This window comes from Malania oleifera, chromosome 10, assembly GCF_029873635.1.
Source record: "Malania oleifera isolate guangnan ecotype guangnan chromosome 10, ASM2987363v1, whole genome shotgun sequence".
NCBI classification, from domain to species: domain Eukaryota; kingdom Viridiplantae; phylum Streptophyta; class Magnoliopsida; order Santalales; family Ximeniaceae; genus Malania; species Malania oleifera.
This window is the reverse complement of record NC_080426.1, coordinates 13276100-13348188: the sequence shown is the minus strand read 5'-3', so window position 1 is coordinate 13348188 and position 72089 is coordinate 13276100. Positions and strand designations below refer to the sequence as shown.

At 34.9% G+C, this 72089-nt stretch overlaps 1 protein-coding gene, 2 long non-coding RNA genes and 1 pseudogene across 3 annotated transcripts; all 4 read left to right on the top strand.

Moving 5' to 3' along the window:
• Positions 1–12692: 12692 nt before the first annotated feature.
• Positions 12693–20543, top strand: LOC131166798 (elongation factor 1-alpha-like; annotated as a pseudogene).
• A 6565-nt stretch (positions 20544–27108) lies between these two features.
• Positions 27109–32405, top strand: LOC131165891 (protein IQ-DOMAIN 3). The gene is made up of 6 exons (XM_058124043.1): positions 27109–27585; positions 28305–28393; positions 28490–28804; positions 29523–29750; positions 30407–30526; positions 31298–32405. Exons 2-6 carry the CDS (start codon positions 28319–28321, stop codon positions 32030–32032), a joined length of 1473 nt encoding a protein of 490 aa, XP_057980026.1. The 5' UTR covers positions 27109–27585; positions 28305–28318; the 3' UTR covers positions 32033–32405.
• Positions 32406–36124: 3719 nt separating this feature from the next.
• LOC131166922 (uncharacterized) lies at positions 36125–37620 on the top strand. The gene is made up of 2 exons (XR_009139903.1): positions 36125–36294; positions 36480–37620. It is a non-coding gene; the product is annotated as an uncharacterized LOC131166922 (long non-coding RNA).
• A 1377-nt stretch (positions 37621–38997) lies between these two features.
• Positions 38998–63513, top strand: LOC131166921 (uncharacterized). Its single transcript, XR_009139902.1, has 3 exons — positions 38998–43243; positions 43355–43410; positions 63369–63513. It is a non-coding gene; the product is annotated as an uncharacterized LOC131166921 (long non-coding RNA).
• The last annotated feature ends 8576 nt before the right edge of the window (positions 63514–72089 follow it).

Here is a 72089-nt window from a genome sequence, read left to right as displayed (position 1 = left end):
TTTCCCCTTACCTGATTTCTTGAACTACGCCAACAGGAAACTTGAAAAATACATGCGTCGCTCACCCGGACCCTGAATCAAAAATCATAGTTCTATGTAATTAATTCAGAATAAAATATTATTTTAATATTTCTTAAACCCATAAATTTTAAATAAATAAATATACCTTTAAATATAGCCAAATTATTAAATTTTACAAATCCCACTCTAATTTTGAAGTGAGGCCTAAAAAACCCCAATTGAAAATTTATTTATGCCAAAATGACGACGATCGCGACTAGGACCCCATGGTGGTGTCTGATCGTCGATTCAATAGCAAATTTAACGAGAAATTGAAAAATTAGGGAAAAATTGCTTTATTCTAGGAATGGTACCTACACCGCTCCAGTAGAAATGTTGGTGGCGGAACTAAGAATTCAACGACAGCTCCCGTTTCTTGATCGGCGCTCGTTAGGCCGACGAAATTGAGGAGAGAGAGAGAGAGACGGAGGCGGAGACGACGGAGAAGGAGAATCCATGAGAATTCAGAAGGCTTATGTGTTTCAAATTGAAAGTGGATTTCAATTTGAAATCCGCCCAGTTGTTTTTTTATTCTTTCCTTTCTTCTTTTTTTTTTCTTTACTTACTTATCATATAATATAATAATATTATATTGTGTATATATATATATATCACATTATTTATTTAATACATCAGATTTAATAATATTTAATTAATTCATTCATTCATAATAATTTTTTAAAAATTATTTATTTATTTATTTATTAAATTTAATAATGTTTAATTAATTAATAATTACTCTTAACTTTTTTTCATATTAATTTTTTATTTTTTTATTTAACACATTAATTTAATAGTGTTTAACCAATTAATTGGTTAATAATTTTAATTAATCATTTTTTTAAGTTTTTTTTTCGAGTTATTACAGAATTCAAGACACCTCCTTCAACCTGCGCAGAGAAGGCTCCCCCCCCACCAAACAGTTTTCTCTGAATTCTCTCTCTCCTCACATTCTCTTTCCCTCTCTTCTCGATTTTGTAGCAAATTTTCGCCCAATAAAAAATCGGAAGATACCGCTGAACTCCATTCTCCGCTGCCATCATTTCTACCGGAGCGGATCAGTGGTAGGAGTGGCATAGATGTATCTCCTGGGGTAAGCCAATTTCTTCTTTTTCTTTAATTTCTTGCAAATTATAAGTCTAATCGATAAACGGACACCACCACAAAAATTTAGAGATAATTTTCTACAAGTCTAGCAGGATGGAATTCACGTGGGGTCGTCATGGGCAAAACCCCAAATTTGGGATACAAGAGTTATTAAGGGGCTTATTTTTAATTAATTAGTATTAATTTTGAAATGTTAAAATATTGAGCATCTGAGGTTGAAGTATAATTTCTGAAATTTAGGACCCGGGTGAGCACCGCGGGTGTAATTTTGGGACTCGCATGCAAAATTCAAAAAATTAAGTGGACTGTTAAATGTTAGTTTAAATATTAATTTGAGGTATATGGAGTCTAAGGAAGGTTAAATGAGTATTATTTTGAAAAAATATGTTAATTAATCTGGGAAAAATGTAAATTACAGGAGTTGAATTTCGGACGCGAAGGACGTAGAATTTGGGTGTTAACGAGTTTCTCAGTAAGCAAGGTAAGAGGAATAAATTATAGTAGTATTTTTAGAATTACTGTTTAAATTAATATATGAAAATGTGCTTATGGTATTACTGTTTAAATTAATATATGAAAATGTGCTTATGGTATTTTGTTTGGAAATTATTACGATATAAATATCTGATAAATTGTGTGGCATTTGAGTGATTTTAAATTGTGATATTTTGGAGTGTGAAAATAATATGTTATAAATATTATATGAAAATTGCGTGACACATGAAATGTGTTGAAAAATGTGAAATAAAATGATGGGAATTTTCTAAGAAAGTATTGAAATGAGAATGATTGATATAATTAGTGGAAAATAATGAAATGTAGCATTTATTTGTGAGTGAAAATTATTTGCATGAGAAATTTAGTTTGTACAAATTATGGATACGAGTAAAATGTGAAGAAATACGTGAGATATGATATAAGTTATTACGGGATGATGAAATGTGCATAGAAAATGATGAGAATATTTATATTGAACTGAATTGTGATATACTGAAATATGATTGATGAAATGTCAATACTGCATAATGATTGTGGGTATGTGGTAGTGAACCCTGATTGATGGTTATGATATTGAGTATGGTATCGTTGCTAGTAGTGTTAGTGCAACCACACAGACTCTTGGAGCTTGTGGCATGACAGTCGACTGTGCCATTTTGTAGGGTTGTTAGGCCCCTTGAGTTCGGATCAAGGTTATAAGCCGGTCAGTCGTACTACAGACACGATATGTGATATGATACTTTGATCTAACTGGGTCGGCTAACCGCAGTTAAATCCAGCCTTTAGGCCACACAACCTTGACCATGGGGGGAAGCATGACATGAATAGAAAGATCCTCAGGGTGGCCGTGAGTTACAGACGCGATGTTGGTATTTGATACCAAGGATACTCATGAGCCGAAAAGTAAAACGGAAACGAAAAGTGAAAGAATGATAAAATTAGCTAAAATGAGAAATAAAATAAAGAATGAAAATCGAGAAATAAATAATAATATAAATAATTGAGGCGAAGTGAAACTCTCCGCCCGAGGGCTTACTAAGTAAGGTGAGTGCCCTGATAGGTATCAGATGTGGCTATATCTGACTGCACAACGTGTTAGGACAGAGGGAAACTACTTGTATGGGCGGGTAACCTTTCCTATTCTCACGAATTTCGCGGTAAATATGTGTTGGAAATTATTGAATTTAAGAAATGGTTTTAAAGCTTATAAAAGTTTGCGTTGTATATCTATATGATTATGAGAATGTGTATATCAGTGTATTTTTTCAGATGAAACGATGGTTTGAAAAGTAAAGTGTATTATAACTAAACTCATATGGCCACACACTGTAAATAATTTATTCCTTCTTACTGAGATGTGTCTCACCCAAATTATCTAAAATTTTCAAGGAATAGGGATAGACCAGGTGATAGAACTTCGTGATCATAGGGAGCTGGAACCTTGACACACAGGGTGAGTTTTTGGATTAGGTGGTGTGTAATTTCCCCTAAAGTTGAGTAGTTTTTGAGTTTGTGATAATGATGTATATGTGCGTATGTAAATACTCATATTCTGAATGATATAAATACACTGTCTTCCGCTGTTATATTTTATAAATAAAATGACTTTTTACCCGGTACCCAATGCGGGTTGGGTCGTATGAATGATAGTAAGATTGTTGACGTGGCCAATTTGTGAATGTTGTGGATGACGTGTGATTATTTATTTATTATTAAGAAAAAAAATTGTATGAAAATCGGGGCGTCACGCGGTGAATAGGAGATAAGCATGAATAAGAAAGGTAATTAGTAAGAGGATAAGGACTACCTAAAGAATGGACCAACACAGAGTTAGATGATTGAGTGGGCGGTCGAGATGGTAGAACTTGTTCCATAAGAAAATCCTTCGAGTATGTCGGTGGCTTAGTGGGACAACTAGATCGTCGGGGCACTGGAGAAGGAGATGTTGATGGTGATGGAGATGGTGACGGAACAGGAGATGTTGATGGTGATAGTGACGGAATAAGAGACGGGTCATCTAGAATATGATCAAGGGAAATATAAGACAAGATAGGACAGATTCTGTAGGTTTAGGTTTAGAAAAGGCAAAAGGAAAAATATCTTCATGAAAAATGACATCTTGGGAAACAAAGACTTTGAGTGTGCTAAGATTATAGAGCCAGTACCCCTTTTGACTATATGGGTAACCAAGGAAGACACATTGGATGGCTCATGGGTCGAATTTGGCTGGGTTTTCATAGTGAGTAGAAGCAAAACACAAGCATCCAAATACTTTTAGGTGAGTATATGTGGGTTTGACACCATGCAATTTTTCATAAGGAGATAAACCGCCCAAAACAAGAGAAGGTGTGCGGTTATTGAGATAGGTAGCAGTAAGAATAGCATCCCCCCATAAGTGTGTAGGCATATGTGCTTGAAAGAGTAAGGAGCGGGCAACATTGAAGAGATGTCAATGTTTGCGTTCAACCACTCCATTTTGTTGAGAAGTGGAGGCACAACTGGATTGGTGGACAATACCCTTGGGTGCATAAAATGTGGGCATGTGAAACTCTAGCCCATTATCACTTCGTATGATTTTGATGGTGGTAGAAAATTGGTTTTCAGCGAGATGAATGAAAGATTGCAAAAGAGAACTGGTGTCAGATTTGTGGTGCATTAAATAAACCCAAGTACTACAGTTAAAATCGTCGACAATAGTGAGAAAATAATGTGCACCAATAATAGAAAAAGTGCGATAAGCCCCCCAAAATTCAACACATAGTAATTCAAAAGGTTTATGGGAAGAAATAGAACTAGTTGGAAATGGAGCATGAGTCTATTTAGCCAATGGGCAAATTAAACACGATTCAAAATCAGAATTACAATTTTCTGGTTCATTATTGGAAAGAAAGGACAAATTTTTATTGGACAAATGTCCTAAACGTTGATGCCAAATATGAGAAGTCGAAGTGGAGGTGGCCGCCTGACAACAAGCTTTTCTAGTGTTTGCAAAGTGGTAGAGGTCGTCTCGCTCAGTTCCCATCCCAATCATCTTCATTGAGCGCAAGTCCTGAATAAAACCGAAATCAGAAGAAAAGATAATGAGACAATGGTGTATTTTTCATAAGTTACGAATGAAAATTAGGTTGAAATGTTGAAATGAAAGGTCAGGATACAAAGAACATTATTTAAAATGAAAGTAGGATAGAATCAAATTGATCCAATATGAGTAATGGTGGCATGGGAGCCATCCGGTAATTAAAATATCCGACCATGGACTAGAAAAGATTAGGTCAGAATAGTGGGTGTGTAAACCATATGGTCCGTTGCCCCACTGCCAAAAATCCATAGATGATCACTATTGGGTGTACCTGCCAATGAAGAGTTGACACTACCTACTTGGTGTGCCATAGATTGCGGAGGGGTGGAATTGTTGAGAATAGCCAAGAGTTTTTTTTTGAAATAATTTATTCTCCACTCAATTGAATATTTAAAATATTGATTTGTCTTGGTCCTTTGGAAGAATTAATTCTCCACTCAGTTGAATATTTAAAATATTGATTTGCCTTGATCCATAAAGTTGTCAGTGGGTCACTTTGGAATTACTCTTCAAAATTTAGTGGAAGTAATGGTGGGATTGAGAGCCCACTTCTGACGTGGGTTTGCTAGGCGCAAATCTGTAGCTGTGAAAAGGAGGTCATCTTCAACCTCTAATTAAGACGAACCAACGTGTTCTCTGCTTTGTTGAAGACAACGACTAGACGATGAGAAGATGACGTCAAATTGGTCGACATATCTACGAAGGCGCAAATCTGAAAGAGTAATAAGCTGATTGAGGAATACAACGTCATAAAGTTGACGGAGACACCGATGACAATGTCGAAGACTTTAGCGAAGAACAACAATAAAGATAACGACATCAGAGGTCGTTGATGGCAGGGACGAAGATTATATAGGCAGTGAAGGAGTGACGGTTCCTTCGTTGTCGTAAAAGGCAGAGCTAGTGGTAAGCTCACCGGACAATCGGAGCAAAGGTTCGACGAACCAACTCTAATACCATGTGAAAAATTAAAGGAAGAATAATATATAAAAAAAAAAACTCTGTTCAAAATTATATTTTTTTACAACAATTTACAACCCCTATTTATACTTGTAATTGGGAAACAATTGAATAAATACAAAATTAATCCTAAATTAATTTCCACGCTCCTGGAATAAATACAAAAGTAATCCTAAATTAGTTTTCTCACTTCTTTCTACACTAAGGAGATCTAGTGACTTTTCTCAAATAAAAATAACACGTAATTGGGGCCTCATGTTTGCTCCTTAATTTGTCGTATTCCTTATCAAGTGAGAAAGAAAGAGATAAAAAATGAAGAGATAGCTATAAGAGATTGAAAAGGCAAGAGAGAGAAGGCGAGAGTTAAAAAAAAGAGTTGCGTGGGAGAGTGAGGCGAGGGAGAGAGAGAGAGAGAGAGAGAGAGAGAGAGAGAGAGAGAGAGGTGTGAGAGAAGGTAATGAGAGAGAGGGGGAGAAAAAAAGAGAGGTACGAGAGATGGTGTGGGAAAAATAGAAAGAAAATAAAATAAAAGAAGAAGGGAAGAAACATGTATATATATAAGTTAAAAAAATCTAATGGAACACTTTGTCATCATATGACACATGATGCAACTAGGATTGCGCCTTTTGGGGGCGAAGTGGTACAATCCTGGTTGTCCAACTTGTGTTTTTTTGGATGGCTGGATCACTGTCATGTTAGCAATTCGTTCCTAGTTCCCAACTCACATCATTCTCTGCCATGCGACGATGATGTAACGTTGACATCACTGTATCATAACAAATTTTCAAAAAATAAAATAAAATAAGAATCCTTTTGTCTCCATGTGCCACTAATGGTGGCTAACACGTGGCAACCCTTCCCTGAATTTGGTCAAACTGGTTTGACTTGAGTGAACATAGGCTGACTGTAACAACCCCGACCCGCCATGTGGGCCCGGAGTGCTACTTTAGTGACGTCAGTGTACTTGATACCCTATTCATCAAATATAAAACACACATACGCAGCGGAAATAAAATATAAAATCCTCAAATTACATTACTAGAGTTTTAATTATCTTTATACACAAAAGTATCCATTTCACATAACTACATCCTATAAAACTAAACAAAAATAAAATCTCTATCTACGCACTACCTATATAAATTTACACCACTAGGCCGACTCCTCTAACCCGCTAGACCCGATCTCTAGTATTTCCTCAAAATACAGTTTATAAAGTAGGGGTGAGGCACAACTTAGTAAGGGAAAGACTAAGTTAATGTCAGTATGTGACCAGTATGTATTTAGTGTACAGAAAATAACCAGTTCACCGAACAGTTAAACACATTTATGAAAACATTCTTATTTCACACTCACACACACAATTAGCCGAGGATAGGGAAGATTACCCGCCCATACAAATAACTTCCCTCTGCTCTAGTACCATTACTGCTACCAGGGCACTCACCTTTCTCAGTAAGCCCTCGAAGTTATTTTATTAATTAACCATATTCACATAAATTAACAGATATGTATATAAGACACTCCTTATGACAAACACGCCATTTACATTCCCATGGCACGGGTTGTGCGGCCCGAAGGCTGGACTAATATCCTGGGGGATCCACCCAGACTGTAACACCACGACCCCGAGGGGCCTGGGATATTAACTTTTTACTACTAATTTACAGCGGAAGCAAATAAACTCAATTTTATTCAAACCAGAGCGCTAATTATTCATGTTACAATCACTTATTTCAAAAGAAGAAAATCACACAAACGTAAATATCTGAAATCATACTATATTTCTAATTAATCTTTATTTTTCTAATTCCCACCCGCATGCTTGCTAAGCCTGATTTCCGACATGTCCTTCAGAGTTATCTGAAATAAAATATGATTGGGGTGAGACGACGCTCAGTAAGTAAATAAGATTATTATTAGTGTGTGGCCAAAATGAGCTTTTAAAGAATTTCGTAAAATAATATGTAATACTATAACTTCAAGACTGCTTTTAGAATAAACATAAATTTAAAAATTTCTGCATAAAACTTTTGTCATCAATTTCAACAGTAAATTTTTACAATCATATACTATAACTGCTAAATTAAACTTTTAACTTTAAAATTGTAAAAATATTTAATGATAAACATACATATACTTTTCCTTATACGTTTTCCTTAGATCGTCATTTAAGTACCAAAATGATCCTTTTCACGTAAACTTACACTTTTCCTTCAAATCATCAGTAACTTTGTACACGTAATTAAATATGTATAAATATATATTATAAAAACCCACCCTTTGGCCTGTTTGCCGTAAGTCATGTTTACCCCCATGACTGGGTTGTGCGGTCCGAAGACTGGACTTAGCTGGCTGGCCGACCAAACTAAATCAACGTACGTAAACTTTAAGTGAGATTTTCCTTATTAAGTCCTGGTCCGGAACCAGGCGTGCACTCAGGAGAAATCCACTAACATAAATAACCACTCTGTAAACAGTGTGGGTGCACTCTGATCCGTATAAACTTTAAGCTGCGGTACCGAACATCTGTAACTTTGAACTTTCGTTGCCATAAGGGGTTTGAAAATCATCTTATTATAATTTATGCAATTTAAAATAATATCATGAAAATCTCATCTTTACTCATATTTACATAAAAAAATGTAACGTAGAAATAAACTCATGCCACACAATTTTTGTGTTAAAAATATATATAATTTTATTTTTGAATAGAAATAAATGCTGAAAATTTACCCGAAGGGATTGGAACATTTCTTAACCCAAAAATAGATGCAAGTATATTAAAGATAGAACTGGTATAATTAAATATGCGTAAAAATAAACTCATAGAAATTTTGTGGAACTAAGTAACATAATTAAAATTTACGTACAAAATAAGCTCAGGTATGAATTTAAAATAAAAAGAAACTAACATAATCAAAATTTACTTACCTTCTTCTTTTACCGTGTACTACGAACACAATAACTATCTTTAAGATATGAGATCGGAAATAGTGGGTGAGTGAGAACTTACTCAAAATTCTCACTCCACCACAAATTCTTTCACTCACTAATCCTTCTCTTCCTTAGAAAATTGTTGTGAAAAATGAAGGTTGAGAGCTCCCTATTTATAGGAAAATTTTGGGGAAGAAATAGAATTTATAAAAGTGTGGGGAGACGGGTGAAATTATAATTTTTAAAAATTAAAGAATGGGCAAGGGATGGGCAAGGTATGGGTTGAGTATGGGATAGGGATGGAAGCCATGTGGGAGTGCTTGCCACCATTCCCACTAAATAATTTTTTTTTTAATTAATTACTTACCTAATTAATTAATCAATAACTTAATTAATTATTCTATTATTTTATTATTATTTTTTTCTAATCATTATTATCATTATTATTATCATTGTTATTAATTTTAAACTACTTTTAGTATTTATTTATTTTATTATTTATTTTTGAATAAGAATTAAATTTAAATTTTAAAAACTCATGTGGGCCCCACATGGTCTTGTGGGCCCCACACAACTTCGAGACTCGAATGGATCCTACGTAACTCGAATAACTCTTATACGATTTTATGCATCCTACATAGCTTTGAGACTTGTGAAAACCTCCATATGGCTTCGGGACTCATGTGGACCCCACATAGTCTTGTGGGCCCCACATATGATACCTATATTATTATTATCTTATTATGTATTTCGACAAATTATGTCTGTCAAAACACTATTTTATGTATATATACTTATTTACGTGTACAAATAGTGTCTATCCTGTTTATCCTATTAAATTCCATTTTGACCAGGCCGACCTCCAGGGAGCGACTGAGAAGCAATGGTCTCTGAGCACTCGCTAAGACAAGGTCTTTCTTAGGCATCAAACATGGAATCAAGGATCCTACAGAAAAACACTTCTGTATTGATATTAACTTAATGACTATTTTTATTATTTTATTATTATTGTACTTTAATCATATATATATATTTTTGGGTCATCACACAGACAGTAGTCATCCATACTCTCTGCTAACATATTCCGCGGGTACACATAGCTCTAACTGTTAGTCCGATTGCCCTCACCCAAGGGCGCATTCTCCCCACGTAGGCAAATCGAACAAGGCCACTTTACACCTCTCAGCACAGGTGTGGGCGCACACGGCCACATAACAAATCTCTAGCAACGGTACCGTGTTTACATTACACTGGTTCCCAAGGTTGTTAAAGCATATCATGCAATTTAAATAATAGAAAATATCATTTAAAACATCATTTCACATATATTTCTTGTTATTCCAAAAACCCGCCCCCAGCTAAAAATACAATTCAGAATATAGCCAACAAATAAAACTCGCCCTTGGTCGTCAAATAATAATCCTGGCCCTTGGCCAATCAAAAAATACCCAGCCACTGGCCGTTAGTTCAAACCCCTGCATTTCATAAACAGTTCCAGTATTTTCACAAGCATTTTTAGTATTTTTCACAACAATTCTAGTATTTCAAAATCTCAAATTGAGATATATAATAATCCATATAAATTAAATCATCTGCCACACAATTTTTCACATTCTAACATATCCATTTAAATAAACAAACTTTCCACCATTCATTTTATTTAAAAATATCATATCGTATATCCTACGTTTGTAAAACCCATTTCGAACGGTTGGTTCCAAAATAGCATTTAAATTCCCAAATGAATATATAAATATATATATATATGTATATATATATATATATATATATATATTAATGTAATCAGTTCAAATTAAATAAAATTTTTGACTTAACTTAATCCCTTTACCTGATTCCTAAAAAAACCCGCTAACACCCTGGCCTACGCTCCAAGTATTCAAAAACTCCTAATCCAATTTCACCATATTATTCGTCATAATTCTTAGAGTAACTTTCCCTAAAATTTATCTAAGTTTTAAATACCTTAAATAGCCTAATAAAAGCTTAAATTATCAAACTTATCCCCGATTTAAGATTGATACTTTGGAACTTCAATTCGAAAACTTGCTGCGGTTAGATTGTAGAGGATCTTCCCACGAGTCTCCTGGTAATCTCTGTTCATTAATGAGACTTATAGTTTAAGAGAAATTGAGATAAGTTTGAAATTTGACCTTACCTCGGGAGCTATGCTTACGCCGCTCCCACGACAGATCCGCTCCAGTAGAAATGTCGTTGGTAACGAACAGAGTCCAACGATATTTTTCAAATTTTTGATTGGCTGAATAATAGAAACGAGATGGAGGAGAGTGGAAGAGAGGAGCAGAGGAGATGAAGAAGAAGGGAGGGCCTTGCTTCCGCTGAAGGATTCTAAAATCCTTCAGGATATATATATGTATCATTATAATATCATATTATTATTATATTATATTATTTAATTGATAATTAATTAAATTTTTTTTAAAATTTTAATTTTAATTTAATTTATTTTTAATTTTTAGGATTACTACACTGACTCATTAACCGGTTAAAATTGGTTGAATTGACTTTGAGTGCTCATCATATTTTGAATTTAAAGACTAATTTTTAAAATTTGATAAAATACTAAAAAAAATTGGAAAATTATAAAATCACAAAAAATATTAAAAACGAATAAAAATTATTTGAGTCGCTTTTAACATGGATAAAAACTTTTTAAAAAGTAACAACAATAAATAAAATGGATAAATTTTCTTTAAAAATCTTAGAGAACTGTAGAAAAATACCAAAAAATTATAGAATTTTCTGAAAATTTGGGAATGCTTAAAGATCTTTCTTGCTTTAATTTGATAAATTTGCTTAATCATTTCATATATTTAGTAATCTATACATATTTTACTCTATGTGTATGCGTGTTCCAATGATAAAATAATGGGTAAAGAAGTGTTTCATTCAAAATCTATATTTGTTTTCAAGGCTTTATCTAATAGGAATCCCCATTTAGAGATTTTATTAAATATTCTTAAATTACATTTGATTTTATATGATTTTAAAATTTAAAATATTTATTTATTTATTAAGAAGTTAATTAAGAAATTGCTTCAACATTTGCAAATTTTAGCAAATGTTAAAGAGTTGCAATATAAAAAACATGCAAGCCCACTGCATAGTCACTATATTAATTGTTTTTTGATATAAATTTGGGGTTGAGCCCTTCGTCTCAACACTCTCCCAAAGTCAAAAGGTACCCCTGCCAAGCTTAATATTTTATAATATATATATATATATATATATATATATATATATTTGCAATTAGCTTAATATTTTAGAGGAGGCAATGACTTAGATGCTTATAAAATGTTGACCGCACAACGGAGAGTTGTTAATTAGGATATCAACAAAACATTCTATATATTTGTCTTAACTTTTATTAGTTTTCAGATGACATTAAATCAAATTCTCTCAAAATTATAGGAATTAAAGTGTAGGGATTCAAACATTCTATATATTTGTCTTAACTTTTATTAGTTTTCAGATGACATTAAATCAAATTCTCTCAAAATTATAGGAATTAAAGTGTAGGGATTCAATTGAATTTAAGTGACAAGTTTAATGAACATGTTGTCTTTAATATTATATTTTTTTTATTTTTTTTATTTGTTTTCACATGTGATATAATATAAATAAAATAATAACAAAAATGATGTGTAGACATATTTTTTGGGTCTAAAGGTTCAAATAAAGACTATAATTGAATTGAGTTACTAAAAAAGTTAATTAATTGGAACATTTAGTAGAGTTTTTTTAATATTCATAAAGTTGACATGACAAAATCAAATATACACCCATGTAGATTTAAGATTTTATAAAGAAAAAATTCATATGCTATTTATAAGAATTTTTATCTTTTCTGAAAAATAAATGTGATAAAAAAACAAAACAAAACATAATTAGAGGATTAAATTAGTCCTTCACTCGTACGATTTAAGAATTAGTGCAATAATTTATACCAAGCTACAAATTATAATCAGAGAAAGGATTCTAATTTTTTGAAAACATCCTCCTTGCGCCGTATTTGAGAACTAGGGTTTCCAAAGTCATCAGGAGTTGATTGCGCAAAACCAGAGCGGGGAAGGCGGCAAAGCCGCCGAATGAACGTCGTCAGGACACGTGGCAACATCGTGACAACCCATTCCTAACTCATAGCGAGAGCCGTAAGATTCTGGACATGCTTCAATCCGACGGCAAGTAAATTAGCCCTAATGCCAGATATCAGCGTAGTGCTATATCTATAGAGTTCCCCAGTATTCCCGGCGATTCCTCGCCTTTTGCATTCATCTCAGCGGCTCAGTAAGGCGATCGCATTCCTCCTCAGCCGAAGCCTGAAGGTACTCTCTCTCTCTCTCTCTCTCTCTCTCTCTCCGTATTTGTGATTGGCAAGGTTGTGAAATTGTTCTCAGGGTATTTTGTTCAGATTTGTGTTTGGTTATAAGTAAATTTTAGTTGTTTTTCTTGTTCCTTTGGTAGAATTGTGTGTTCTTTCATCACTCTCCTCGTGGGTTAGGGATATATATATATTTTTGGGTTTCAGGTCGAGTTTTTATTTTGTATATTCTGAATTAAAATAGCAAGGTCCAAAACCCAGTGCTGATTAGATCCTTGGGGCTACATTTACGGTGTTCAGTTTCTTCGTAAGTGTGTACTAGGTTCTTCTCATATGAAAACTTCTTCACACATGGAAACGTTTTGTTCAGTGTATTTTGCTTAAAATCCGTAGCAATTATCAAGGATTCAGATATGTCGCATTTTTGAGCCACTAGTTTTGAATATATTTTTGTGTTATCCGCTTGCCGAAGTCACCGATTGTATTGCTATGAAATTTTTGGTCTCAAATTTATCATGCTAGCCTTGCTTGGTACCTGTCATAATTGCTTGAGCTTGACCTCCCTGGATCAAAATTTTAAATGTTCCGTTCTTGTTGAATTGAGAACCCACTGTTCAGTCTGTTTTTGAGTCTTAGATTTCTAGTATGCTTGGTTGGGCTTGATTTGAAATTCAAAAACTGTGAAGAAACAGTGGGCACCAAAATGGATTGTGATCAGTTTGTTTTGTGAAGTGACTAATACTGGTTGAGCCTGTTTTCATGTTTATCTCGGAGTTTTTTTTTGTTTTTAATTTTATTATATAAAAACATTTAAGAAAAGTTTGGGGAACTTTATTTCCCTGATGATGGTCTAACATTTTTAAAACAAAAGACCTTGGAGGTCCCACGTTGCTAGACCATCCAGCATTTTTTGCATGCCCCATGCAACGTTCACTAATTCAATTTTTTTTTTTTTTAATAGGAATTATTTGGAGATTTAAACGATTTTCATCGTTTTCTTTTAAGACATAAAAATATTGGGAGTATTTAAACAACTTTAATTTTTACTTTGTAAATTTTTTTATCACTTTCAAACACAATGAGTGTTATAAAACTTGAAAAAGGATTAATTTCATTATATTTTTACGTGCCGAAGGTGCAATTTTAGTTTATAGTGGATAACGTTCAATAAATATTGTCATGAACTAATGTAGGATATAATCTAGTGAACAAAATTTGCCTAAATTAATTTTGCCATTTCAAACAATCAAAATATGGAAGAAAATAATAATAGAAAAAAGTCCACCAACATTTATTTAAAAGTGAAATCATGAAATTACACGTCTTAATTCAAAGTGTTCTATTAGCTATGATAGGAAGTGTTCATTTGAAAGATTGAAGGCAAGCATATTCTATTTGGTTTGTTGAGTTCATCGAAGAAGTATGAAGATGCCCTAGCTGCATGAGAGCACAAGTCTTGCCAAGATAAGGAAATGAAGGTTTTGATGCAAGGGTCTAGCTACATAGATTCTTTTATAACAATAACTTAAGAAGATATACATTGAGCCGAAAGGAGTTTGAGTTCCGAACATCAAGCTATCATGAGATGATAAATTTAAACTGTTGTAGCTTAACCCTTACACTAGGGTAGAAAATCGAAACACCTCATCTTTAGATTATGCTACTAGGTCTCCTCTTTTGTCTTTTGATCCAGGAAACTCATACTACTTGAAATATTTGTTCAATCCTTAAACGTTAACATACATGCATTGCATCAAGTAGACACTCATTGGCTGGGGATAACCAAGGAATATGACTACATTGAAAGCAGCTTTGAAATGGTTGCACAAGGAAGTAAAAGGCACAGGTATATATTCTAATGGTAATAAGATTTGTGTGGCAGCTACTGTCTACCTCCTATGGCATTTCAGAGACAAAAAGAAGTTTGAGGGCAAAGGAATAGAACCAGATAGTTTGGTGAAGATAATCCAGACACAAACATATAGAATTGTATATGACAAATATGATCTGTTCTCAGATCTATGAGCTCTACTAGGCATGTAGATTTGAGAATATCTTATGATATATGTTTATGGTAAAATTTTTTGTTTGAGGAAGCCATGTTGGCTTGCCTTTTGATTGTAATGCTTTGCATCTTAGATAGGGACTTGGTATCCCACTCTTCTGGGTGTGTCCAATGTATACTGTACATATCCATTGGATCAATACATTTACCATTTACTGATAAAAAAAAAAGAAAAGTAGACACTCATTTTGCAAATCAGAGCCCCAAATGTCAAGAAAATAAAAGAAATCATCTAATTCCAAAATCCGAGGCTAATGTGCCTTCCCAGTTCAACTTGGGACAACAGACTTCAATGAGCATGGTTTTCTTATGAAGTCCTTGAAAGACCCCTTTTCTTAAATTGAAATTGCATTTCCAGTTTACACTTAGTTCATTCATTACATGAGGTGTAGTTCATGAATAATAGTTAAGCTTCAACTCATCTGCATTAAGTAAATCATTTACATCAATTCTAACATTTGCATTTGCATTTGCATAGAATTGTCTCTTGCATCTAGTTTAGTTTAAGATTTGTGTTTCCATATATTATTTCATTTGCATTGTATTTCACACGTACATCACTATGAAAATCAAGACCAAGCATCATGTACCTACCTTGAAAGAACATTTTATTTTCATGAAATCCAACACATTCATGACATAAAAAAAGTCTAGGAAAACCATGATTATGTATGTGTAAAAATTTTGGCAGTCTACTCTTAAAATCGAGCATACGCATCCATACTTGCACTTGCTCAAAGAGAACAATTTTCATCGGCATTTAATAATTGTATTTTTCACAACTTTTATACACAATTGTCTCCTTGACGGGTGTGTGGCGCAGCACATATTTCTGTGTGTAGCCATGCTAAAGTCGCAGATTTTCAACTATAAGAGCTAATCTGCGTAAAGTCCTCTAACCGCCGCAGTAACGTCAGATGGGCGTAACTGCCTGACAGATCGCAAAATAATGTCCCACATATCAATCACAAAATGTGGGTGTGTGCGAAGAAGACTACAATCTAATCATCTGCAGGTGTTAGGTGGCACAATCCCTAACAACCGGTGGCACATATGGTGCAGTGCCACTCGTCCTTGGAGTAGGCGTTCTGCCTCACCGTTTGCTGGTCCACACGTACGATCAGTGACAGACCTTTTGTCAATGGGCTGTTTGAACAAAATCATAATGTCCTCTAACGTGATTGTTGCCTCACCATGCGGGAGGTGGAACGTATATGTCTCCTACCTCCATTGCTACACGAAGATCGTCACTAAATGTTATTCCTACCGGATATGGCCAATCCGGTATATGCCGAACAAACCTGCCCCTTCGCTTGTCAATATGCCTTAATGGATAAAAAGTGTATATTGGGCTATGGATGAAAAGGGAACCTTGCCCATCATTGGATAAGTCTAAATTTGATTAGAAAATTAAGAACAACCATTAACTCAGTTGTCAAAATTAATTTTCATGATGTCACCTGTGACTCAAAAAATAATTAAGTAATTCACCACCAAACTTTATGATACCTACATAAAATAATAGATAAGTTATTAGAAGAATTTGCTTATAAGAATATGGATGGGAAAAAGATGAAGTTTAGTAACTAATATTAATATAAATTTAAAACTTAAATCATTATAATTCATGTGAAGGTATTGCATGTGATTTTTTTTTTTACTCTGGAAAATCAAATTATTTAAATATTTGCAATGTGATAAGAATTTTTATAATCTTTGAAACTCATACAACCTATCAACTCAAGAAAGATAGGAAGCCTAAATAAGGGACTACACATATTGAAAGAATCAAAGAATCAAATACAACTTCAAAGCAGATAATTTTGCATGGTATAATTTTTCTTAATTTCAAAGAATCAAACACAACTTTTGCATGGAAAAAGCAGAATAAAGTAAGCACAACTTCTGTTATATGGTTTATCCAAAAATATGCAAAATGATACTTAAATGAGAAATTTAAGAAACTACCAAAACATAAAGAGGAAAAATGAAACTAACAGCAACAAACTAATTCAAATTCAAGACAAGAACAAATTAGACATGAAAACAAGAACAAATTCAAATAAATTGAATATGAACAAATCAAGACATGAATAAGCCCTAACTTCAAATTGGGGGTTCCCAAATGATGTTTCAAATCACCAAATTTGATTCAATACAATCAAATTTAAAGTATCAAATACTAATTTCTACCACAAACTAACACAAATTTGTATTCAAAATAACAAATCTTAACAAAACAAGATGAATGTTTAAATGTAGGAAACATACGTCATCTCTCTCCTTTATATAATACCTTCTCCAACGTTCGGATTTGGCTTTGTCTCAAAACGGCAGCTCTCTAATTCTGAAGCAACGGTTGCCTGCAAAGTTGTCAGATCATCTCGCCGTCAGCTCGTCCTTTTGTCTCCTGAACCACCTTCGGCCTGCTCTGCAATCCGCAGAGAAAAAACTCTGGACCATGGGTGCCACGCGTCAAACAACGTGTGCCAATCAGACTAAAAGACACTGGACCATCAAGCGTATTTTGTTGAAAACACTGGATGGTGTCTTTTTCTTAAGAAACGTTGGACCATTCAGTGTCTTTTAGGACGCATCAAATAGGGAAAGAAAGTTCTCCCCAAACTTTTCTTAAATATTTTTATATAAAATAAAATTAAAAACATTTATCTTGAGCTATATTGGCTTGCTGTTCTGCGTCACACAATTTAAGAGTGGGATGTGACACTGACAGCCTGGTTGGTTTTGCATGAATCAGTCTGATTTGTAGTGTGGTTTTGGATTTTGGAGCTTGAATAAGACTTTATTTTGGCTGAAGGTCTTGCTGGCTGTGATGTGGGAAAAATTAATACATAATGGATTCTATGATAGATATTAAGACCTTTTTGTCCCTATGATATTTTTGTACAAAGCATTTTATATGTTGCTGAAATGCAATTGCCTCAAGATCCCACTTTCAATTATGCACATTAATAAGACAATTTTTTCTTAGGAAATTTGGAGCTGTATATTCTTTCTAGATAATATAAGTAGCTAGATGATAAAATGCAATTTTACTGATTTTTTTTTCTGCCTAATACATAGATTTAATTAGAAGAGGTATGATGTGCTATAAATATGATTACATTGAAACTCATGAATATATTTAAAATCTAATGCATGAGTATTATTTGCACCATAAAAAAAATTGATTGTAGCCTCTTTATGGTTATTTTCCTCTGAATATTAATGGATTTTATGCTATTAGAATGTTACTGATTTGATTAAACATTTGTGCGTAAGATTTTCCAGGTTATTTCTAAAAGCTTACGATGGGTAAGGAGAAGGTTCACGTCAACATTGTGGTCATTGGCCATGTGGACTCTGGAAAGTCTACCACCACTGTCCATTTGATTTACAAGTTGGGTGGTATTGACAAGCGTGTTATTGAGAGGTTTGAGAAGGACGCTGCTGAGATGAACAAGAGATCATTCAAGTATGCTTGGGTTTTGGATAAACTCAAGGCTGAGCGTGTGAGCGCGGTATTACCATTGACATTGCCCTCTGGAAGTTTGAGACCACCAAGTATTACTGCCCTGTGATTGATGCTCCTGGGCATCGTGACTTTATTAAGAACATGATCACTGGTACTTCACAGGCTGACTGTGCAGTTCTCATTATTGACTCCACCACTGGTGGTTTCGAAGCTGGTATTTCCAAGGATGGTCAGACCTGTGAGCACGCACTCCTTGCTTTCACTCTTGGTGTCAAGCAGATGATCTGTTGCTGTAACAAGGTCAGTTTTCTTCTCCACCTTTTGGTTAGTTCTTGCTTGTTTGTTGCATATAATTAAGGGTCTCATCATCTCCATGGAATTTAAAAGAAAATTGAATTGTGCCTGTATTATAGCATTTGTAATTATAAACTTACAAACTTATTATAAAAAATATTTTATGCTTAAAAACTTGGTTAAGTGAAGGCATTTTAGTCTTAAAGTAGCATCCTTATTTCCTATGTTTACCTCATTGATTTCAAGGTCCTGATCTTGTGCAAAAGTTGATGCGGTATTATATCATTTCATTTGGATTCTGGGAAACTCCATCCCTACTATTGTGCATTGTATTTGTGTAGGGGTTTTCTTCTATCTGTACTTGGTATTCAGTTTCTTGCTTGTCCTTTGCAGATGGATGCCACAACCCCCAAATACTCAAAGGCTAGGTATGATGAAATTGTGAAGGAAGTGTCTTCCTACCTGAAGAAGGTGGGATACAACCCAGATAAGATCCCCTTTGTGCCCATCTCTGGGTTTGAAGGCGATAACATGATTGAGAGGTCCACCAACCTCGATTGATACAAGGGGCCCAACGCTTTTGGAGGCCCTTGACTTGATCCTAGAGCCCAAGAGGCCATCTGACAAGCCCCTCCGCCTCCCGCTTCAAGATGTCTACAAGATTGGTGGTATTGGAACCGTCCCCGTGGGGCATGTTGAGACTGGTATTCTCAGACCTGGTATGGTTGTTACTTTTGGTCCCTCTGGATTGACCACTGAAGTGAAGTCTGTGGAAATGCACCATGAGGCTCTTCAGGAGGCTCTCCCTGGTGATAATGTTGGCTTCAATGTCGAGAATGTTTCTGTTAAGGATCTGAAGCGTGGTTTTGTTGCATCAAATTCGAAAGAGGATCCTGCCAAGGAGGCAGCAACCTTCACATCCCAGGTTATTATCATGAACCACCCCGGCCAGATTGGAAATGGATATGCTCCAGTTCCGGATTGCCACACTTCCCATATTGCCATCAAATTTGCTGAGCTTATGACCAAGATTGACAGGCGATCTGGCAAGGAACTTGAGAAGGAGCCCAAGTTTTTGAAGAATGGTGATGCTGGGTTTGTTAAGATGATCCCAACCAAGCCCATGGTGGTGGAAACTTTCTTCGCGTATCCCCCACTCGGGCGTTTTGCTGTGAAGGACATGAGACAGACCGTGGCTGTGGGAGTCATCAAGAGTGTGGAGAAGAAGGAAGCATCTGGGGCCAAGGTCACAAAATCTGCTGTCAAGAAAAAGTGAATTGTGCGGGGGAAGGTAAAAATGGTTGTTGTGCCGGCAGAGAAGTGTGTGGTTTTTGTCATTGTGAGTTTTGGTTTGTTTAGCATGCAGGGTTTTGGTAGCAGTAGTAGTAGTGTATTGGGAGGTTTTTGTGGCAGTTTATTTCTTGCATCTGGGATGGCAGAAGCTGTGTTGGGCAGTCGAATGCAGACATGGGTGCTAGACAGGCGGTGGCGAGGGCTGTGGATGTTTTGAGTGCCCTCTATTTTTGGTTACTTGAAAACTTCAATTTTGTGTGGAGTTTTGTTTATATATATATATATATATATAATATACTAGTGAGAAACTCTGATTTAATATTTCCGTAATTTATGAGTTCATATGGAGTACTATTTTTATCTGACATCTACTCTGCTACTTAATTGTACTCTCAGGATTGGAGCATTGGATTTGAATTTGTATTGAGTTTAAATAAAATATAGAACAAAATTGTACTGGGTTTCAGGATAGTTAAGGGTGCGAGGAAATTGTCGTGCTTGTCATTTGTGAAGGATGATTGGCTATTAAAATGGTATTTAGTTAAATATGAGGTGTACATGAGGAATGACCACTGCGCACGAACAGTTGAGGCATCCTTATCTAAACCCTAACAGGTTTTTTATTTGGGTTTGTGTTTGCATCTGGGCAGCTGCTGTCACTTTTTAAATAACAGCAATGTGGCTTATAATCATTAATTAGCCTCAAAAGGGTTCGCGAGTACTCTGTGACCTGCCCTAACAGTGATATTAATAGTAGTAATAATTGTAATGAGAGGCATCAGTATCACACTATTATTATTGTTATAAGCCAGGTCGGTGTCACTTATGAATCATGTTTTTGGAGTACGTATTTGTTCGTCAACTCCCTAGCGGGTAGGGCAGGGTAGGCTAGGGGTTGATCCTCTTCCATTCTAAACCTTCTGTTTTTGAGATAAACCAAAAATACCCGACGACATGGGCATGAATTTTGAGTGCCAGAGGAATATAATTATAGTATCGTGTTTGTTCCTTACTGTAGAAAAATCTTTAAGAAAAAAAAAAAACCTATTTTGACAATTTTGACAATTATATATTTGAAGATGAGGTGCTTGCATAATTATAATATTTTATTATAGTACAGTTAGTAATACAATATATTATGGCATAATTTAAGGTATAATAATAATAATAGTACTTTCTATTTTTCACATTACAAAAGTTTTTATTATTAATATGAGTGTGTTGAATAATTGGAAATATTCCGTGTTTAAAAGTAGAATGTCGACAAAAATTCAAAATAAACAATTGAAGATAAGTATAAAATTCATTGCATTCTACTAAATTCAAAAGGGAAAGGCGGATAATAAAATACCGAAATTAAATGATGTAGTGCAATATCATATGACTAATTAGGGGGAAGATGGGGGGTTATGTGTATTGTCCAGCAAATTAAATTAAGAGGAGAGGAGAGGGAAGGCGGAATTCCATATGCCAGGCAAATAAAAATAAAGCAGCGTTAGGTAAGTTGCAATGGAACAAACTGTGATTGTGCAAACTACTCATCCGTAAAAAGGCTCCTTTCTTTATTAATTTAGTTAAAAGTTTCTTTTTATTTTTTATTTTCATTTTTTTAAGGGGTGGGTTTGACTGTTTGAGTGAGTCTAATCAGTGCTATTTCTCACGTGCCAACCATGAACCATACACTCTCCAATTGATGCCTCACTCCTCCCCCAACGTGTCTACCCTAAACCATTCTTTGTTAATTATGTCTTCTTCTTCTTCTTACTATTACTATTATTATTAACAGATGACTTGCTCCCCACTAATATTGCAATTTTTTTTTTCAATTATTTGAATACGTGTTTCACCAATAAACCTATTTTTAGACTCTTAAAAAGTTTCAACCATTAAAAAATTCAAATTACTTTTTTGTTGCTTACTTCGTGCCATTTAAATTATATTTTTAAAAGATAGGAATAAAAATACTAAAACTTAGATTAGATCAAGAATTCTTTTTTGAAGAAAAACAAAGAAAGTATAGTAAGAATAAAATTTAGATTGAATTTTCTCTCTATATTAAATAATATATTTTTAAAAAATAAATTTTTATAAAAATTTAAATAATTTAAATGTCATCTACTTATAAAATCTATCAAATCAAACTTTGAGTATACAATCTATTTTCTTTCTTACTATAACTAAATATAGAAACATATAATTTTTTATATTAGCTTATACTATAAAAAAAAAAATATTACTTTACAAGGATCCATGCATTTTTAAATTTCATAACAAAAGAGATACAATACATGGTGAATAAAGTTTTCCTTCTTCTTGTTGCTAAAAAGAAACTGAGAAATTTTTCAAGACGCTAAACAAAATATACGCATTCTTGAAGAAGAGTAAACTTATTTCTTAGATATATGACAAACAAACCTCATTCATAAAACTCTATATTTTGGTCACACGTTAAATTCATCCCCTAAAAAAGCTTACAAAACAAAAGTTGTTTGTTGCCAAGGCACAACCCTAAAACATCAAATGAAATAGGTGACTAGGTCAAATTGTAGTAACTGGGAAAATTTTTTTTTTTTAATAAATAAATAATAAAATAAAATAAATTAATTAAATTAAACAAGTAAAATGAATAGTATGATAAGGACAAAAAAAAATGTGTATATATATATATATATATATATAATACCACAAACTTCTTCAAAAAGTTTTGAAAGTCAAAAAAATCCAATTTGAATTGGATTTCTTTTGGAGTTGCGGTCAGTGCACTCTCACACACACACACACACACACACACTCTCTCTCTCCTACGATTCTCTCTCTTCGATTTCGAGCCAATTTTACGCCGGATTGACAAACCGAAACCACCACGACGCTCCTGGCGAAGTTCTCTACAAGTCTGCCTAAGCGGATCGTCAGGGAAATAAAGTTGGATTTCATCCCAAATCCACGGTAAGGCTTTATACTCAATATTTGGATTTTTGACAATTGAAAAAAGTGATATAAGCATAAAAATACTAAACTTTAATACTGAAAATTTTCATTTCCAGGGGTGTTGATTGGGAACGTTGGGAATCATCCCTAAGTTGAGGTAAGGTTTTTTAAGCCGAATTTGACTTAATGGTAGTTATAGAAAATGTTATACGTACGAAAATACTAAACTTTAATTCTACGAATTTTCATTTTCAGGGTGTTGAGTTGAGAACCTTGTGGGTACGGGGAAGATTTTTTTTTTGGGCTTTTCAGGAATCAGGTAAGGGGATAAACTAAACTAGTTTTGTTTTGAGAAAATGCATGTATATATATGTAGCATCTGGTTTCAGGAAAAAAATAAATATATTTATATATATAATTTATATTTGGAAAATACTGTTTAAATGATGATATGTTGAATACGTAGAAAATTTGTTTAGTGTGGCATGAGTATAAAAATGTTGTGAAATACTGTTTTTTGGGAATGGGGACAATATGGATTTCTATGATGGAAAACCAGAGTACCGGCCGAGATATTTATATATATATATATATATATGTGTGATTTGCCGGCGTACGGGCCGTACTACGTGGATATGTTTGTCGGCGTACGAGCCATGCTATGTGGATGAGATTTGCTAGCGTACGGGCAGTGCTATGTGATTTGTCGGCGTACGGGCCGAGCTATGTGATTTGCCAGCGTACGGGCTGTGCTATGTGATTTGCCGGCGTACGAGTCGAACTATGATAAAATGTGTAATTCCAGCGTACGAGCCGATGATTTTCATGAAATATGTATATGTGAAAAATGATATGATTGATTTGATAATTATTGATATGAGATATCCATGTATCACGATTTTAGTATATATATATATATGATATTAGAACCTGGTTGACTTGGTCTAGGCTAGCACTTGCACGGTACCGTTGCTATGTGTCCATGGTCCTCGTGATCATGATATCTGTGTTAACGCCGCTGTACCGGGTGGTGTGAGATTGGATGATCGATGTGGTTACTTTCAAGAAGTGTGCTGTTATCGCCCCTAGTATACGGACCAGTCTGGGTAGACCTATCGGACCTACAGACTACTGTTTGACTTGGCAGTGGTCGGCCAACCATTGTCAAGTCCCGCCTTCGGGCCACACAACCCAGTCATGTGGGGGTAATACATGACAACAGCCAACTAACCTACCAGGATTGTTTTATGTTATTATTATTGTTTTAGATGAGATATATTTATAAAAATGCAGTATATTCTGCTATGTGTTGATATATATGTATGTTTTTCCAGATTTGATAAACAGTACTGAATATGTTATGTATGGTATATGTAGAACACAGAATACTCATGTTGCCACACACTAGTATTAGTTTATTTCCCTTATTGAGAGGTGTCTCACCCCTAAATTTTATTAACTTTTCAGGAGCCCCCGATAGGAGAGAGGGAAAAGCCTCGCTGATATAGTACGGTCTATCTACCCTTTTTGAAAGGTAAGTTTTGTAGGGACAGTTAGATTTTGTGGGAAATGTCCCTAAGTTTTATTTTTGAGATGTATATATGAAAATAAAGTAATTGTAGTAACTCTGGTATATTGTAGTATATGGTATTGAGACGTACATGTTTGTATATTTTCTGCTGTTAGAGCTTCTGTTTTATGTTTTGATATATCCCTGGTGCCCACAGGCCCGGGTGGATTGTGACCAGTTGAGCTGGAATATGGGATATGTGATATTGATATTATATAAAAAAAAATATGTGAAAAAATGAGCAAGTCGTGACACAAATAATATAGTAACAAATAAGTTCGCTCCTTATAATACCATTTATTCTATATTTGAAAAGGACTTAGTTTTAGATTTGAATTGGATTTCAAATAAAATGTAGTATAGAAATTATATTGAAATTTGTTCAAATCCGCTCAAATTAAAATTTAAGACTTGAAATTCATGCTTCTAAATGGAGCATTCAAGTAGTTAAAATCCCAATTTTTGTTTTTGAGATGATTGTTTTGTCCATAAAGTTTTAACCGGTGAATCGTTACTTGATCTTCTATGCTATTTTACTTACAAAAATTACGTTGAAACATTATTTGTGTCATCTGAAAGTGTTTTTTTTTTATTGAAAATTTTTTGATAATGAAAAAACTAACAAGTGAAATTTCAATAAAACTACTCATTGAGTCCAACATACGAATCACATGCTTTTGTATCCACTATCATTGCACATCCTTACTAATTTATAGCTTGTCTTCAATCGTCATAGGCGGGGTTATGTTAAAATATGTCCTCTCTTCTAAGAAAAATTTGTATACATTGCCTGCCAAATTAGATGCCCAATAAAGTTATTTGTACTTCTCCTCCTATTACTTTTCCTACATCTTCATAACATAATTAAACATTTAATATTTGATATATGTCAAAAAAGAAAAATAAAGAATAATATTTATAATAACAATATTGGGTGACCCTATTGATGCTTCATTTGACTAGCTTCAAGAAATATTACAACATTTAATTATTTTTTTCTTAAAATAAAATATCAATCTTTTGTGAAGTAAAAAATAAATACAAAAGAAAATACTTATTAATATAATTGCCTAATATTTTCTTCTTCTTTTTTTCGCAAGCAGCAGTATAATTATTAATGTAAAAATTATTATTAAAATTTAAAATACACGTAATCTTGAATTTCAAAGAGCGACCACCTTTTTTTTTTTTTTTTTTTCAAAATCAGAGACCAGATAAAATATATATCCTTAACATTTACTATTTTTTAAATAGTTGGAGCTGATATTTTAGAGACCAAAAAACAGTGGGTCATTGCAATCACGTGAGGAACACCCTCTTTGGAGACCGTTTCCCGAACCCATTTACCATGGGCAGTAAATAAGTTCAACACGTGATAGCATTAATTTGACCACCCTGCCCCGTACTCAATTTGAAAAACTACCAAGAAATATTTCAGTTTTGCAGTTTACAAAAATACCATCAATTCAGGGACAAGGAGCCTGTGGGGTACCCTACAGTGGCACCTGCTTAGGACCACCCAGTTGGCCAGTTACGTGGATAAAATTATGGACTGTTTTGGTGGTTGAGAGGTAAATGAATGGGTCTGTGATTTGGAAAGGTACTTCTCATAATTAAACATGAAGTTTAAAGAACTAAATACTACCGATTGGGCACTGCCCTAAATTGCCAATAGTGAAACAGTTTAGTTTAATTAATCACAAAGCATTTATTTTATCCACGTGGACCATCATAACTAAAAATAGTAGTAGGGTAAGTTGTTTTTAATGCTTATTTAAGGGAAGTTGAAAATATTGGATACGAAGCAGAGAAATTCTTAATTAGTTTAAATATATTTTATTTTATCATTTAATGTACAAATTCATTTCGTATGGTGCCTTTCCTTTTTAGACATTAGCTCATTATTTAAAAGTCAAAACTTATCTTGTGATAATAAAAATAAATTGTATATTATGTTTTTGTCATGTTTGGTTAAATAATTTTTTTTATTATACATGTAAATATACCGGAAGATTCTTCATTGATTTTCATTTTTTATTATCTAAAATACCTATTTATGAATATTAATTAAATAGTAGAGATAATAAAATTATTAAATATTTAATATCAATTATATCAATGTTTATGCAAGCAACTAATGGTTGGTTGACATTTAAACATTTCAAATTTGAATTTCAATAAAAGATTTGCTCAACAATTAATAATAATAAGTATCAGAAAAAAGAATAAAATATAATGTATAAAATAAAATAAATGGTCAAAAATATAGTACACCCACTAACTATTATTTAACAGTCACATTAAAGAAGGATCGCGGGCCGTGGTGGGAGGAAGCAAGGCAACGCGAAGCATGAAAGCAGTTATGAATATTTTAATTTAATAGACGTTATTAATTAGTGGGGAGAAATATCATAACACGTGGCAGATGGAGGCAGGTCCAGCGAGAAACTGCTGTCTTAGGGCTTAAGAAGATGGAGAGAGAGAGAGAGAGAGATGAAGAGAATAGGAGATCGATCTCCGTGGAGAGTGGAGGATTGATCTTCTTTTTAACTTCCATAACTTTGACGAAGTAAAAACCCCAAGACGCAGCATCGCTGTGTTTGTCTGTTGTTGTTTTCCGTTTGTTTTAAAAATTTAAACGGGAATTCATGATCGAGTGGGGTCGCCTCCTCTCCAAGAAATCCAGCTGTTCATCCTATTCTTCACCCCCCCTCTCCCTCTCTGTTTTTTTTTTTTTTTTTTCCTCCGATCGTTGAAGATTTCTTCGGGCAAGATCTGGGTCATTTTCTGTTTCTGCTCTGAGGCGCGTGCGTTGGTTCAAATCCTTTGATATTTTTCTCCTTCATTCTCTCAAAGGCGGGCGTACTGGGCTGGGGAGAAGCCCGACAAATTCGCAGAGATCTGCTCCTTTTCTTTTTCTTTTTCTTTTTCTTCTTCTTCTTCTTCTTCTCGTTTGCAGGTATCTCTTCTTCTTCTTCTTACCTTTTGCTTTGAATTTCATGGCACACCATCGGAAGTTTTGGAAATTTAACGATAGCCTTCTGTTTGAAACACTTATTTATTTATTTTTTCAGTTTTTTCTTCTGCGTGCGACTGTCTTTTAATGTTCTCTCTTTCTGGGTACCTGTGAAGTTCTGTAAATTGGAAAAATTGTTGATGTCGGTTTCTTAAGCATTGCAGCATTTGTTCTCTGTTTTCTGGTTTTTTGGTTCTCATTTTGTGTGCCCTTTCTCTCCGCCTTTGGGCATTTCTGTAGAGTTCTCTAAATTGGTAAATTTGAGCTGGGTGTCACAGCCGTTGTGTAGATCCTGCAATTTCATAATCTGGGTGTTACCCCATTTGTTGTTGTTTGGGTTAAGTTGTCGGTTGTGGTTTCTGCTGTTCTTTGTGGGATTGTCGGTTTTTTCATTATATGTGCAAACTGATGTGGACTGTAATTAATTTTTAATTTTTGAACGTAGATCTGTATTCAAATTTTTGGTTTTCTCTCAAAAAATTAACTCTCCGAGAACTGCTTAAGTGGAGTCTGGCATTTGATCTATTTGCTTTCCTTCTTTATCATTTTCTCTTTGTAGTTTTAATTCATTTGCCAGTCACAGTTTGTTGGATTTGTGCTTTTCTAGAGCAGAAATTTCTTCACTTTTGAGTTCGTAATCATGTGCTACTTTGTTTTCGAAGATGAATGAGTAGGAATGGGGAAGAAAGGGAATTGGTTTTCTGCGGTAAAGAAAGCTCTAAGCCCCGAGTCCAAGGAGAAGAAACATCAGGTTCAGATGATAATTTTATTGTCTAAATATTTGTTTGTAATTCCCATGTCTCTTGCATTTGCTATCTAAATGAAGACTGGGTCACTCTTTCCTCAGGAAACCCGAAAATCCAAGAAAAAATGGTTTAGGAAACACAGGAGCACGGATCTGTTATCTTCGCCTGCAGAAACTACAGCAATTCTTGTTCCTCCAACTTCAGTTGAGGAAGTGAAATTGACAGAAGCTGAAAATGAACAGAGCAAGCATGCTTACTCTGTGGCACTCGCTACTGCCGTGGCTGCAGAGGCGGCGGTTGCTGCTGCTCATGCTGCCGCTGAGGTGGTTCGACTTACAAGTACAACCCGTTTTTCGGGCAAATCAAAGGAGGAAGTTGCAGCTATAAGGATTCAGACAGCATTCCGGGGATACATGGTATTGACTATTCTCTTATTTACTCCTACGGCTTAAATGTTTATTATTTCCTATTTTAGCGGTAAAATCTCTTACCCCATGTTTGGGAGCTTGGAATTTAGACTTTGGATTTAGATTTATGTGGATTTAAAATTATTCATAAGAAAATTTCTCCATTTGAGGTCATATTTTGCTAATGGATGGTGAGTTTATTTTTATCGCAGTTAAAAGAATTAAGAAATGTGCAGTTTATCCTTTGGAGGAATCTAGAATTTTGGAGGCGAGTTAGAAGGATTATGAAAATGATCTTATGCTATCGAACTACCATTTTTGAATTTCTTAAAATGTTTGTGTATGCTTGAAATGAGGATCGGATCATTCCATGGAATCCATAGTGTTTATGAGTGGATTCCAAAGACTTAACTAAACCCTCTTTAGGTGTACAATCAACTCGAGCATTGATGTATTTAGTAGTTGGACTTTGAGGCCTCTTCCGAAATAATTTTCCACCTTTGAAACTGGTACTTGCATTAATTGCCTGCTTTCATGCCATGACTTGTATTGGTAAATATCGAAATAGCCTTTCGTGATGTGGTAGAGGTGTCGGCAGCCAATACCCAAAGTGCTATGTTCAGTCCAGGAAAGCAATAATGATTTTTGCATCTTATATATAAAACCCATTTATGAATTATGAGTGATGAGGTGCAAATATGAGATAGGCTTGCTATTTATTTGTCAGGCAAGGAGGGCATTGCGGGCTTTGAGAGGTCTTGTGAGATTGAAATCATTGATACAAGGGCAATCTGTCAAGCGTCAAGCAACCACCACCTTAAGATGCATGCAGACTCTTGCTCATTTGCAGTCTCAGATCCGTGCAAGGAGGATTAGAATGTCAGAGGAGAACCAGGCTCTCCAGCGGCAGCTGCAGCAGAAGAGCGAGAAAGAGCTTGAGAAGTTGAGAGCTTCTGTGAGTGTTCCACCTCATATTGTTCTGTTTCTTTATTCCTGGTCTTTTTAAGTGTGCACCTATGCATACATATGTTGTTCTATTTTGGGTTCTTCCACTTCTATGAGCAGTAACCTTTGCTTATCCACTCACAATTCATGCTACATCCTCCATTGACCATGATGTTCTTGGTTTATTCTGTGATATTTTCTGCAGATTTTTGGGAAAACCATTTTTGGCTTGTATCTGAATTATTATGAATTATGCTGGATTGTTGCTAGCCAATTTTCCTGAGTTTCTTGTCTCTTTCTCCACTGAACTTAACGTTGCAGTCAGAAAATATTAAAATTTATATTGTTAATTGCTTTTCCAAATTTTTACAGAGAGTTGGATGAATTCTCGCAATATGAGCCCCTTCTTCCTTGTAAACAGCGAGTTTGCTAAATGCTTTCTTTTTGAATCTTAAATTTTTCTTCATTTGTTATCTTCTGAACAATCATGAGATGAATTATCATGCTTGGCGGCAGCAGTTCAATATTATTTTAACAGGCTTCATAATCAAGTAGAAATTGTTCTCTCTCACAAGCGCGTACAGTCGCACACACGGCGCACATGTGCATGTGACCAAATCTGTGTTTTAACTTCATCAGTCTGAATATTGAAGTCTTTTATGACAGGTGGGAGAAGAATGGGATCATAGTATGCAATCAAGGGAGCAAATTGAAGCTAGCATACTGAACAAGCAGGAGGCTGCTATGAGAAGAGAAAGGGCATTGGCTTATGCATTTTCTCATCAGGTACCAAAGCCTTCCACTTTCTTGGAGGCTGGTCTAATGGTTTTGTGAACGGCCTATGCTTTGAAAGCCTGATAGTATATTTTTTGTTCCCTGTATCTGCAAGTTCCTCCAAGTTATGACCACTGTGCTAGTTAAGTGCTCCAAATGATAGAAACTCTTTCTTCACACTTACCCAGAGTGTGCATTTGTGCATTCTTTTATGAATATTTTATTTTTCATTCTCTAGGCCTTCATCCATGATTTGCAGTTGCTAAAAGTTTATATAGAATCTTTTAAAAAAAAAAAAAATTTTTGCAGTTATTGATGCTGTAATTTTTGTAAAGAATGTAAAATGCATTCATGAAATGGCTCCAAATTTATTGCTACATTCATACCTGAGCAAATAGACTATTAGTAACTTGGAAAGATAGTGTTGTTCAGATGTTTCATCTGAGTTAAATTTCTGTATTTTCTGTATTTTGCCTTGCAAAGATTTAAAATAAGAATTATGTTTCCCATAACTTTTGAATGATATTTTCTTTGGGTCCATTTGGATAAAGGAAAGGAAAATTATAAAGAAATTAATTTTCTACTATATTTTCTATCAGTATCAAATACTATTAAAATGATAATTTGTTTAATATGATTAAAAATTAAGAAAAAAGTCAAATGTTAATAATATGTAAAATTAAAATTTTGCTCATTGATTTGGTTTTTTCCACCGTATGAATTATTTTAGTATCAATGCCGTTGGAATTTGGCTTCTATCTTTAGCAAATAATTTTCTGACAGCAAATGTGGAAGAACTCATCAAAATCTGCCAACCCAACATTCATGGATCCGAACAATCCTCATTGGGGATGGAGTTGGTTAGAGCGATGGATGGCAGCCCGGCCATGGGAGAGCAAGAGTGCAGTAGATAAAGAACTCAACAGCGACTACGGTTCTGTAAGGAGCAGCACAAGCCGTGGTTTGTCCATTGGAGAAATCACCAAAGCCTACTCTCAGCGCGATCTCAATACGTACAGCAAGCCTTCCCCAACTGGCCAAAGAACAAGTCGCCCTCCCAGCCGCCAATCCCCTTCCACTCCCCCTTCCAAGGCACCATCTTCAGTATCGGGGTCCGGGAAAATGAAGCAAGGGAGCCAGAAGGGGAGTCCTTGGGGTGCAGAAGATGACTCAAGAAGCATGCTTAGCGTCCAGTCAGAACGCTATAGGAGGCATACTATTGGAGGGTCATTATCAGCGAGGGATGATGAGAGCCTCGCAAGCTCACCTGCTGTCCCAAGTTACATGGCTTCCACGGAGTCAGCAAGGGCCAAGTCTCGCTTGCCAAGCCCACTGGGGTTGGAGAAGAATGGAACTCCTGAGAGGCCATCAGTGAGTTCTGCAAAGAAGAAGCTCTCATTCCCAGCTTCCCCGGCTGGGCCAAGGAGACACTCTGGTCCTCCACGGGTGGATGCTAACTCCCTTAAGGACTTTGTTGCACACCCACAAGAGAAAACTAGCAATGGTGGGGACAGGTAGCAGGTAATGAAAGAGAGTTTATATATATTATAGAAGAAGTGCAATTGAAGAAGGGTGAATAAAGATGCTTAAGCCTCTGATCTCTTTCTTCTCTTTCTGCTCTTCTCAGAAGTACAGAGGAAGAAGAGTGAATAAAAAATGGGTTATTTCTTCAATTGTTGCCTTTGTCATTGCCCTCATTCCTCGTCAGTGTTTTTTTTTTTCCTTTCTTCTAATGTGATTTATTGCGTAGCAGGATTGGTTTCGAGGTGAAATTAATCCATGGGCGCTGTTTGACTTGTTTGTTTATTTTATTGTTCAATTGATCATTCAGTTTGGGATCTTCAAAATGTACTCTTTAAATGGAATGAGAAGAACCTTGCTTGCTGTCTCACAGTTATTTTCACTTCTAGTTGAATTGATGGTGCGTGTTTGTACTTCAAGGTCATCAATGCTTCCCAGGCAAGGGACTACCGCAAAATAAAATGCTTACCTCAAATTGCAAGGCGTTTTAAATGTTTCTGTTTCTGGTTTAAAAAATTTCCACCAGGCAAATTGGTATATTTTGTGCTCAAAACAAACTTTGTGGATTCAACAAAGTTATGACACTTATATTGCATTTGGGGAATAGATTTTGTACCTTTAATTTGGATTTGGGTGAATTTGGTCAGAATTTAATATAATTTTATATTACATTTTTACCAAATTCAATGCAAATCCAAATTCAAAGTTGACCCAAACATAGGGTTAGGATTCTTTTAATTAAGGCTTTTGTTTGAAAGAAAAATTAGAAGAGAAGAAAAAGAAAAAGAAAATATATTTTTCGTTTTATTTTCTCTCTAAATCAAATGCTATTAAAAAGAAAAATTTAATAAGAAAAATAAAATGTTAGTGATAGTGTAAAATTAAATTTTTATTCATTGATATCGTATATGTCTTATTTTCTTTCTCAATTTTCTAGTTAATCAAACATAAAAAGTGAATATCTTTATGTTCTTTTCTTTCTTTAATGTTTTGTAAATTTTTAGAGGAACCTTCTTATGAAAAGTAATTACCCATACTCTTCCAATGGAAAATAATTTTTGTAAAATGCGCAACAAATTCACAATTGTGCTCCTATATTTGAAGATGTTGAAACTATCAACTATATTTTCTTAAATTGTGAAGTTGTTCAAAATATTTGAGTTACTTTAACCAAAAATCCAGATTAGTTTTTCTTGTCAAATAGGCCTGTAATTTATTATTAGGGGAATTACCAGTGTTTCAAATGCTAAGACAATTTTTTCTTTATTATCAGTAAAGGTAAATCTATTGATCAAAATCGAATATGTACAAGTACACTGGGCATAACCAGGTTAGTCAGATATATATCTCATAAACAGAAAAGATATAATCATCAGATTTATCTATCTTCATAACATGAATCATAAAGTTTCAGAACAACTGAAAGCATTCAAAAATCAAGAGACATTTTGATTTAACAAAAGTTGCTCTAAAAGTGTACCTTTTGATCATGTAGACATCTCCAAGGTAGTGATATTTCAGTCTTCAAGTTCCTCCTATTTCTGAAAGTGTATATTACTCCTTTTAAATTCCAAATGCGTCAAAGCCACCCATAATAATGTCATTGAGTAGGGCAATGCAACCGCAACTCTCAATTCTACATTACCTGACATCATTGCAGTGACCATACTTCATACTTGCATCTAAACCAAGTATGAAGTCAATTTCAACTCAAGAGAGTCTAACTGCTACTTCAAACTTCTGTTTTTAGTCTTCTCCAACATTTAGTGGTGTCAAATTCAAACAGCTGCATTGAGGTTTCAAAGTCAAACCAAAGGTGTATCAGCCATCTACTGCAGCATAACTCTAATCTTCATAGACCTTCAGTACAGTCTATCTCTGACCACGTTACCACCATAGTAAATTTAATCCCCTTTGCATCAAGTCTGGGCTATTTAATCTGAATCCAAGAGCATTGAACTGATCATACTTGCCAAAACCAAATCAAAAGACAACAACAACTTAGGAGAGCTCTACTACTTATTCGAACCTTTGTTTTTAATCTTCCCCAACATTTAGTGAAGCCAATTACTGCAGCTGCAATGAATTATAAAGACAAACCAAGCCAATCAGGATATTGCAGCACAATTTTTGAAGGCGTTCTTCTTAGAACTAGCTTTTTTTTTTTAGCAGTCATGTGGACACAAACTTTTTTTTTAATGAGGATAACGGAATATATAAATAATATTAAAATAAAAATATCCTTGTATTTCAAATACGTGTAATTAAAATGTACATAAATTCATATATAACACAAATCATAACTATTTAAATAATATTTATTTAAAAAAAAAAACTAAAAGAGAACACTTCCTAGCATCTTATTATAATTACTTTATCCTATTTTATTTATTAACATAAAAATCCTAATACTTTAAGAGTGGGGACAAAATAGCATTATACTAGGGATAAACTTGTAATATGCCAAAAAGTCTTCATTTTTTAAATTTCAGTACAGGCAGATAAGGACGTAATCGATTTATTACGGCTTGGTTATGAGTCAAATAAAAAATTGAACCGAAACTTGTAGTTTTTGATTTAAATTTAAGATCTAAAATTTTTAAATTTATTATTTAAAAATGTTTTTCCTTAATTAAAATATGCCACATGCACTGAACTTGCAAAAGAGCATGTACAAATTATCTATTTATATGATTGTTTAAGAAATTTAAATGCCCTCAAAAGGGGAGATGACGACTTTGAGGTCATTTATGTGTCCACTTCAAAGATACAGTACCCTGCAATGTAAGAAATGACTTACAACTATAATGACAAGAGAAAGTGGAAAGAAAGAAGGCAAAATTTTGTATAACAAAAATATAATTATTAAATTTCTGCTTAAGAAAATAGCTAAAACTTGATTTTCTTTCCTCTTACATGTTTAGAGTAGTAGACCTCTTCAAATTTTGAAGGAAAATATAATGTTTTGCTTAGTAGAAACCAAATAATTGAAGTTTTATTTTTCAATACCATTAAGATTTGTTTAAATTAAAGATTTTATTTAAGAACAAAAAAAAAAGAATAAAATTTATTTTTAATAACAAATAAAATACATATTTTAATATAATTTAAAATTTTAAATTAAATTGTATACATAAAATTAAATTTTTATTTGTTGATCTAGAACGCTACTCAACTTTTTTTTTTTGTTCAATTAAATATGAAAAAGTAAATCATGTATATTATTTTTCCTAAATAGCATTTGGAAGCATAAATTTTAAGGTTTGGTTTTGAACTTGTGTGCACTTAAAAGAAACTTAATACAATTTTATACTACATTTCATCCAAATTTATTTAAATCTAAAAGCAAAACTTAAATTTTCTATTTCTAAATACAAAATTAAAAATTTCCAGTTCCAATTATGGTCTTGCTGAATACAAAACTCGAATTTTATATTTGTACTTGAATTTTATATTTGTAAATACAAAATTAAAATTTTGCAGTTCTAATTGTGGTCTTTTTGAATACAAAACTCGAATTTTATATTTGTAAATACAGAGTTAATGTTTTCCTAATTCCAATTATGGCCTTGTCAAACATTTTTTTAATAAATTAATTCTAAAAGTCTTTACTATTAATTAAACAAACCCTATTCAATAATTTTTTATCATCCGCTCAATTGCTTATGCTTCTAAAAATATTATTAATTTACAAATATTTTAATTAAAAATATGAATGTATAAGTAATTTCAAAAAATTATTTTTAATATTAAATAAAAAAATTTATAAGTTGTATAATCCCCAGTCATTTTTAGATGATATTCTTCTTAAATCACTTAACTCCTTAATTTTCATTAAAATTTTGTAATTTATATCTTAAAAGAAAAATCAATACATAAGTTATGTTATATCAAATAGAATTTAAAAACTTTAAAAAATTAGTGTCATCATTCAAATTTGAAGCTTATTATAATTAGATAAATATAATCACGAAAAAAATACAACTAATAATTTCTGTTCAGATGTTGATGCACGACAGCTAGCTTTTAATCAAAATAACATTATTTTTTAAATAATGTTGCTGGCCGAGCTCCCCAACACAAATTTATAATAATCATAATCATCACAACACAAGCGGGAAGCACATTCTTTTCGTTTCCTTTTTTATGTTTTGAAACCCTAGCTGAGCTGGTATCGTGTTCTCCCGTCCCGCCACTCCGTCAGTGCTCCGCGACCTGTAGGAATGAGCGTTTGTGGATGGTTGCTCATAGACAAACCAGTAATTTCAGATAATTTCTTCCTTTTCGTTCCCCAAAGCTCTGTGATTTGTTGCTATTCGAGAAAACCTAAAACAAAAACAGATTTATGTTCATAAAAGCTGATATATATATGATTTTTGGAAGGGGAGGATTTGAATTCTTGGTTTTACTGAAACGTTGTTTTCCGCTACCTAAAAATTGACAGGAAGAAACGAGGGAAAGTGAAGATTACGTTTCTTGAATTTTTGAGAATGACGATGCTGACGAGCTCAAGTGTTTCATGCGACTTGCAATTTATCCCCATGAGGTGCCTTTTTCTAAGGACACTTTGTATGAAATCATCCCTTGCATCTCGCTGCCGAGGGACATTGTTTTAAATTAGTTGCACTACTTCTTCGCTATCAAGTTCGAACTGATCTGAAAGCTAACGATGAGAAGATGACTTTGCCTCCCGATTGGGCAGTTATCAATCTTTCATATCCTCGCTGTTGTGATGATTGGGCTGTGGCAGAAAATATCCTTAAGTTCAGAGCTTCATCCACTTGAAGCTTTCTATGCTTGCGGGTGTACAGAAGTTACTGAAGATCGAAAATGAGACCAAAATCACAAGCGATTCGATTTTTCGGTCTCGGTTTCGGTTTTGGTTTAAATGTCGGTTTCAAAATATAATTAATATATATAAATTTGGGCTGGCGAGTCGGGGACGAGGGTTCCATACTTTCATTTCAGATTTCACTGCTCTAGTGCTCTCTGCGACTCGCCGACGCCGACTCTGCCTCTCTCTCAGAGTCTCAGTCTCTCTACGTCTCTCGAATCTCACTCTCTCAGTCAGTCGCCTTCTCGTCACTGCTCTGAGCTCTCTGCGGCTCGCCGACTCTGCCTTTCTCTTAAACTCTCAGTCTTTCTCCATCTCTCGACTCTCACTCTCTCAGACTTCTCACCTCACCAGTCGCCTTCTCGCCTCTGCCCTCTGCGCAGGCGCAGCTGTGCTGCACCACTACCGTCGACAGCCAGCGGCCCTACCTCTGCGGCTCTGCCTCCCTCCCCTGTCCTCTCTACTTTCAAGCAGCTGAGAACCTAAGCTACCACCGTGCTTGGCTTATTAGTCGTCATTTTTGCTTTGGAGTCTGATTATTTACTTTACTTAAAAATTTGTAAGACTTGTGTTTTAGTCTGGATGGATTGCAATTTCTTTGTGATAGAACCATGCACTGCCATCCAGTCAACTTGGAGTTCTTCCCCCACCACCCCCATCTCTGCTCTTTCATTATTATCTTCACAATGTACCCATTGAAATGACTTTAACTTTTAACTTCACAGCCTTCAACTTCTTAGGTTTGTGAACTTATGGCATGTTTTAAATTGATCCTATATTCAGCAATTATCAAGGACGAAAAATGAAATCACTTTGAATGCTGTTAGAAACAAGGTGGGATTTCTGCCATTTTACATGGCTTTTAAGACATAAGTACGACTAAAATTTAGCCGTAGAATATGATTTGAACTCTTGCTTGAGTTGATGCTGGCCACAATAAATTTTAAGAAATTTTATGCTTCTAAATCTTGGCTTAAACATGCCTCATCTCTGCGGATTCTCAAATTTGCAAATTTTGTTTTTGTTTCTTCCATTTACATTGTGTGGTCATATTGAACTGTTCTATGATAAAGAAAATGAAGAAAAGTTGAGTAATGCCTTACATTGGTGGAAAGCTATTATGCCCGGTGGGAATAGTAGTGGGGAGCTTGTGATGTGGGGCTTGTCTGAAGACTCGTTGCAATTAAGCTCGATTTAAGTTTCTTTCTTCTTTTTGTCATGTTTATTTTTGGTCAAGATTCATATGGCTCAAGGATGCCTTGGATGCAAAAGTTTAAGCCTTATCTTCTTGATGCAGTGGCTGTTTTCTTGGTAAAATTAGGGTAGTCTTCTATTTTTCTATCTTAAAAAAATTTGACGGATGGGGTGGAGATTGTGACTGGTTTTGCGAAATAGTCTTAGATGTAGTGGCTGTTTTATATATATTAGTTATAGTAGTCACTATTCTACTTCATTGATCTTCATAACCAAGCTATGTTGATAAATATAGTTGGACACACAAGTTTTTTCTGTTTTTATTTTTTATTTTTTTAATCTCTTTCATCATGCACTAGCTTCTCAAATATCATAGAGAATATGAGATTGTGACTTGTGAGTGTTTCAATATTAGTTTATGTTTCAAATCTAATGAATTTGCAATTATGCATGATTTTTATAGATGTCTGAAATTGGGGACAACGCACGTCTCAATACAACTCTTTGTTCGAATCCAAACCCAAGTTTAAGCCCAAGCATGTAATCAGGAGATAATGTTGCTACTTCAGGAACAGAGTTGGGTGAGAAGAGGAAGTTTAAATCAAGATCAGAGGTAGGATACCATTTTACTAGATTATGTGTTGATGACACCCAGAGGTAAATGCTGAATGTAAATATTGTCCGAAAGTGTTCAGTGCTGATTCAAGAATAAATGGAACAAGATTTTTGTGGAATCACTTGAATACATGTGCTAAGTATCCCTATAGGAGACCTCGTGATCGTAATCAATCACAAATTAACTTCAAACCAGAAAAAAAAATGGAAGAAAAACATTTAACATGCCAAAAATATGATGTAGGTGTTCTTAGAAAGGCTTTAGCATATATGGTGATAGTGGATGAATTACCTTTCAGATTTGTGGTGGGACAAAGTTTTAAATATTTTTGTAGCCTCATGGAACCTAGATTTAAGGTTACATCATGAGTGACAGTGGCAAGGGATTGTCTTCTTTTATATGGAGAAGAGAAAAAGAAATTGAAAAGTTTTTTGAAACATAATTGTCAATGAGTTTGCCTTACAACAGACACTTGGACGCCTTTACAGAATGTTAGTTACATGTGTTTGACTGGGCATTTTGTTGACATTGAATGGAGGTTACAAAAAAAAAAATTTAAGTTTTGGTCCAGTTCCTAATCACCGACGGGAAGTGTTAGGTTTTGCTATTGAGAAAACTTTGTTGGATTGGGGAATAGATAAAGTTTTTGCTATTACTGTAGACAATGCAAGTTCCAATGGTACAACCATTAATTACTTAAAGAGGAGGGTGAACAATTGGAAGGGTAGCGTGCTCAATGGTGAGTTCTTGCCCATGAGGTATGTTGCACATATCATTAATTTAATTGTGCAAGATGGATTGAAACTTGTGGGAGATTCGGTACTTCGAATTAGGCAAGCAGTAAAATATATTTGGCAATCACCTGGTAGAACTGCAAAATTCAAAGAGTGTGCAGATGAGGAAAAGGTTAATTGTAAAAAAAACATTTGTGTTTGGATGTACCTACTAGATGGAATTCCACGTATATGATGTCGGACACTGCTCAAAAATTTCAAAAAGTTTTTGATAGATATGAGGAAAAAGATCAAGATTTTGCACTTGATCTTTTGAGAGATGGTGGAAAAGGAAAGCCAATGGAAGATGATTGGGATTGTGTGCTTAAATTGCATAATTAGGTGTTTTAATTCATGCATTACGAATTATATTTTTAATTAAATGCGTAATTAATCTCAATAAATTAACATTCTGTCCTGTTTATAACATTTGAGTTTTATTGAATAAATTATGAATTTTTGTTATTTTTTATCGTAGGACGATTATTGGAAGCTAAAAACCGATGGTATTTCGTAATCTGTGCGTAACTCTCTCATCCGACGTCCGATTCTAATGATTCAAGATGCTGTAAAAAGATAAGAAAACGTTATATAATTTTCATATTTTGTGTTTTGAGAAATACTAGCTGTATTAAGGTCGAAATCGGACGTGAAGTTATCATACGCTGTTTTATGGACTGTTTCAGCATCACTCCGTAATCTGGGCGTAACTTTATCGTCCGAGCTCCGATCGAGACGATTTAAAATTCTGGGGAAAGTTGAGAAAGAGATCTACAACTTTCGAGTTTTGAGTTTTGAGAGATACGAACTTTAGTATGGTCGAAATCGGACTTGTTTGCTGGGGGATAAAAACTTAAAATGGAGCAAACAAAATAAGAAATTGAAGAAATAAAAAAGATGTGGGTCGGGTCCATTGATGTGACTCGGCCATGCAACTTAAGAGGCGCCGGGGAGAATTTTTTGGGCTGGCACGTGAAGGTAAACGGAGTAATAGTGTTTCAGCATTACCCCAGCTCGTTCGGCTCTACACAATAGTGACTTAGACAAAATAGATAGATCCTACAATATCTAGACATAAATCGAACCTAACAATGACTCAACTAAATGAACATAGACTAAACTAGACAATAAATAAAGCTCAACTAAATAAGTTAAAATAAACCTAACAATAGATCTCAAAGGGAAATTAATAAATCATGGAAAACAACCGACATTAACCCGCAAGCCAAGTTATAAAACTTAGCCCCACATGCTTACAATCCAAAATTTCTGGGTCAAATTACTTCTACAATAAATCTTTGCAATAATAAAATAAAAGACAACAACTCAAAAGAACAATAAACTAGTTGTATACTAAAACTAAAAGAAAACTAATTAATCTAACCTAAAATCATTCCAATCACTAGACTAAATGTATACTAAATTAAAACAACAAATTAATTAAACCTTAAAAGCATTCAAAATAACAAAAATAAAAACAAGACATTGATTAATCTAATAAACCACTCAAATAATAAAGTAAAGAAAAATATTTAATCCAACATTAAAACTTGTCAAACAATGTATTAAAGCCACCATTAAAAATAATAAACAAGATAAGAGAGAGAGTGAATAACCCAACAATAACTTAAAATATGAATACTCAATTAATAAATAATCCAAACAACACTTTAAAATATCCATGAAAAATGACAATAAAACATAAATAATAACTCAACAAAACAACATTAAACAAACAAGAGAAGAGAGAGAGAGAGATGAAAGATGGCCGTGAGGAGTTCCTCCAACACAGCAGCAGCAGCTGCTGTGTTTTTTGCTGCTGCGCGGGACTCCAGAAAAGACCCCAACTGCTGCCCCCTCAAAAGAAAAATAATATCTCAACCCTACCCTACCTCCTTTTCTTTTCTTTTCTTTTCCTTTCCTTTCTTGCCCTCCAGCCCTTCACGTGTCAGCCCAAAGAATTCTCCCCAGCGCCTCTTAAGTTGCATGGCCTGGTCACATCAATGGACTCGGCCCACATCTTTTTAATTTCTTCAATTTCTTATTTTGTTTGCTCCATTTTAAGTTTCTGTCCCCCAGCGAACAAGTCCGATTTCGCCCATGCTAAAGCCTGTATCTCTCAAAGCTCAAAACACGAAAGTTGTAGATCTCTTTCTCAGCTTTCCCCAAAATTTTGAATCATTTCGATCGGAGCTTGGACTAGAAAGTTATGCCCAGATTACGGAGTAATGCTGAAACAGTCCATAAAACAGCGTATTTTAACTTCACGTCTGATTTCGACCTTGATGCAGCTAATATTTCTCAAAACGCAAAACATGAAAATTATAGAGCGTTTTCTTATCTTTTTACAGCATCTTGAATCATTGAAATCGGAGGTTGGATGAAAGAGTTACGCACAGATTACAAAGTACCATCGGTTTTTAGCTTCCAATAATCGCCTTGCGATAAAAAATACCAAAAATTCATAATTTATTCAATAAAATCCAAATGTTATAAACAGGACACAATGTTAATTTATTGAGATTAATTACGCATTTAATTAAAAATATAATTCGTAAAGCATGAATTAAAACACCTAATTATGCAATTTAAGCACATAATCAGTGAAATTCTTAAAATGTTTCTATGAATTCACTTCGCGTGTTTCTGGTTCTAATTATGTGACTTCTATTACTTTTTTCAATGAAATTTGCATAGTTAATGCTTTTTTGGAAGATCGGTGCAATAGTGATGATTTTGAATTAAGTGAAATGATATTCAAAATGAAACATAAATATGATGATTATTGGGGGAATCCAGAAAAATTGGACATGAAGATTTTTGTTACCACCGTTCTTGATCCATTCTCAACTGTTTTCTCCTCCTACATCTTCAATTTTGAGTAAAAAGGTGAAAGATGTTATTTTTTTAATTTTTGATGAGTACAAAAATGAGGGTAGACGATGCAGTGGACGGTGGACTGTTGGAAATAAAGAACAAATTCCCGAAACCTGTGAGAAACAAAATAGAGGAAAAATAACGCCAAAGAAAATCAATCACAAGCACAAGACAATATTTACGTGGTTCGGCAATTTTGCCTACGTCCACAGAGTTGCAGGGATTTCAATATTATTAGGAAGAAAACACAGAGAGTGCGGCGATACAATGCTCTCCCTCTCGCTCTCTCGCAGGTACAACCACGCCAACCCCAATCACCCGAAAGCAATCCTTTTTATATGTTGCCCAAGCCTTCGCTCCATGAACTAAGCCTTAGGATAGAAATCTCTAATTAAGTAGAGGTCGGGTCGTCATCTAAATTAAAACACAATTAGGCTCCACAAAAGCCCAACATGGACCTGGTGGTAAAACTTCTGATATTGGCTCTAGTTCTTCTAGTGGTATGGTGGATGCTGAGCAACCATCAATGAAGAAAAGGATGCTTACGGTAGATAAATTCAAGAGGCACAGATCAGAAAAAGAAGGTGCGGAAGGCAAGAGTGATCTTGATAGATATCTTTCCGAGGACCTTGAAGAGGCTAGTCATGAATTTGATATTTTAGGATGGTGGAAGATAAATAATCCAATGTTTCCTATCCTTTCACAGTTTGCACGTGATGTTTTGGCTATATTCATAGCTACTGTTGCCTTTGAGTCTGCATTTAGTATGGGAGGTCGTATTCTTTACTCTTTTAGGACATCATTGACTCCTAAGATTGTGAAGGCTCTTATATGTTCTCAAGATTAGTTGTGAAATTCACCATTACCACTTAACTATGAAGAAAGCCTTGAAGAACTTGATAAACTTGAGAAAGGTAAAAATAATTTCTTGCGGCATCTTTTCCACATTTCCTTATTTTTTTCTAATTATTGTTTTGTATTTCTTTTCTCTAATTTATTGAATTTTTCTTTTTCATTCATTTCAGAATTCGATAAATTTGGCGTAAATTCGTCTAGTATTGACACTGTCGATGATATATTGGTAAGATTATGTATTCATCTCTTTTTATGAACAATTGAACATTGATTGTCAATTTAATTTTATCTTGTTATAACTTTCATTTTGTTTAGTTTTATTAGGAACCATAAATGATGAATGATGCTTGCATGGAGATTGGATGTAACGACCCCAATTTCTAGTAACGACCCCAATTTCTGCTATATTTTTTTTCCACATACTATTAATACTCTGATACCATTATACATAGTAAAAGTCCACCCAGACCCATAAGTATCGGGAATTTACTTGTTTATACATACATGTCACCTAAGCAGCGGAATATAATACACTTTAACATATATACAATACCAGAGTTTCACTGTTTCTACGTATACACACATATATCCCAAAAATCCATCATGTCCTCGACCCGACTACTTACCTTGCAACTGGGTAATACCAATGAACTCCTCTGTCACGGAGCTCGCTCCACTCGTCTGTCGGGATTTCCTGAAATATTTGCAATGTTAGGATGAGACACCTCTCACTAAGGGAAATAGACTAATATCAGTGTGTGGCAACGTGAGTTTTATCATATTATAAACATATATTGCAAATAATATAATTATAGTATAACTTAAGCTGTAACTGGTAATACATGAAAATCTATACTTTTAAACTTACTCTTACTATATCATAATGAATTATCGTATCATTTAAATCATTTATTAAATCTGTATATTACTGGAATTATACCTTGGATGTAAATCTGTATATCATGGATTCACCCCTCATGATCTGGGTTGTGTGGCTCGTAGGTTAGACTTAATACTGGCTGGCCTACCAGGTTAAGTCAAACATAACATATCTATGTCATAATGAATTTTCATATCTTTAAAATCATTTGTTAAATTTGTATTTTACTGATATTATACCCGGGCTGTAAACTTGTGTATCATGACTCCACCCCTCATGATCCAAGTTGTGCGACCCTAAGGCTGGACTTAATACTGGCTGACCTATTAGGTTAAGTCAAACATAACATAATTATGCACGATTGCCCACTCAACCTGGCCTGCCCATCCTACTACACCGTCAGACTTCTAGTGGGTCAATAATACAGTGGGTATCCTACTACACCGCCTACACTTCTGGGCTAATTGGCCACCAACCCATACCTCCTGAATAGTATGGTTGCACTGTCGGCTATACCCAATTTGGTCCGCCCAGCCTACTACACCTACACCCTTTGGGGGTCGGCACTCATTGGGTATCCTACTACACCGATCTGATTAGCTAGTTATAGTACTGTGTTCGTATGATACGTAACCATCCGGGTTATGTTACTAGCTAATACATTTCACATAATATATTTCTATTCATAAATAACATTTTCATATTTCTGTAATAAAATCTGGCTTTTACATATTTCTGAATAAAACTGTTTTTTCATAATTTATGAATCATGACATCATAATAAAATTGGTCACAGCATCTGCACCGACTTTCATATCTCGGCATCTGCGCTGCCTATATCATCATGGCATCTGCGCTAGCTGAACTATCATGCCATCTGCGTCGGCTTTATAATCATAATATACTAAAAATATCTTTAACATTTGTATTGTTTATGACCTTTTGAGATTTACGGGAAAATCATACATATTCTTTGAAATAATAACATTTCTAACATACTGATATTACATTAAATTTATACCCATGTCACACGAGTGAGTACTATTTTGTATTATACTATAATATGCTATAAAATTTATTTACTCTGTTCAATTCTAGTATTCCCCAAAAAAAAATACATTAATTCATAAATATATTTCTGTAAATACCTGACTTAATTTATTCCCTTACATGTTCCTGTTAAGCTTGTTGAAACTCTTGATTTACGCCCCGCGGCGTTCGAAGCTCAATACCCTTAAATTATATTTTCCCCAAATTAATCAGGTCAATCTCAAGAATATTATCATTTAATATTCCTTAGGCCCTAAATACCTCAATTTAATCATTAAAACTAATATTTAACACCCTTACCTCAGTTTTGGAGTGGTGCCCTAGTACCCCAAATTGAAATTTCGCTCCACACGTTGTAGAGAATCTTCTAAGGAATTCCGTGGTAGTTCTTGATCGTCAAAATGAGGCTTAATGGAGCTGGAATTAAAGATAAATAAGTGAAGGGCCATAGGGTTTGAGAAAGGAGAGAGAGAGAGAGTGTTTAGTTAGTTTTTTTAATGTACAAATGAGGCTCTTGGGTTCCTTTATATTTTTCAGTACTGCCGAGAAAACCGTTGTCGGTTCAAAAAACCGTCGCCAGTTTTCTATTTAACGGGCCCAAAAATCACCGTTTACTAGTTACCGTCCTGCGGTTAAACCCCAAAACCGTCGCCGGTTTTCTTCTCTTCCAGCCAAAAATCCATTTTTTTCCAATTTCTTTTATTATTATATTTTTCGGGTCTCTACATTAGAGAATTGAAGCTACAATCTTGAAGATTGAAGAATATGGATTGAAGAACGTGGATGACTTCAATTCCTTAATATTTTAAACCATTAATTTTCCCTTTTGGTGAGCAATTTGAATGTTTATTGTGACATCTTATTTATAATTTGGGATATTTTATATTTTCTTTGTTTATTGTGAATGTTTATTTTGGGTAATTAGAAACAGTTAAACCTAATTATTAAATTGCCAAAGAATTTGATTGCTTGTTTTGTGAAATTAGAGATAGAGAGATTTAATTATTAAAGTGCCCAAGAATTGGAACATTGTGGTTAATTGATATGTAATTTGCATTATGATGGTTTGTAGGAGCTACTAAGCTACTAAGTTAGTAGGAATTAGGAATAAAAAGAAAAGGTCCAACAAGACCAACACGTTTTCAGCCGTCTAAACAATTTAATAGGTTTAATTTTGTTAAAATTATGAAACATTATAAAAAATCAAAATTCCCAATAGATTCTCACAACCCTTATGACAAATGAAAGTTAAATATTTTAAAAATCAATTAAAAATCATAATCGGACCGTCAAATGTTCGGTTCTCAATGGGATAACACATTTGGTTTGGTTTCGATTTTGGTTCGGGAAGTTCAAAAATTGCAATTTTTGGTTCAGTTTTCGATTTGGCCCATAACTGAACTGAATCGATTACACCCCTACTTGTGCCAAAACTGAAAGAGGCTTTACATGCACTTAGTGATGTAGGATGGGAATGATCGACCTATGTCCTACGGTTCAACCCTCACACAAGCACATACACTCAAAACACTTTAATTAAGAATTAAATCAACCAAACAGAAACACCATAAATCATGCTTTAGTTCACATGTTCAAGGATTTTGAAAAGGTGTATGACTTGTCCAGTAATTAAGTCTCAATTGGTTCTTTCACAAAGGAATCAAGTTATATGCTGAAAAGTTGCTATTTCAAAGATTCAAGAATATAAGTTCTATATTAGCAAACTAATATTCATTCAAGTGATTTAAGCTAGCAAGAACCAATGTTGCAATCTATGGATTCAAAAGTGTTCACAAAATATTACAAGGATTTAAACACAAGTGTTGAAATTACTAGGAGAATTGTTTGGATGACTTGATGTTGTTTCACATGTAGTTAGATCACACCGTAAATCCTTTGTACAAGCTTTGAAACGCTAAGAAGAACGCAGCTATGGAGTGTCGGGGAAGTGACTGTGTGGGTGTATGTTGGTGGTGGCCGTGTGGTGTTGATGGAGGTCGTGAGAGTGTTAGATGGAGAAGGGGATGATGGAGTCGCTAGATAGATTAGTGGTCTCTCACCACTTGATCTTTGGAGAAAACGCCGTAGCCTCATACTACTCACTCATAAGAAGAGGAATAAGCTTTACAAGTTCAAGCAAAGAATTGCTTCTTCTATATTCAACTTCAACTTTATATATGATGTAGGACGGTTCTAAGTAGCCCTAGTCCTACAATTGACCCTCTTTGTAGCGCACACACTATCACTATCTATGGCAAGAATTGAATCAACCAAGCATGAACATCACAAACATATTCTAATGATCACAAGTTGTTGAGATTTTGAAAACATATATGAATTGGTTAGAAACCCTTAGTTGATCATTTCATTCAGGTAATCAAGTTCACTTAAAAGATGTTATATTAAAAGTTTGAGAGCACAAGTCCTAGCATACAAATCAAATATCCCTAGGCACGGTACTAGCAAGCATGTTCATGCTGGAAATCTACGAAGATTCAAAGAGAATGAACAAGGTTTTTCAATCAAATATTTGGGTAGAGTTTCATGGCTTATAAGGTTCCTTTAGGGGCTGTCTTAGATGGTCACAAACGAGGAATTGAAACGAGTGTACCAAAGATTCGGATTGACAAATACCAAGACACATGAGTACTCGATTCACACCATGAACAAGCTATTGATCTTTCAGAGTCTTTAGACAATAATGAAGCTTGAGGAAGATTGTGATTGTGGGCTATGAAAGAAGAATGGGCGTGTAGTGTTGATGATGACGTTGAGGTTGTCGTGGTCTCTCACCACCCAATCTCCGGGGAGACGAACTGTAGTCTCACACTACTTACTTAAAGGACAGGAACAAGATTCACAAGTCTAAGTAAAGACTTTTTTTTAATTGATAATGCAATGATCTTTACAATACAAGTGATGATATATTTATAGCCTTACATGAACATGCACATGACTTGCACATGACTTCTTAAGAGATTTAAAGAAAATACAAAAGTAAAATAAAGAAGGGAAGACACTTTGACTTGCAAGTTGTCATCCTCTTAGCTTCCAAGAGAAGCTTCAATTGCTGCAACTAAAGTTTTTTGACTTGCAGGTTTCCAAGCTAGCTTCCAAGAGAAGCTTCAGTAAATAAAGTCTGCAATTGTTGCAACTATAGTCTTCAATTGCATAAAGTATGCAATTGCTGTAACAAAGTCTTCAATTGTATAAAGTTTGTAATTGCTGCAACTAACTCTTCAATTGCATAAAGTCTGCAATTGCTGCAGCTAAAATCTTCAATTGCATAAAGTCTGCAATTGTTGCAATTAATGTTCACATCTAATGGTGGACTTCGGGTGGGCATCCACGTGTCACAATATTTGTGAAATATACTCGAGGTGCATGTTGATCCCCATCATTTTTGTATGCTAGGACTTGTGATCTTAGACTTTTAATATAACATCTTTTAAGTGAACTTGATTACTTGTATGAAATGATCAACTAAGGGTTTCTAACCAAATTATATACGTTTTCAAAATCTCAACAACTTGTGATCATTAGAATATGTTTGTGATGTTCATGCTTGGTTGATTTTATTCTTCCCATAGATTGTGATATTGTGTGTGTGCTACAAAGAGGGTCAATTGTAGGACTAGGGCTACTTAGAACCGTCCTACATCATCTTGGTATCAAAGCCTAGGTCAAATTAGGCAAATCCTCTGAGTCCCAATGCTTCATTTTTTTGCTGCCGAATTGATGTGCACTTTTATCTATCAAAAGCTTCCCATATTCAAAAAGGTTAAACACAAAAGTTGTGGGAAATTTTCTTAGCTTTCTTTTGATGCTAAGATTGCCCTACTTGGAGTTCTCTAGCAAAAGTGATGCCCCAAATACCGAAGGGTGTTCACGATAGCAGCTCGCAAGATTTTAGTACTATTTGAAACAGATGACGATTTCAAGAAAAAAGTCGACGGTTTCAGGAAAACAGTCAATAATTTTGCCCAGAACAGCCCACCTATATTCTGAATTTTGGATATTTGGAACTTAGTTAGGTTAGGTTTACACTTGACCCTACTTTGTGTGACCAAACACCATTCCAAGGGCTGCCCTGGTGTTGTCCGTATCCTTCCCCAATCCCTAGGATGTCTACTCAAGTTGGGAATCCTTATCAAGGTCATAGGATTAATGTTGAGAGAGAGCCACCTATGCCTCCTAGAGAAAGACCCGCCCTCCCTCCATAAAGGCGAGTGAATCGCCAAGATGACTTTGCTAGGAGACCCCCACATCATGAGCCCTATGCCCAACATTGGGATGATGAGGACTATGACATTGATGACTTTCACGTTAGGAGATCTTATCGAAGGGACCATAGTGATCCTTACAAGGATGTAATGAGGCAAGTAAAGATAGAAGCCCCAACCTATGATGGACAGATGGACCCTAATGTCTTCCAAGATTGGTTGATTGAGATGGATTCCTATTTTGATTGGTATAAGATGACTGACCCTCATCGGGTTAAATTTGCAAAAATGAGGTTCACGGGACAAGTCAAACTCCATTGGATGATTATCGAGAGGCAAGAAGCGAGGTTTGATCATAGACCCATTGAGCATTGGGATCTCGTGTAGGATAGGTTAAGGGAGAAGTATATACCCCTTAGTTGTAGAGAGTGTCTTATAGATCAGCTTTACAACTTGCATCAAGGTAGCATGACTGTTTTAGAATACATGAGTCAATTTGATGAGTTGTCTATAAAGTGTGGTGTTTATGAGACTGTTAGTCAACAGATCTCTCGATTTCGCAGAGGATTAAAGCTTGAACTATGGAGAGAATTGTTTTCCCATCGCATTGATTCACTTTAGCATGTCTTTAATTTGACACATGACTAGTAAGCTCAAATAGGAAGGAAATTTGGAAACACCTCCATTGACACTTATCAAAGAAAGGCCACATCGTATGAGAAGACTAGGCCCACCAACAAGGGTCAAGTAACTTCTGGAGGTAGAAATCCCACAATCCAACAACCTATGGACAAAGGAAAAGCACTCATGGCTGGATCCTCTTGCCAGAGTTCTAACAGTGCAATGTGCTTTAGGTGCCATAAACAAGGACACCTTTACGGACAATGTCTCACCAGGAACTTGGCGCTTGATAGGGAAGATGGTGAGAAAAGGAAGAAGGAAAAGACAGAAACTAGTGAGACTATGACACCCCTTCCTGAGCACGAAATACCACTGGAAGTATCACCTATACTTTCTGAATGTGAGGATGTCATCTTTAAGCCACCTAGTGAGTTACCTCCCTTGAGAGATACCCAACATGTCCTTGACCTTGTTCCTTGTTCATCTTTACCTAATCTACCACCAGATAGGGGTGAGCATAATTCGGGGAAACCCGAATTAACCAAATTAACCGATCAATTTCGGTCGGTTCGGTTCGGTTAACAAATAGGGGTCGGTCGGTTCGGTTATGGGTTCGCTAAATTTCGGGTAATTGGTTATCGGGTCGGTTATGAAAAAATTTAATTCGGTTAACCGAATTATCCGAATTAAGAATTAATTAAAATTTAAATATAAAATAGAGATATATATATATATATATATATATGCTAAGTCCTCTCCAGTCTCCTCTGTGCCAAACGACCCCGAGTCCCCGACTGGCCAACTGCTCGTGTCCTCTCAACTCTCAAGTCTGATCTGCGTCGCAGGCTCGCAGCTTCTGCCTTCTCGATGATTCCGTCTCGGCGTCTCGGACTCGGACCCTTTGTTTTCTTTCTCCAGTTGTCCTTCAAAGTCTCCTCTGCGCCGCAACCTCTCCAGTCTCCCCTCTCGGTCTCGGACCGCGCCGCAGCCTCTCCAGTCTCCCCTCTCGGTCTCGGACCTCAGTTCTCCTTCTCCTTCAGATTTCAGTCCTCCTTCTGTTTCCCTCCGCCAGACTTAGCAGACAGTCCTTCTCCACTTCTCCTTCTCCCTCTTCGCAAATCGTCTCTTCAAGTTCAATCTTCGTTGCTTTGCTTGAGGCTCAAGCCCTAAGCGCCGGCGGCTAAGCCCCTCTTCCCACTTCCCACTTCCCAATTCTCTGTTCTCGTCTCGATCCTGATCCTAAATCCCTCTTCTAGTATGGATGGATCGATTAAGTGACCCGTACATATTCCATTATATAATAATTAATTTTAATTATTTCGGTTAGATTCGGTTAACCGAATTACCCGAAAAGGAATTCGGTCGGGTTCGGTTCGGGTAACTTTCCTTGTTCAGTCGGTTCGGTTAACAGAATTTATTAACCGAAATTTTTGGTTAATTCGGTTAATTAACCGAATCTGGCCGAACCGACCGTTTGCTCACCCCTACCACCAGAGTCTAGAGTGAGTGAGTAGATTGATACATTTGAAAAGCACATACATGATCTACACTCTGAAATAAGAATAAAAATTAACTTGCATTGTAAATCTAGCACTGATATACATCGTAGGTTGTAGGAATTTTCAAAAGGTGATATGGTTATGGTTCGAATTCGCCCTGAACGGATTCCTTCAGGAAAGGTAAGAAAGCTTCATGCCAAAAAGATGGGACTTTTCAAAGTTCTCAAGAAAATAAGTTCTAATGCTTACATGTTAGATATCCTTGATGATTTCGGTATAAGTAATGTATTTAATGTTGAAGATCTAACGCCTTTTCTCGAAGCTAATTATTTTGCAGAACCTAGCCCTACTAATCCTGTAGATGAACCTACTCCATTCATAACTCTAGTTGCACCAGAAACGCCAAATTTTCCTTTACCACCACCATTAGTCCCACCAAATAAACTCAAACAAATTGAAGACATTCTGGATGTTAAGACAACAAAAACACAAACTGGAACGTACCAAAAGTTTCTGGTCAAATGGAAAGGGAAGTCACTATCAGAAAGCAGTTGGATTCTTAAAGATGATGTCCTTCGTCTCAACCCAGGGCTATATGCCGAATACTTTCGACATTATTCTCCGGAGGAGAATTCTTTTCGGTTAGGGAGAGATGTTGGGGATCAACATGCACCTCGAGTATCTTTCACGAATATTGTGACATGTGGACGACCACGTGAAGTCTACCATTAGATGTGAACATTATTTGCAGCAATTGCAGACTTTATGCAATTGAAGATTTTAGCTGCAGCAATTGCAGACTTTATGCAATTGAAGAATTAGTTGTAGCAATTACAGACTTTATGCAATTGAAGACTTTGTTGCAACAATTGTAGACTTTTTATGCAATTGAAGACTTTAGTTACAGCAATTGTAGACTTTATTTACTGAAGTTTCTCTTGGAAGCTAGCTTGGAAACTTGCAAGTCAAAAAACTTTAGTTGCAACTATTGAAGACTTTAGTTGCAGCAATTGAAGCTTCTCTTGGAAGCTAAGAGGATGACAACTTGCAAGTCAAAGTGTCTTGCCTTTTTTTATTTTACTTTTGTATTTTCTTTAAATATATTAAGAAGTCATGTGCATGCTCATGTAAGGCTATAAATATGCCATCACTTGTATTGTAAAGATCATTGCATTATCAATTAAAAAGAAGCCTTTGCTTAGATTTGTGAATCTTGTTCCTCTCCTTGTGAGTGAGTAGTGTGAGACTACAGTCCGTCTCCCCGGAGATTGGGCGGTGAGAGACCATGACAACCTCAACGTCATCATCAACACTACACACCCATTCTTCTTTCATAGCCCAAAGTCGCAATCTTCCTCAAGCTTCATTATTGTCTCAAGACTCTGAAGAATCAATAGCTTGTTCGTGGTGTGAATTGAGTACTCGTGTGTCTTGGTCGTTGTCATTCCGAATCTTTGGTAAGCTCGTTTCAATTCCTTGTTTGAAACCATCTAAGATAGCCCCTAAAGGTACCTTGTAAGCCATGAAACTCTATCCAAATACTTGATTGAAAAACCTTGTTCATTCTCTTTGAATCTTCTTATATTTTCAGCATGAACATGCTTGTTAGTACTGTGCTTAGGGATATTTGATTTGTATGCTAGTACTTGTGATCTCTGACTTTTAATATAACATCTTTTAAGTGAACTTGATTACTTGAACGAAATGATCAACTGAGGGTTTCTAACCAATTCATATACTTTTTCAAAATCTCAACAACTTGTGATCATTAGAATATGTTTGTGATGTTCATGCTTGGTTGATTCAATTCTTCCCATAAATTGTGATATTGTGTGTGTGCTGCGAAGAGGGTCAATCGTAGGACTGGGGTTACTTAGAACCATCCTACATCACCTAGGCTGCTATCTGAGTATACAAAAGGAGTTTATAATATATTGGGCAAAAGATACTCCTTCCCTAGGTTTGGCAAAAAGACAAAAATCATCTTTTGAGTTTCGAAAATGTCATAATTTTTTTTAAGGTTTTCCAAAAAAATAGATATTTCTCTTGCAAAAATTGTCTTTTTGTAAAATTTAAAAGTGGTTTGTCTTTTTAGCAAATCTCAATGGAAGTATCTGGAATTTTTGACATCACTATTTGAAATTTTAGAGAAGGTCATTATCTTTTTGCCAAACCTTAAGGAAATTTTGCTCTAATTAGAGAAGGTCATTGTCTCTGCAATAGAGACTCTGCTTATGGCTGTTCGAGCAGAGATGGTGTTTTTTCACCTTGAGGATACATACACTGACATTGATATCTCCACTGTTAAAAGGAGAGACAATTCCACTATGTAGAAACTTATGTTGGTCCAAAAATATATCTCCAAGAAGAGAGAAACAATGACAGTACAAAGTGATATTGATGTCATTAAAACTAATTTTGATGAGGGCAGTAAAAACTAAGGTTATGTTTGGTGTGCGGAATATTTGTTCTAAAAATTGGTTAATTTTAATAGGTTAGTTACAATTAGTTATATAAGAAATTATGTTATTATTAGAAAATAAACAACAATGTGAAACATTTAATGAGTTTATAATAAGGAATAGATAATGAATAAAATCACCAAATTTTATCATTGGGGATGTATGTTTCTTTTTTATTACATGTTGAATGAAATAATTAAAAATAATTATCCACTTGATTTCCAAAATTTAAATTATATTCCAATGAATAGCTATTTTTCCAAACCAAACGAAGGTGGTTAAGCTAAAGGCTTTGACATGTGCTCTCTTGTTGCTTTATGTGTTTGAGAAGGTTGGCAATGGTTATTAAATTACGTATTTAATCAGATTTATCAGAGATATGTTTAGTCTATTTGTTTTTCAAGGTTTGCGCGCTTTGCGTTTCTCTAAATTGTTCCTGCTATGAGCTAAAAATACGGAGGATTATGGCAACAACCTTACCACCAGCACCACCATCACTAGCACCTCTGTGGGGTGCCTTTAATCCTCACGACAACTAGAATTAGCATCATCATTTCATTGTTTTTTATTTTCTTGCCTTTAGGCAGTTTTCACTGTTGAAATGGTCTGTCTCAAATTGTCAACATGTCCATACTTTTGTCCCTTGATGTGGTCCCATTTGAGCGCTAACAATATCAAGACCTTTGTTGGACTTGGGTTACCACTTACCAATCTTGATTCTGCTGCTTTGGTTTCCACTACTCAGTAACAGAATTCTCATAAAATCACTCCAAGAAATAAGACCTCTTCGAAACCCAAACCAATGTGTAGCCATTGTGGTCTCATAGCCTTTACAACCCCAGTAGGATTGTATGAATGGATAGTTATGCCATTCGGATTAAAGAACACTCCAGGAATTTTTCAAAGGAGAATGGATAGAGCATTCGAAGGGATGTCAGATTAAATGCCCTCTTTGTTAGCAAAGACATAAACCGAAAAACTGCCTGGTAGTAAAACTTGTTGAAGAAAAAGGGTATCTACCTTCAAATTCCAGAAGGGAAGAAGAAAGAAGCAAGGAAAGAGGCAGAAGTTCTCAGAAAAGAGAAAGGCCAATCCTAGTCCATCGAGTTGGAGAAAGCAACAAGTTTGAAAAAGGGAGTTCATCAAAGAGAGATGAAAAACCCAAGGATAAAAGTCATATTCAATGCTTTATTTGTAACCAGTATGGGCATTACATCACTCAATGTGCCCAAAACCCTAAAACCAGAAAAAAAGAAAATAAATAAATAAATAAAGTGAAAGGGGAAGAAATTTTGGTTTCAAAAGAACAACAAAAATGTGACTTAGTTGTTGAAAAAATCTGCTCAGAATCCAGTAAGGATAAGGAAGTAGATTTTTGTATTGAAGATTTTCTGGGAAGGACTCTAGAAATTTCAAAAGGAAAAAGAGAATTGGTAGACGGATTATTAGCAAATCCAGTACTAAATGAAACTTTTTCCAACAGCCTTAAAGGAGTAATTGAAATAATTGAAGAATTTGAAGCAATTATTTCAGATAATTACAAGGTAATTAACAGGGTGAATATGGCTGCTCTTATTCACCAATAGATTATTCTAAAGGTTGAAATGGATGTTAATATTAATAAGAGAATGTTCACAACTACGGCGATAATCGGAATCAGTGAATATCCAGAACTAGCAGAGTACTGGAGGAGAAGTGGATTATGCATTCCCAAACTGCATATTCCTAGCAGCATAGCACCTAGAAATTTATTAGCAATTTAGAAAGCTTTTAGAATCAGAGATGTCCAATTTTTTGGTTTCAGAAAAATGGGACAGATCTTTAATTTCTTACCAGCTTTGGTAAAACATGTATTAAATTTCACCAAACCAGGAAGACTATGGTGGACAGGATGCATAGAACCGATTGAATTAAAGATAGGAAAATTTCTGTTTTGGAACCTTTTTCTAGAGGACTGGAAAGATGGACCGGTTTTAGATTTCGAAGATGAAGCACCAGATTGGGATGATTTCCAGAAGCATTGAAAGTTTTATGAATTAGTTCAAAATTTATAGGGAATCTATCTGCTTGAAGTAAGATCTGCTTTAGACTATGTGCTGTTGGCGGATCACGAAACCCTAATTGTGATTGAGGGAAAATTCTCCAACCTTTTGAAGAGGCTAGCTTATCAGACTTTGCTATTAAAGTAAGAAAAATAGTAAGTCAGATTAGAAATTGGAAATCTCATCTTCCGTCAACTCAAGCAATGAAGAATGAGCTCCAGATGGTTCTGGCAGAATGGCTAAAAAAGATAAAGATGAAGAAGTCATCGAAGCTTTGAAAGATCTTTGAAGAAAGACGAGATTTTTTTTTAGATGATAGTCCATAATTTCATCATATCCCAGGTCAGACTGATTGGACTAGTCGGTAGGGTCATATTAGACACTCATCCAGAGTTGTGTCATATCTAGGCCTGGTCGAATGGGTGATTCGAAGGGTCATTTCAGCTTTATTAAAGGAGATTCCATTTGTCTTGTCTTTTTGTAAAGTGATTCAACAGACATGATGTGTTGTCCCTTTATTTTTCCTTTTCTTTATTAAAGTAGCTTTAGCTTTTTTAAAGAAGGAATCTTTTCTTTTTACTTTTACTTTAAGTCAAATCAAGGAGAAAGCGAGGTTGTTCTTATCCCTTGAGAGCACGTATCAGCCTATATAAGGGAACTCTGACCCTATTGTTCGGGGAGGAAAAATTAATAGAAGTTTCGGTTTGTTTCAAGACATCTCTCTCTCTCTCTCTCTCTCTCTCTCTCTCTCTCTCTCTAATATTTTCCTTTTCAATAAACATTGTTGTGTGGGTTGAAGTCCCATCTCGCCTAAAAGAGCCTGACAGAGAGGCGTAGAGGCACCACATAGGCACCAGCATAACAATGGGATTAGAAGGTTACCTTCTACAACTTCATGGAAGTCCAGAGAGGAAAAGAAAGAAGAACATGTATTGATCTTTTATTAATTTAGTTCTTCCTTTCCCTTTGATAACGATCTAATTAGTCCAGTCCTTTTAATTCAGTAAGAATTAAAAGCCTTGAGAGAAATTGTGTCGAATAAGTCTCAATTTTAATAATTATGGAATTTGCTTCTCAAATTCCTCTATCATTAACTTAGGATAAGTGATCCCTCTGCTACGAATAATTGTGTTTGGATCCTTAAGAGTAATGGCAGCCTTAGGCATGGTGGGTGTCTTTGTTTTGCGAGCACTCTTTCTTCTCACAAAAACAAGTTTGAATCCAGAGCACGAAAATGTTTATTTCTTGGTTATCCTTTTGGTGTAAAAGGATATAAACTCTATGATTTACAGTCTCATACAATTCTTTTTTTGTCTCGAGATGTTATTTTTCATGAACACATATTTCCCTACAAGAGTAATCCTATTAATCTTCATCACCATCTGTTGTACCTTTGGAGTCTTTTGTCCTTCTAGTTCCAATTTCTGATTCTATATCACATTCCACATTGTCATCTTCCAAAATATACAACCACCTCATCCTACTCAAGATTCTGCTTCTGCCAATGATACCGTTCCTTCTCTTCGAAGATCCACTAGACAAAGATTTCCACCAAATTATTTGAAGCAATATCACTACCATATTAGTAGTTCCTCCTCAAATCATAGTCTCCTTGCTGCAGCTTCTTCCAAGGTAAGTACTCCTTACTCTTTGTCTTCTTATCTTTCATATTCCAAATTGTCATCTGCAACCAAGCCTACACAGTTTCCTTGTCTTCAAATTTTGAACCAAAGTCTTATTATCTAGTAATAAAATTTCCTCATTGGCATAATGCCATGTCAGTTGAATTGGCTGCTCTTGAATAAAACCATACTTGGGTTCTCACTAATTTACCTCTTGATAAGCATCCCATTGGTTGCAAATGGGTATACAAAATTAAATATAAGTCAGATGGTACCATTGAAAGATACAAAGCTAGGCTTGTAGCGTACCATTGAAAGATACAAAGCTAGGCTTGTAGCCAAGGTCTTAAATTTCAATTTCGACTCAAATTTCGAAGCTCCAAAAGTATGGAAATTTTGATGGAAATTTTGATTTCGATTTGAAAAAATAACGAAAATTTTTAGTAAAACATGAAGTTCTTTGTGAAACTTTAGAAATGGTTAATAAACATAATAATATAAGTTTTAGGACTAATATATTACAAATTAAATATATCTATGCTTTGTATGATGTGGCAAAGTTATAAAATAGTATGTGTATCAAACATATCTGTAAGATAATATACATTGAACATATTCAGTTAATACAAATGAAATTCATAAATCATTTAAATATTATTTATTATACAAATAATGATAATTTAGACGTGAATGGTTAAATAAAATGTTGTTGTAAGTTTATTTTTTCATATAATTTCAAAAAACAATTGTAATAATCTTTTGTTTCGATAAAATAAATAAAATAAATTACGATAGAAATTTCACTTCACTCCTAAATTTCTCATTTGAATTCTGATGAAATTTCATCGTATAGTTAAAATTTTGACTAGTTTCGCTAAAATTTCAAGATTTCGATGATTCGTTGAGATTTCTATAGAAATTATGCAATACGGAAATCGATTGCCATTTCGATTTCGAGGATGATAGAAATTGTTGGAATTTGTGTGATCCCAAGAGGGGGATGAATTGGGTTTTAAAACATTTTTCGCTAATTTTAACAATTACGCCGATTCACCACTGTTCATATCCCATTCAATATTGAAAACGTGTATGTACAACGATTAAGCTATCGGTTTGTGTATACATACACGTGTGCTGCATATCTCATTTAAATTAGTTTTGTGTGCATGCAAGATGGTTATAACAAAACATGTACAAGCATACACATACTGAAATTTAAGTGTAGGAATTTAAATAAGATAGAGAGAGAATGACACACATATTTGTTAATGAGGTTCGGCCAATACTGCGTACGTCCCCGCATTGGACATACCCCCCAAGGATTCTACTATATCTACTCACTTAACCGGGCGGAGTAAAAGCCTTTTACATCCTCTCCTTATAGGGAGAGGAAAACCCCAACTCAATTACTAGGCTGAGCCGAACTACTCTCGCTTACGGAGCTGAGACTCCTCAGTTCAATTTCGGGTTGAATCGAACCGATCTCATTTACGGGGTTGAAATTCCCCAGTTCAATTAATGGGCTGAACCCAACCAGCACATTAAAATCATTTTTGTGCGTGAAAATGCTTCTGAAAAATACAAGCAAAAATGTACACAATAAGCTCAATAAAAATATGCACTCCAATGATTTGAAATAATGCTCAGAAGAGTAAGAGTGCTTAACTATATTTAAACCCTTATAAAAAGTTTTCTCCAAAAAGATATTTCAATAATAATATAGGAGAACTTAGGGTTTTGCTTTTTCAATGATTTTTGCACAAATAGAATGATTATGAAAAATGAGTACTATATACTACAACAAAGATTTATCCAAATGAGAAATACTTGGAGAATCTAGGAGTTAAGCTCAAGCAAATATTTGTGCAACAAATTATTTTCTCCCAAAAATATTTATCAAAGAAATAACCGGGAGAAAACCTAATCAATACTCTCGAAAATATTTTTCAAAGATTTGGTGCCTAATGAGAATATGTGCAAATAAAATGTCCAAAATAAAATATTCTTTTCAAAGATGATTTTGAAATAAATGCATGAAAGAGAGTTGGAGAGATTTGTATAAAATATTTTGTCCCAAAAGAATGATTTAAAAAGTATAAAATATTTTTGGGGAACTTTGATTAACAATGGATTAGAGAGAAAATTTTAGTTAATTAAAGTTGCTAATCTGGAGTTATAAGGGGGTTTTTATAGAGTTTGTGAAAATTATGACCGTTGGGGACACGGAGGTCATTTTAGAAAAAAATTAATGATGTTTAAATAAAAAACCTCGTTTTACTGCGGTAAAAAATTCACCAACCCGAGAGGCTTGGTCAACCGAACGCGAGGTTCGTTTGACCAAGTGATTGAATTCGGTCGACCGGGCAAAATTTGAACTAAAAGTTCGGTCGACCGGACTTAGTGTCCCAAGGGCCATTGTCCTTTTCCGCGTGGTTCGGTTGACCAGGTTATTTTGAACTATGAAGTTCAGTTAACTGGGCGGTTGGCAATTCCCACGCGCGGGTTCGGTCAAATGGGCGGTTAGCAATTCCCACGTGTGGATTCGGTCGACCGGGTGATTGGCAAGTCCCACGTGTGGGTTTGGTCGACCAGGGCGTTGCCCGTATAAATCTGTTCGGTCGACCGGGAGGTCAACTTGTTGACCGGAGGAGGTTCGGTCGACCAGGTCTGCCTATATATATTTGGTTGGTCGACCGAGGAACTCAGTATAACTGAGTTTGGTCGACCGAACATGCCAATTTGGGCATTTTCGGTCATTTTTCTCTTATAAAATTTACCCTATTTATATGATGATTAATGTTAAGCTTATTGGGCATATTTTTATGAAGTATTCAGGGACTTAAGGTCAGTCTAAGGTCTTTAAGAAATAATCCTAAAAATCTAGCGTCGGTTGACCTTCGGTTGACTGAAGGGAGCCCTAAGGTCATACGGTTCCTTATGGTCAAACTACGGCCATCTGAGCATATAATCTATATCATGCAGATGCATGCATTATTATTGACCAGAGATATGAAAATAAATGCAATACAAATAAAACACAAATGTCTTTTTTTTTTTTTCTTTGCTCACTTTATGGAATACGTCAGATATGAGCTTTGAGTCATGTCATGGCTTCCATGTCCTCTCGATCTTATGTGTGACCTGAATTATATCTGTTCATGCATTGAAAAGCACACATAAGAACCACTTGTGTTTGTTAGCATCAAAATGGAGATCGGACTCAAAAAGCCAACAAAAATCGTAAATTTCGACGGAAATTTCTACAATTTCGTGGAAATTTAAGACCATGCTTGTAGCTAAGGGGTACACCCAACAAGAAGGTTTGGACTTTCTTGATACTTTTTCTCCAGTTGCCAAACTCACTAGTGTTCGATGTTTGCTTGCTATTGCTGCTGCAAAAGGATGGTATTCACATCAATTAGATGTAAAATATGTTTTTCTTTATGGAGATTTAGATGAGGAGGTATGCTTGTCACTTCCTCAAGGATATGGAAATGAGGGGAAGACATGAGTATGTAAACTAAGTCCTTATATGGACTCGAGCAAGCTTCTCGCCAATAGTTTCACAAGTTATCAACTTGCCTTTTGACTCATGGTTTTTCACAGTCTAAGTGTGACTACTCTTTGTTTACTAAAGTCACTACAAGCTCATTTCTTGTTTTGCTTGTTTATGTGGATGATGTGATAATAGCAAGCAATGATATTCAAGCTGTGCAAGACATCAAGAATGTTCTTCATGCCGAGTTTAAGATTAAAGATCTTGGAGAATTAAAATACTTCCTTGGTTTGGAAGTGGCTCAAACATCTAAAGGTATTTATGTTTGACAAAGACACTATGCCCTTGAAGTGTTAACTGATTCCAATTTTATTGGCTGTAAACCAGCTAAAATACCTATGGATCCCAACTTGCGTCTCACCAATACAAATTCTAGTTTATTAGAAAATCCTACAGTCTATTGAAGGTTAATAGGGAGTTTGCTTTACCTAACTATTACAAGGCCAGACTTGGCATTTTCTGTTCACATTCTAGCTCAGTTTATGGATAAACTAGCACATGCTCATTTGGATGCTACATATCAGGTATTGAGGTACCTAAAAGGGACTCTAGGGCAGGGTGTATTTTTACCTGCATCTTCATCCTTACAATTGAAGGCATTCACAGATTCAGATTGGGCAACATGTCCTGAAACAAGAAAATCAATTACGGGATTTTGTGTTTTCTTGGGTGATTCTCTTGGAAATCCAAGAAACAAAGCACTGTATCAAGATCATCAGCTGAAGCTGAATATAGGGCTCTCGTTTCTATAACATGTGAATTAACTTGGTTAATTGCATTGTGTCACGGACCCCCAAAATGGAACTCAAGTAAGGGCCGTGTGGCACTCGTTGAAAGCTCTCCCACGACGAATCAGCCAAATCTCACACATTCAAGCCTGCAAGCACGAGCACTAGGTGAGTCTCAATATTCAAGAGAAACAAGGAACAATATGATATCACACGAGCAATATATTCACATACACGGAATAAGGCTACAACAATCAAGTATATCACAATCCAAGGCAACAAAACACCATAATGAAAAGGACTACTTGTATTATTCAAATCCAAGAAAATAACCATACAAATGTTAACACAAATAATCATATATTCATTCTAAATTCCTGGAGAATACAATTATAGCAATATCTCTCTCCCCTTTTTCCCCATTACATTGTCACTCCCTAACACATTGCTTAAAGACTTTGGTATTAATCACACTTCACCAGCTTTGCTCTTCTGTGACAGCAAAGCTGCTTTACATATAGCAGCCAACCGAGTGTTTCATGAGAGAATGAAACACATTGAGATCAATTGCCATTTGGTTAGGGAGAAAATCCAAGCTGGAATATTGCGTACTCTTCATGTGAAAACAAAGCATCAATTAGCAGATTTCTTTACAAAGGCCTTGGCCTCACCACAGTTTACATTTTTACTTTCCAAGATGGGAGTGATGAATATACACACTCCATCTTGAGGGGGAGTTTTGACATATGTACATATGAGTTAGTTAGTTAGTTAGGAAGTTATTTTTTATTATGTGACATGTGTAACTAATTCTTGTATATAAAGGATTAATGTCAGTCATGTAAAGCAAATTGTTTCATTCATTTGAAAATACAGAGAATTTTTCTCTCGATCCTTTTCCTTGTTTCTTGAGTTCTTGAGTTCTTGAGTTCTCAACACTTTATGCATGAGTGTTGAAGTTATTGCTTATTATTTTATTTGTCTTTGCGGCTATAGTCAAGCCATTTTTTAAAGTCATTTGCGATTTCCTTTATTTTTTATTTGAAAACAAACCTGAAAGGTGGCTGTTCCCTCTCATTTTCATTGCTTCCATTCTTATAGATATGTTCTGTCTGCTGACAGGTTTCAGTTGACTGGGCAGTCATTGAAGTTGAATGCTTGATTTTTGGGTTTATTTATTTATTTTGTTTTTGTTTTTGTTTTTGTTTTTGTTTTGTTCTTTTTTGTTTTTTGTTTTTTGTGAAAAAAGAACAAAATGAAATAGGCAGGATGGGGAGGTATACATTGAAGGCTTGAAGCTATTGCCACTTCTGCTCGCTCAATTTTTGTCACCTCTTATTGCTGTTTAATTGATTTTAATATGATTTTTTATTCTGATATCTTTGTAGAACTGATGTTTTATTCGTTGAGTACATTATTTGATCTGGAACAACATTGGTGAGTGATGGAGCAAACTTCAACTGATGTTACTTTGATCGAATACATTTATTTTTCTTTGCAGATGTCAAGTACTAGATTATTTTGTGGAAGATTTTGATCGCTTTCATTAAATTTTTATCTTTTTTTTCCAAGGAGACCCCCTAAAATCTAAATCTGGACTCAGTTATTTACAGATTATTGGCCACATTAGAAGCCTTCTGCCAAAGGTGAGGAAACATAACAACTAGCTGTGCTTAACTGCCTATACTAGATTGTTTCTTTTCAATATGTTGGTGCATATATTATGTCCTCTGTGTAAAGGTTTCACTTGACAAGCTTGACAAAAGAGTGCTTTTCTTGAAGGATCAACATATTTGTCATGTTGATTTATCTCTATTATGATAAATGGTTTAAATTTTAAACTTATTGCTTCAATGCTTCTGCAGTTCCTCTAGTAAGCTTCTATCTTTTTATGTTTTTCTACTCTTTTTTGCACAACTGGTCAATATTTCATCTGCAATGCACGTGATTGTACGAGAATAATATTGTGAAAAATATTTTTATAATTTTTAATAAATATTTTATATATTTTCAGAATGTATTTTCATAATTTTGTTTACAAATATTAAAGAGAGGACTTTCAAAGTTATTTATAAACAGTAATACTTTGTTTAACAATTACAAAATATAAACATCGTTATGAGATACTATTATAGTATTATAACACCACTTAAATATGGGAACATGTAAATATGGGGACGTGAAAAGTGTTAAAAGATACAAGTTACGAATTACGATATGTGACAAATACTCTAATTAAAATTATCACAAATATTGAATTTTAATATTTACATAACATTATAGATAAAAGAAATTAATACGTAGAATTTTCATTATTTTTTATTTTATAAAATTCTCAATATATGACTTGTTACCATAAAAATATTAATAGCTTTATTACAATTTCTAAAATGTGATTTGCTACCTAAATCTAAATTTTTGTTATTTTTTCTGTTTACTTAATGATCATTTAATAAGTTTTTTTTTTTTAATTTAAATTTCTTATTTGGAGGGTACTTTTAAGTCTACAATCTCATTTCTAAAATTTATCTTTTAGAAAATATATTATTATTTATCTAATTAATATTAGACACATCACAATAATTTTAGAAGACCTGAGACGAATTTACCCATTTTACTTTAAAATGTACATTTTATTTAACATTTATAATACCATTACATTTATTTTATTTTTTGAATGAAATGGATTTTTTAGGTCCAAATATTGGCTTATTCAAAATAAACTTTTTTAATGTAGATTTATCTAATGTTATTGAATTTATTTATTCCTGTCTTACTTCTCAAACATAATATTATTTTTGTCTACAAAATTATTTACCCAATTTGTACTTTTATATATGATACCCACACACACTGCTTTATTTTTGTGGGCTAAATAGAGTTTCTTTTTTGAGTTTTAAACTTTTAACATATCTAAAATGGATTTTTTAAATGTAATTTATCTAATTTTGGTTGAATTTTTTTTTTTTAGCAATGCTTTATATTGCTTTTAAAATAAAGAATATTTTTGCTACAAATGATTTACTTTATTCGTACTTTTATTAATTTATTATAGTGTAAATATAGATGTAGATATTCTATTTATAATGTTGGTTTATTTTATTTCTTAAATAAATGGATGCTTTTTCTTTAAGTTCAAAATTAACTTTTAGACATTCTAAATGTAATTTTATTTGACTTTGGTTGAATTTGCTTTCTATGTATATTATAGTAATTTTCTTCTTTTAAGGTTATTTGATCTTACTTTCAAAAGATTAGAATATTTCTATCAATAAAATGATTTACACTATTAATATAGAAATTTACTTCTTTTAGAATGTTGGTCGCATAGAAATTTACTTTTAAAAATAAACATACTTCATTTTTAGGAGTTTTAGTCTTTCTTTTAAAAAAAAGGATATTTTTTGTCATAAAATGATTTGCAGTAATCGTACTTCCGTAGATAGTATGGATTAAATGATTTAAACTTATAAAAGAAATGGCATGACTTTTTTTAATCTTTTTTGAGTTTTTCAGCTCATTTTTGTGTTTTTTGTGTTCAAACATGTTATATATATATATATATATATTTTTTTCCCCATTTATGAATAGAAAAGAATGAGAATGCAAGGTCCCTTTTATACATTTGATCCCCATATTTGAGCAGGATTGAACTCCTTTACATTCAATTTTTAGCCCATGGAATTCTAGGAGACACATGTGCCATACAGTACCACAAGGTGGCTCTACCTTTTTGAATCAGGATCAGGTGAGGTTTATTCTTTAATTTGGCCTGTAAGGTGGATATTACACAAGTGTGCTTCACTATGTGCCATATTTTCTTTTAATAGTTATTTAATTAATTAATTTTTGGGTTAAAAAGAAGGCTCTTAGGTTTTAGTCCATACCACATGGTACAAGATCTAGTGTAACACCCACGATTTTATAACCTAGATCGGTGACTATCCTGGTAAATGGACAAGTTAAACCAAGTGGGTCAAATTGGTGGTCAAACCCATGATGTAAAATAATAATAACAATGGCGATGATGATGATGCCAATCATCAGTAATTCTAATAAAAAAATAATTATTAGGAACACCAGAATAATTTTTGTATGTTTTCTTATTATTTCAAAAATGTCCTTGTAATAATTTTGTATTTTTTATTATTATTTCAAAAATGTCTTTGTAATTATTGTTATAAGAATAATTATTAGAAATTATACAAATGTATGAGAAAAATATTCATTCAATTCAAAATTTACTTGCACATAAATGAATTAATGGATTGATTAATTTGTATGAGTGTATAAATTATAATATATATTTATGTAGCATATGTTTTGTGTATATAAATGTTTGTTCCATAATAACATTAAGTAGGTCAGTGGCTGGTAACACTGGTCTCTCTACTGTAGCTCTGGGCTTCAAAACTAGTTGATCACATCCGCACCCTCCCCCCACCCCAAAAAAAGTCTTCTTCTTCTCTTATATATATAAGGGACCAGGTAGAGCCAGCTAAATAGCCAGGCCTGGCCGGGTAACACCAGATTGCCTGGTATTGGTGGGGTTGATCCCAGTTCACTTCAAATCTGGGTCTGGCATATAGACCCAGACCAGTAAACTGACCCATGCAATCCGACCTGGTTCCCCAGCAGTCCAGGTTTTAAAACTATGGCAACACCACACCACTAAGTTGTAAATGCACAATGGAGGATCTGGAAGAAAGGCACTCCAAATCAGTTAAGCAGGGCATGATTTTTAAGCCAATGAGCACAAGTATTGCCTATATATAAGTATGCTGGACATGCACAAGCTAGTACTGAGTGATAATTTGTTGGATCTCATCCACGAGGAGGCATTCAGGCTCAAGGGATCTGAGTCTTTTGTAATGGCAGAAATGGCACTTTGAGAATCTGTCTCCAAAATTATTTTCCGAAGACCCTTGCTCCAAGCAAGTACCAACTCATAATGGATAGCCCATAATTCAGCATGGGCTAAAGAGGAATTTTCCCTACGTTCTGAGCAAAGCTTCCAACTCAATCCCTGTTGGAATTCCCTATTAAATGCGCTCACTTGCTTCCTTTAAAGCCTATTGGAAGCTCCAACCGTGTTAATTCCGACCCAAGTGTGCAGAGGGAAGCTGCAACTGACAAGTTATTGCTCATGATCAGGTCTAGCTCCCGTCAAGGTCTCCTCAAAATTGTGTCTTGGTTATTTCCCTGGCTCTAAAAGAAATCTGGAAGACTGGTTCTCCTCCAACTCTAAAGTTGTCCTCAAAGATGAACCTGTTCCTACCTGACCACAACATCGTGGTTGCTAGGCCCAAACATAATAGGTCATTCAATTCCCATATGATTCAGCTGATCAAAACAGGCTTTATGGCTATTCGACATCTGCTCCTAAAGTCCAATGTTTAGGAAAGAAATACCATTGTGACGGATTTATCAAACACCCGCAGACATCCTCACTTTCATTGCAAATCCCTCAAAGCGTGAAAGTCAGTTTGTTCATGCAAATCAAATGCAGATAATTATGCACATTTTCCACGTGTCACATTTGTCAATGAGCATTAGTGACAAGTTTGCCATGGAATGCCACCCGAAGGAGAGATTTAATCCTGTGAATCTGATTGCATTTCCCAAATAAAATTTCCGATAGTATGATCTTCCTTGAGAATTTGCCCTTGTCTGAGATCTGAGATGCCCTTGTGTAGTCACTGACACCACCTTGATAAGGAGGTTAGGTGCTAGCAATTTTAGCACAAAAAACTTCATTGAGAATGATAAAATTCGAGTCGACTCAATCCCAGTTAGCCCGACCACATAGGTACTCATTTACTGTAAGCTTTAATCCATTCATTGAAACTCATCAGGCTGCTTTCACCACTAGATAACTTTGGTCTTCTACCCAGGCATCAACCCACTATCAACGTCCCCACTGTTTAACAATCCAGAAGGTACCCTCAGTGGCATGATACCATGCATCTTAGATGCCTCTCAGAGTGGGCAAAGCATTGATCTATTTAAAACTTACTGGGCTCTTGTATCATTCTTTATATGTTTACTTCTTAGCAATCCTGCCCAAAGGTCATCAGGCTGATTAATTATCCCATCCCAACTTCATGAGAAAGGCACCATTGTTGTGTTGCATTTTATGAATAATCAAGCCCTCAGGATCCTTGGGCTTGCACATTTCATCCCAAAAGATCAGATGCAGTCTTTTTTTTTTTCCCTGCCTTTTGTTTACCCCCAATTAAAAGCTCTACAATGAGTGCTATAGGTCTATAGTGTCGGATCCTGATAGAGGTCATGACAGGCTGCATAGGATAAGAAAGGAGAGCTGATAGCACTGACCGAGTAATTAGATGAGCCCAACCCTAGTCCAAAATATAGTGAGAGCGACTCAAGGTACTTGCCAAGATCTGCTGTGAACACAACTCTGAAATCACGACAGATAGGACAGGCTGTTGCTGAAGATTTGAGATTTAGATTTGTTAATTTTTTGGCCTGATCAACTGCAAAAGTTTTGAAGCCTACATACAATTACTGCTCCAAATATAAGACAAAAATGTACAGGGACATTGGATCTCCTTGACGAACTCCTTGAGAGGTAGGGAAAAACTCTCTTTTTGGGGTCCCCGAGAACCTGCATTGAACAACTGGAGATACCCTGCATAATAAGCTTGAAAAAATGATTCCTGGATGGGTGATCATCAAACACAACCATGTGTTTTCTTTGAATTAACTGTGATTCCTATAAAACCATTCAACCCTTGCTTCCTTCTCATCAAGTTAATGACTTCCTAAGTAATGACTTATATGATGGCCAGGCAAAATACCATATTGAGTTGGCGTCACTGAATCCAGCATATGGGGCTCGGGCCTGTCAGATATAACTGAGGATTATTTTGAAAATCATATTACAGAGACTTGTACTTTATCGTTCCTAGGAAGGATACACTGCTTCCAATTGACTTTGATAGCAAAGCTGCATAAAGTCTATCTGGGCCGGGGCATGCCAACTACAACGTCCTCAATCTCCAAGTCTGTAACTGTTGCATTCATCACATTTGATGCAGAGGTTGAAAGAGGGGGGAACAAGCCGAAGATTGAAGGTTGGACATGGGGTCCATCATCATCCTTCTGCAAACTTTTCATGAAAATCCATCGTCTTCCCTTGTAGACTGGACGCATGTTAGCCCCCAAAAACATGCATGTTAGAAGGAAAAGCACAAGCATGGTATTACTGTACTACATATCTAAGCCACCAACTTGAACTCCATCCATTGGCATGCGTATGTCCCCATTAATGTTTTCCCCCGTTCAATATTGGTCTTCTGCACAACACCCATGATCTAACTGCATATGGGCTCCACTGAGGTCTACTAGGTCTGGAGTTTTATTCTCGTGATGATCACTCAAAGGGTGCAATTGACCCCTGAATTGGAAAGGAAGATGGTGGGTCAACTTGGGTTTGATTTGTGATTGGACTGACATGACTGTTAGTAATTGATTGGATACATTTGCATGTGAAGTACATTGATGTTGCATTTGGAAGCATGAATTTCAAGGTCTTGAATTTGGATTTGAGTGAATTTAAATAAATTTAATACAATCTTCTATCTTATCCAAATCCAATATAAATCCAAATTCAAGGTCTGTTCAAACATAGGGCGAGAGTCTTTTGAAATGGTTCCTTTTGGATGATAGGGCCACTGTTGCTGGCCCGCCATGACGTTATTTCGAATGCCTTTGTCAATTTGCTTACTGTGCAAAGATTGAGGCAACAGAATCTTCACGCTGACTGCCTTCTCAATTTTGCTTCGCCAATATGAACCTTCAAATTTTGCCTTCCATTGGTAGTTTCTTGCCCGTAGGGGGAATATTACTCGAGCTGGATGCACATCCTTTCTCTGTAATTTTCTGTTTAGCACATGGATATCGCATAATGTGATCCCTTTGATTCTACTCCCCATTCAGATTTCCATGAATATTTCCACTCTGGTTTAAATCTGGAGCCTCCAGGTTAATAATTCTTTCCTTTTCTCAGCATCTTTTACCTCTTTGCAGGCTTCTGGGCTATCATCTATAGGCAAAAATTCTCAACCCTTTCAGGTCGTGGACCAGGTTTTTGAGTTTCTGCCTGCTTCTCTATTACCCTTCACATCTCTGGCCTATTGTCTTGTTTTGCTGGCAGCTGCAACTCTGCAGATCAACCACATTGGAAGCAAAACAGGCGCTGGCCCTCAAATTCCGTGTGGCAAACTTTTCCATGCAGCCTGAATTTAGACGAGTCTTTTCTTCAAGTGCACTTACATTCACTATCAGGCAAACTGCCTCCTTGACACCTCCACGGTGGTGCGTTGTGCTCAGCCTTAATTGGTTTCTTATGGCTCTAGGCCATTCTCGGTTTGAATATTCACAAGTCAGTTAAATTGAACTAATATATGCAGCTATGTTTCAATTTTGACCACACAAGTTTTTCAATCTCAGACCAACTTAATAAAAATGAGATATGTCGTTTTAAGTTATGCTCTAGTGAATAAAATGCAATTGAAGAACATAAGAAATAATTGATTGAGAGGGTGAGAAAACTGAACTGAATTTCCCCCAAGCCATATGAGGAGAGGGTGGAGAGAAATAATTCACATAAAAACAGTTTGAAAATGGATGTTATTTCAAACTATGAGTACAAAATGGGGCTATTGGCACATTGGCTGCTGGACTGAAGTTCCCGTAATATTGAATAATGGTTCAATTAAAAAGTTTAGCAACTCTGTTGACTTGAGGGCTCAGTTTTATCATTAAAAAGATTTTCATTACTTTGTATTGGAAAATTCAAATTAGTTTAGCAAATGATTGGTGTTTTTAGTACAATTTAATTGAATAACGGTAATAGTGTGTTGTGGCTATGTTGATTTCCTCATTAAAAAAAGAAATTGAATAAAATATGAATATTCTAATTTGTGACTTATAATTTCTCAAAATTGTTTACTAATTTTTTAATTAAGGAACTCTTGATAAGTGTTGAGCATGTAATGAAACTCATGACTTGGTGATCCAAAATGACATGTGCCTCTTGTTCCTGTAACTAAAAATTGAGAAAAATTAATTTGTAAAATCAAAATTTTATTGATTGACGTAGGATTTGTTTGAAATAAGGATTTTGTTTAGGGAAAGGAAAGAAAATGAGGGAATCAATTGATCGTGGGTGCTATTTATTGTGTGTTTATCTCTTCATGCGTTGCGTTGTTAGGCAGCACGTGTGAGGGAGTGCTAAAGCTTGGTATACATTATTGGCTGACAACCTAATAACTTAAACTTTTAATTAAAGTGGTAATTTAATATTAATTTTTATGATTCTATTCCAACTGTTTTTTTAACATCTTCAACATTATTTTTAAAGTCTTGGCTACAACGATGCCTATTGCATCTTTGTCCTGTGTACCAAAGTCCAAAATTATGCTATTCTTTTTTCTAACAGGTGTGTCAACAACCTCCATGCCTTTATGAGTGAAGTCTCTTAAGTTTCTAAGTTACTATTCTAACTATAGTCTCTTGAACTAGCTTCTTTACCCTCTCCCATCCAAAATGAAGTGGCAACCTTTGCATATTTGGCACCTACTGCACCCAGTAGGATGCTTTGGGCAAGGATCTGGCATACTTTTTTTTTAATGTTTGTCGCGACACGAGGTGTTGAAAGTACAATCAATGCTCCTGAGGTGCCCAACTAAATATTTAGTAAGGATATGTATCATAGAGATTTATCAAGTTGTATGCTAATTGTTAGCTACCAAATATTCAACACGACAATAAAAAGATTAACAAATGAATTAAAGACCAAAGCAAGTGAAAAATAAATGAATAAATTATTACTACTAAACATGGATTTTTTTCGAGTAATTCCCATTATTGACAAATGAAGAAGCAAATTTATGGAAGCAATTGACATCTCAAAGAATCACACCTTGTTCTTTATGTGATCCTTGAGATTGATAGATTTAGAAATTGATGTTTCAAAATATGGAACTCATAACTTCAGACAAGTATAATCTTTTCAGTGTCTGTAACCCTCCCTTGAATTTCTTCTATGTAGTTGCTCATATTATAATTTAAAAGGGCAAAAAAAAAAATGTGTATCTATGTAGCAGCAACAAAATAACAATAAAATCAAATCTTAGTTCGACTAAGTGGAGTTAGTTATATAAATCATTTTTCGTCGATTTATGCGATTATGGAC

Excerpts from the sequence above, each read along its gene's own strand:
- LOC131165891 (XM_058124043.1), top strand. The coding sequence starts at position 28,319 with ATGGGGAAGAAAGGGAATTGGTTTTCTGCGGTAAAGAAAGCTCTAAGC. Across the intron at positions 28,805-29,522 it reads CAGCATTCCGGGGATACATG|GCAAGGAGGGCATTGCGGGC; the intron begins GTATTGACTATT and ends TTTATTTGTCAG. Across the intron at positions 29,751-30,406 it reads TTGAGAAGTTGAGAGCTTCT|GTGGGAGAAGAATGGGATCA; the intron begins GTGAGTGTTCCA and ends CTTTTATGACAG.